The sequence below is a fragment of the Hippopotamus amphibius genome, chromosome 8, assembly GCF_030028045.1.
Source record: "Hippopotamus amphibius kiboko isolate mHipAmp2 chromosome 8, mHipAmp2.hap2, whole genome shotgun sequence".
In the NCBI taxonomy this organism is placed as follows: Eukaryota; Metazoa; Chordata; class Mammalia; order Artiodactyla; family Hippopotamidae; genus Hippopotamus; species Hippopotamus amphibius.
The window spans coordinates 144,054,727-144,110,555 of record NC_080193.1 but is presented as its reverse complement, the minus strand read 5'-3'; the positions used below and the strand labels follow the sequence as shown (position 1 = coordinate 144,110,555).

Here is a 55,829-nt window from a genome sequence, read left to right as displayed (position 1 = left end):
GGGCTCATTCCCGCCTCTCGGGGGTGTAGGGACCACAGGAGGCGCGTCCATCCCACGGCAGCTGCTCAGCTGACGTGCTTGTTAGAATCGCGGTCCCTACTGGGAGGGGTGGGGTGACACACCCACGGTGGCCCTGCCCTCACGAAGCCCCACACGGTCGACGGAAGCAAGAGATGAGGAGGCGCTTTGAAGGAACCAAAGGGAGGCAACGACTCTGGGCATGTTTAAGTCCCGTAACGGACACATGTTGGGGGTTTGTGGGAGGCCGTGGGAGAGCCCTGGGCCTCGGGCACGTCCCCGGGAAGACTGTTTACTGTTTACCACAGTTTTCAGGACATGGGAAACCCCAGCCTCCCTGGACGCCCGCCCGCTGGGCAGGGACTACGTGTCCCCCTGACTCATGCCTGTGTCAACCCAGGGTGGGGACTGCCCAGCGGTCACCAGGCCTCTGCCTGCCAGTGCCCCCCTCCGGCCCTCCGCTCAGGGGCTGAGGGACAGCTGCTCCCAGGCTCAGCTCCTGACGTCAGCCCCCAAATCCCCTCTCATCAGCCCCTGACCTGGGCCGGCCGGCCTCGGACGTCCTGGAGCCTGCCAGCCGCTGACTCCACGGGGGTGCTGGCCCCCTGCCCTGCGGCCCCAGGACAGTGGCCAGCGCCTCAGTGCTTTCCGAAGGGCTTCCCAGGGCCGGCGTGGCCCCTCCGCAGCCCTGCTGCCCTCTCACCCCCTCCTCTCCTGGGGGGGATGGGATGGGACCCCCAGGCAGGCGGGGCCCCGTCCAGGCAGCAGGCCTGGCCCCCGTTCCCGTTGGCTCCTTATGACAAAGGCCATCTCACAGATGAGGAAACCTAGGCTCCAGGAGGCGAGGTGACCTGCTCAAAGGCTGGAGTCAGAACCCCACCGGGCCGACCCAGACCCTGAGCTCTCACGCCCCCAGCTGCCTGCACCCCTCAGCTCTCTGTCCTGCCCTGGGGTCGTGGGTCCATCGGGCGCACAGGGCAGGGGCGCCAAGGGGAAGCAGCCGGCCAGGCCACCTCCCCACGCGGGCCAGCGGCCACCTTCCCACCCAGTGCAGTCTGGGCCGTGGGACCCTCTACCCGGGGCCCCAGGGTGTAAAACACCGAAGCCAGGGCTGCGGCTGGAGGGAGAGGAGGCCACGGTGCCCCCCCAGTCAGCCCCCCTCCCCTGCTCCTCTGTAGCCCTGCCCCCCGCGTGAGGACGGTGGATGCCCTGCTCCCTGTGCAGCGCGTGTCGTGTCGGGATGGGGGCACAGCAGGCCCCAGGCTCTGGGCGCCGGGAAGGGGATGTACTCACTGGCCTTGGTGTTGTAGAAGGCGAAGTTCCCGGGCTGGGCGGCCAGCTCCTCGGCGCCCTCCTCCTCCTCCAGCGCCCGCCCGCCCACCACCACCAGGACCTCCTCCAGCTTCTGCGGGAGTTCCAGCAGCGCCTGTGGGGCCAGGAGGGCTGGGGTCAGAGGGGCCCGGGCACTGGCAGGCCCCGTGGTGTTTGCTGAGGCAGGTGGTGGCCCTGTGTCAGTGCGCACGCGTGGGGCGGGACACACGTCCCCCACCCGCCGTGGCTGCCGTGGGCCGGTGACGGCAGGAAGTGCTCAGAACTGGGAGAGGTGGGGGCCGCAGGGCCTTGAGTGCCTGAGCGTGAGAGCGGCTTGCTCCCCGCAGCCCCCACACGCCTTGCAGAGGTGGTCCTGCACTGCCTTCAGAACCAGCCCCCAGACGCTTCCCCGGCTCCTGCCTAAGCGCCCCTCCCCCAGGAGGAGCTCCCCTGGGCCAGCAGGCGGTGCTGGAATGTCTCTACCTGGGGGGGTAAGTAGCCACTGTCTAGAGCTCCCAGGATCCCGGGGTCCCGCCTCTCTGACCTGCCCTCGAATGTCCAGACCTCCCACCACCGGCAATTACACGGTGACCACCTAGCGGGCAGGGCCCCAGCTGGCTCCGGCACGAGGCCGTGCTTTGTGCCCGGTGGTGCCCGGCGGTGCCTGGTGGTACAGAGGCTAGGACTCGCCACCACACACCTCGCTGCTGGCCTGAGCCACATCTTTGTCCCCAGACTTGGCTCCTAAGAGGTCCTTTCGAGCAGCCTGGCAGCGGACAGCCTTCGGCTCCTTGTCTCAGCCACACCCTGCCTGTCACTTCCCTGGGACCTGTCCTCCCACCGGGCCCACGGCCAGCACACGTAGGAAATTGCACCGCATGCCTGCTGGAGCAGCTTCCTAAGGGGTGGTGGTGGCCGGCTGCCAGGCCTGTCTGTGCTCCTTGCCTGTGCACAAGCTGTGCCGTCTTCCTGGACTATTTTCCCTCTGCCAAGCTCCTATCCTTCCTCTCAAGCTCAGCTCAGATGCTGTCTCCTCCGGACAGCTCTCCCTGACTGCCCACCCCTCAGAGGATGCCCGCCGTCTGGCGCTGGCCTTTCTCATGCTGCCTTACGTGTATTTCCAGGTTTGTGCCCACCAAGCTGTGGGCTCTTTCAAGACAGGGGCTGGGAATGATCACTTCTGGGGTCTCCCTCCCCTCACATCCAGGGTGTGGCACACAGGGGCACAGTCTGTCCTTGGGGGGTGAACTGAGACCCCCTCCTAGGAAACGGGCCCAAGGGAGGCAGAGTTGCAAGGTTGGGGGCACCTTGGGGATGCCCAGTTCATAGTGTCTGTCCCCACGCAGGTGGGGTCTCCGGAGCTCCTCTCCCTGCTCCCCGCCTGTCACTCACCGCCTCGTGGCCCCGGGACAGGGCCTCCCGACAGGCCTCCGACTCGTGGATCAGCGGCTCTGTAGCCAGCAGCTGCTGCACGCGGGGCCTGGGCACGGCGTCCAGGTGCACCAGGCCGAGCAGCGCGGGCAGGTGGGCGGCCCGGGCCTGGGGGTCGTGGCGCACCCAGCGCAGCAGGGCCTCCAGCCGGCCCTGCTCCGGCTGCACCTGCAGCAGGTCGCCGGCCAGACAAGCGGCCAGCCGCTCTCGGGACAGCTGCAGGAACTCGTCCTCCCGGGCCACGGCCTCGAAGTTCTCCCGCAGGAAGGCCCAGGCCTTGGCAGCCACGCCTAGCAGCCCCTGCTGCTCCCCAAACTCGCAGATGCCCAGGCAGTTGGTGGCGTCGAGCTGCTGCTGCAGGTAGCGGCCGCAGACCTTCTGCACAGCGGGGAAGTGGAGGCGCGCGGCCGTGCGGGTCAGCGCCTCCACGTTGCCCTGGGTGACGGTCAGCCGGCCCGTGTACACGAAATCCACCAGCTGCGCCACCACGCCGGGCTCCACGTCCCTCAGCTCCACGCGCGCCGAGAAGCTCTCGGCGAAGTCGCCCGCGAACATGGCGTGGAAGTAGGGGCTGCTCAGCGCCAGGAGCCCCCGGTGGCAGGGCAGCTCCTGGCCACCCACCAGCAGTGTGATGTCCGCCAGCTTGGGCTGGGAGCGCAGCCGCTGCAGGCCGTCCAGCATGTCCTGGGCGTGCGAGGGCAGGTGGAAGTCCAGGTCGTCCACGTTCCGCACCATGACTGCACGTGGCCACCTACACACGGGCGTCCCCACGGGCTCCTAGGGGGAGACGCGAGCAGGGTCAGCCCCCCGGGGACGGTCCCGTCATCCCGAGTCACCCATCCGTCCGACCGTCCGTCTGAGCATCAACTGTGCGTGAAGTGCTTCCCCCAGCATCCCACCTAAGCCGGCCCCGCAGCCCTGGGAGGCAGGCAGTGTCCTTCCCAGGTTACAGTGAGGGGGTTGAGGCTCAGAGAGGGCAGGAGACCTACCTGTGGCCAGGCAATCAGGGCAGGACCGGCCAGCAAGAGAACCACGCCTCAGCCCCCTCCACACCTCTGCACTCTGCAGAACAGACCCCCTGGAGCACAGGGATCCCTGCGGCCCCCAAACCCCCAAGTGGCCTCCTCTGCTCCCAGAATCCCCCCCCCCCGCCCCCAGCTGGGGAGGGCATCGGTGTTTGAATTGTTTCTGCCCCACGGATCCTCATTGGCTATGACCTTGCTGGGTGACCTTGGGTGAGCCACGCCCCTCTCTGGTCCCAGCTTCCTCATCTGCAGACTGAGAGGCTGGTGGAGAAAGGGCAGGGGGATCACACCCCCGCAGCAGCTGGTGCTGGCACGGTGCCCGCCACGTGCCAGGCCCATCCTGAGCTTTGCATAAACACCCATCACTCAGACCCCGTGGCAACCCTGAGAGCTGAGTGCTGTTCAGGTGCCTTTTACAGGTGGGGAAACAGAGGCAAAAGAGGCTCATGTCACTTGTCCAAGACCACACAGCTCGGACGTAGGGGAGCCAGGCCGGGAGCCCAGGCCCTGAACCCCCAGGTTACACATCGCTGGGTGCAGGTTGGTAAAGACAGGCAGGCAGAGGAAACTTTCCGGAGGGCGATCACCTTTCACATTGGCTGATTCAGCAAACCTGCTTCTGGGCTTATTTAATTACGTGCACATTTCTTTATGATCTTCTGATATTTTTGCCCTAAGAAAACCGCCCCAGAGAAAGAAAAGTTCTGCACAAATGATCTCGCCCCACGTTACCATGTGAGACGCTGTCTGTCCACCAGGGGGTGCCTTCGGCGCCACGGACGCGAAGCCCAGTGCAAAATGCTGGGTCAACCAAGGGCCACCCGTGACGGACGAAGCCCCATAAGGAGAACCGGGCACTACGGACGCCGCGCGGGGTGTGGGGGGGGGCGGTCCCGGTGCCGGGAGCTTGAGCGGGAAGCACCCCAGGAACCCCCCAGGGGCCCAAGGACCTGCCTGGGCTCTGCCCACACGGGACCGGTCAGGGGGCTCTGGCCAGCGTCCATCCTGCCCGACCCCTCCCAGTGGGATGAAGGCAGCCCTTCCCTCCCCGGGGAGCCCGGGAGACGAGCCGGGCGGCCACCACCCCAGGCCTCGCATTCCCATCATGGCTGTGTTCCCGTCGGCCGGCCGCTGCAGCCCCGGGCGCCGGCGGGCGGGGGTGCCCAGCACCTTCCCGCGGGGCCTCAGGTTGTTTGCCGACACCGGCCACCCTGCAGTTCCAGCCGCGGGCGGGGGCTTCCAGAGGGTCTCAGAGCCTCCACACAGTGCCTGCCAGGCCAGGAGAGAGGAGGCCAGAGCGGGCAGGACCGCAGAGGGCCTTAACCCCGCTCTGCTTAGGGGCTGCCCGCCGTGGCCCCGGCTGCAGGCAGCGGTGCGGTCCAGCCTCCCCGCCCCCACCCCCGCCTTCTTCCCCCGCCGGGACCTGGAAGGAAGCAGGCCGGCTGGGCCCCGTCCCACCCCGAGGGGCCTGGCCTGGCCGGTGTGGGGGGTCTCTCTCTCCAAAGCACCCAGCCCTGCGAGCTCCACGCCCAGCGGGCTGTCCCACTGGAACCCACCCTCCCCTGCTGGTCCGAGCCCTGCTCCTCCCCTCCCCCTCCCGTCTGTCTCCCAGACCCTACCTCTCGGCCGGCACCTGGGCCTTGTCTCAGAGCTCGGGCTGGAGAGCAGGACTGCCCGGCCGGCCAAGGGGTGTGGAGGGCCTGCTGGGATATGACCGGGCTGGGCTGGGCGGCCACGTGGGGACTGAAGGGTATTTTTAGCCTCTGTCGGCATGGTGGGGGGTGGGGGGAGGTGGCCGGTGGGTAAGGAGAGAAGCAGCAGCTCCTCCCTGGCTGTCCTCTCTGAGAGCCCGCGCTGGCCTGGAGCCTCCTGTGACCCCTGGGCCAGGCCAGATGGCAGGAAGCGTCCCAGGGCCGGGGCGAGGCTGGGCTCACCCCCTCCCCGTGGCACTGGGCCGACAGGGTGGGGCGGTGACTCCCCCACTTCTGTTTCTTCCTCTGCAAGAGGGGGACGGTGAAGCCTGAGCTGGGGACTCAGGGGGCGACACGGAGCCCCCAGTTCAGGGCCTGGGCGTCGTGAGGACGCCACAGGTACCAGCTTCCCTGTGGTTACTGACAGGTGTCCACATGGCCTCTTATTCTCCGCCAAGTGGGAAAACGTGATCACCACGGAGAAATACGGGTTGCTCAGCAAAGACGTTCAAAACCTGGGGGCCCCTGGTGGCGAGGAGTCTCAGTGGTAAAGGAGGGGCCCAGAGAGGTGCCCGCCAGGCTGGTGAGAGGGTCATGGGATCCCACGGCTCTGTCCCCTCGTATCGTGGCCTTGGCCTCCCTGCCCTGGAGACTTCGTTAGCCGTGAGAGCCAAAGACGGCTGAGAAACGGGACCGTCTGAAAATACAGCAGAAGCAACTCGCAGCCTCCCGGGGGGCTGGGTTCACGGCCGTCACAGGGGAGTCCCTGACGTCTGGGTCTCCGCTGGGCTCTGGAGCCACAGGCCCTGACTGAGTCTGGAGTTGAGCCCGAGGGGCTGCGAGGGCGTCTCTCATGCCAGCGGTCAGAGGAAAGCTCCCCAGCCCAGGGCCTGCAGGTGCTCAGGAGAGCCCGCAGCTTGGTGAGGCCAGGTGGGGCTCTGCCTGTCACCCCTCCTTCCTGTAACCACGCAGGTCTTACCAATACAACCATTTTCTAGGTGTGCTGGGATGTGGAAGAGTCAGGGAGAGCCAAGGTTGACAGAGGCCTCCCGGCACCCACTGGGGACTGGCTTGATGTTCTTATGGTGCAGAGAGGCCCAGGGGCTCCCGGGTGACAGTCCTCACTCTTGGCAAGGCTAGGTAATTTCCCAAGGGTACCTGGGTGTCGTGACAGCTCAGGTCCGAGACAGGTGGCTCCTGCCCTGCCGGCACAGCTGCTGGCCCTGCTTCCTGCTGGGATGCTGGTTGTGAGCTGGGCACCACTGTCTCTTCCACAATATCTTATGGAAACACCTGTCCACCCTTTTTGGCCAGGGCAGACCCTGGTGATGTGGAGCAGCTCTTCCTGTCCCTTAGTGGTGAGCCCAGCCTACCTCTTAAAAGTCGGTTCCTGCAATTCTGCCTTGGTTTTGAGTGCCGGTCGATGACTTACCCCGAGGGCGGGTGTCATTTCCAACCCCGCAGGCCTTGGGACGTGCCCTGCCCCGAGCCCCAGTTTTCAACTTGCTGTTTCGGGAAGCAGCCACCAGGCGGCAGCATCACCTCGAGCCCCACTCTGGTTACTGGGGCCACCTGAGCCTTCGGGTAAGTTCTCTGCATGTTGGGGAAGAAGGGTGGCCTCTGCCTGTCCCAACACACCAGGACTTTTGTGTCTTTCCTTTTCCCGCTTCCTGTTCATCCCCCGGCAAAACTGAAAGCCATGCAAAGCGGCAGAGGAAAGAGCCTGGAGGGGCGAGATGTGATGAGGTGACCTTTCCAAGCTCTTCCTCTTCCAGAGGTCTCGCATTTTTGGGGTGTCGCAGGCATGTTTGAGCTGTAGGTGGGCTCTTCTGTCCCTGTAGATTTGGAACCTGGGTAGCGGGGATGAGGAAGTCCAAGTCTAGGGCCGTCCCCGTTGCCGCACGTGGCCTGATTTCGTTCATTGCAGCCTGAGTGCGAATGCATTGTCCATGTGCCACACACCTTTCGGATCCATTTTGTCCTTCCCAGGCATTTAGGTCGCTTCCAGATCTCGGCTCTTGCAAACACAGCTGCCCCAAATGTGGGGGTGCCTTTGTCTCATCGACACAGCGCTCTCCCCAGATCTCCACCCAGGAGTGGACGTGCCGTGTCCTCTGTAGCTCTGTCCTTGAGTCTTTTTTACAAAGTCCCTGCTGTTTTCCAGAGTGGCCGTGAGCAATGTCCACTCTGCCCATCAGAGCAGCAGGGCTCCCTGTTCCCCTAGCCCTCTGCAGCATTTTTGGTTTTCAACTCTGTGCCAGTGGCCGTTCGGGTTGGGGATGAGGTGATGCCCCTTTGTCATGTTGATTTGCGTCTCAGGCATGTTTGGCTGGCCAAAAAGGGCATACAGGTTTTTCTATAATATCTTATGGAAAAACACGTAGGCCTTTTTGGCCAGACCCGTCGCTGGTGATGTCCAGCATCTCTTCCTGTACTCTAGCGGCCAGTCCAGTCTACCTTTTGAAATCCAGATCCTGCAATTCTGCCCTGTTTTCGAGTGACTTTCTATGTCATACCCCAAGACATTTCTGCAGGGCGGGTGTCATTTCCAACCCTGCAGGCCTTGGGAAGTGCCCTGCCCTTGAGCACAGGTTTTCAACTTGCTGTTTCTCAAAATGGCCACCAGGTGACAGCATTGCCTCGAGCCCCACTCTCGTTACTGGGGCCACCTGAGCCTTCAGTTAAAGCCTACTGCTTTTTTTTAAATTAATTAATTTATTGGCTGTGTTGGGTCTTCGTTGCTGCACACAGACTTTCTCTAGTTGCGGCGAGCGGGGGCTACTCTTCGTTGTGGTGCGTGGGCTTCTCATTGTGTGGCTTCTCGTTGCGGAGCATGGGCTCTAGACACAGGGGCTTCAGTAGTTGCGGCACATGGGCTCAGTAGTTGGAGCTCACGGGCTCAGTTGCTCCACAGCATGTGGGATCTTCCTGGAGCAGGAACTGAACCCGTGGCCCCCGCATTGGCCGGCGGATTCTTACCCACTGCACCACCTAGGAAGCCCTAAGTCGTACTGCTTTTTGGAAGCAGGGTGGCCTCTTCCTGTGCACACACACCACGGCTTGTGTCTCTTTCCTTCCCCCGCTCCCCGATCACCCCTCAGGGAAATTCCAAGCCCTCCAAATTCTGCTTCCACAGGTGCTCTATTCCCCCTGTGGGGGGACTCTGAAAAAGAACCTGGAGGGTGGAGTTGTGGAGACGTGGTGACATTTCCATCCTCTTCCTGCGCAGAAGCTCCCCCATGTTTTGGTCCTCCCAGGCAGGTTTGCACTGTAGGATGGCTCCGCTGCGCCCAGAGATTTGGGAGCTGGGCCTAGGGGATGAGGAAGTCCAGCACGAGGGCGTCCCTGTTGCTGCAACCGGCCTGATTTCATTCACCGCGTGGCGAGTAGGATGCCATTGTCCATATGGGAAACTTCTTTTTGATCCGTTTTTTCCTTCCCAGAGCACATAGGCTGCTTCTTGGTCTAGACTCTTGTACACACAGAGGCCCTAAGTGTGGGGGTGCCTGTGTCTCCTCGACATATGGTTCTCCCGACATCTCTGCGCAGGAGTGGACGTGCCGTGTCCTCTGTAGCTCTATCCTTGAGGGTTTTCCAGTAAATCCCTACTGTTCTGCAGAGTGGCCGTGGACAACGTCCATTTCCACCACCAGAGTCGCAGGGCTGGCCTTTCTCCTAGCCGTCCTGCATTTCTTGTTTTTCAAATTTGTGCCCATGGCCATTCAGGTTGGGGCGAATGATGCCTCTTTGTCGTGCTGATTTGCATTTCAAGTATGTTTGGCTGGTGGAAAAGGTCCGTCCTTTTGGCCAGACCAGTCATCGGTGATGTGGAGCAGCTCTTCCTGTACTTTAGTGGCGCGGCCCGTCTAGCTCTTTAAATCCGGTTCCTGCAATTTTTGCCTTGTTTTCGAGAGCCCGTCCATGACTTACCCACAAGAACTTTTTCGAGGGCAGGTGTCATTTCCAACCCTGCAGGCCTTGGGACGTGCCCTGCCCCTGAGCACAGGTTTTCAACTCTCTGCGTCGGGAAGCGGCCACCAGGCGGCAGCCTCGCCTCGAGCCCCACTCTGCTTCCCGGGGCCACCTGAGCCTTCGGGTAAGTCCTCCTCCTTTTTTGGGAAAGAGAGTGGCCTCTTCCAGTCCAAAGCCACCAGGGCTTGTGTCTCTTTCCTTCCCCACTTCCCCCTCATCCCCTGGAGAAATTCCAAGCCGTGCACAACCGGTCCCGAGGGTGCTGTCTTCCCTCCGTGGGGAGACTCTGAGCCTGGAGGGGGGAGATGTGGAGATGAGGTGGCCTTTCCAAGCTCTTCTGGCCCAGAGGTCCTCCATTTGTGGGGTGTCCCAGGCACGTTTGAGCCGTAGGCTGCCTCCCTTGCGGCCTCAGGTTTGGGAGCGAGGTCTAGGAGATGAGGAAGTCCAGCTCTAGGGCCGTCCCCGTTGCAGCCCCTGGCCTGGTTCCGTTCACTGCGTGGCTGAGGAGGATGCCCTTGTCCACGTGCAGCTCAGCTCTGGGATCCGTCTCTTTCTTCCAAGGTCGCGTAGGTTGCTTCCCGGCCTAGGCACCTGTGAACGCGGCTGCCCTGCATGTGGGATGCCTGTGTCTCGTCGATGCATGGTTCTCCGCCCAGCAGTGGAGGTACGTGCTGTATCCTCTGTAGCTCTGTCCTCGAGTCTTGGTGAGGAAACCCCTGCTGCTCTCCAGAGTGGCCGTGGGCAATCTGCTTCCCGACCGTCGGAGCAGCGCGCTTCCCTGTCGGCCCAGCCCTCTTCAGCACGTCCTGTCTTTAGACGTTGCGCCGATGGCCGTTCAGGTTGGGGGAACGCGATGCCTCTTGGTCGTGTTGGTTTGTGTGTCGGACATGCTTGGTGGGCCATAAAGGGCGCATGGGTTTCTCCATAAGCAGCTCTTCCTGTCCCTTCGTGGCGTGTTCCTGCAGTGCTTCCGAGTGCCTGTCGAGGACGTACCCCAAGACATTTTCTGAGAGTGGGTGGGGAGCTGAGGAGCTGAGGTGACGTTTCCAAGCTCGTCCCAGGGGCTCCACCATTGCTTGGGTGTCCCGGGCACGTTTGCGCAGCAGGTTGGCTCCGCTTCGCCCAGAGATTTTGGACCTTTTCAGCGGGGACCGGGCATTCCAGCTCTGGGCCTGGTTTTGTTCACTGCATGGCTGAGAGTCCATTGTCCACGGGCAGCACGTTTTTGGATGCATTTGTTCCTTGCAAGGGCATTTGGGCTGCTTCCAGATCTCGGCTCTCATCAGCGCAGCTGCCCTGAATGCTGGGCACCTGTGTCCCGGCGACGTCGCTTCTCCCGAGATCGCTGCCCAGGAGTGGACGTGCCGTGGCCTCTGAAACGCTGTTCTTGAGACATTTTAGGAACTGTCTGCTGTTCTCCAGAGTGGCTGTGAGAAACGGACACTCCCACCACTGGAGTCGCGGGGTTCCCTTTTCTCCCAGCCCTCCGCACCATTTCTTGTTTTTCGACTTTGTACCTCATGTTGTCAAGAGACTTATTTTTATGTGAAAATATGTATAAATTATTAAAAATACGATTTAATTGGTAATATTTGTGTACAAGGATATGGTATAATTAAGACAATACAACAGGATGATTAAGAACCAAGGATTGGAAGAAAACACTCACTTATATGATACATAATACATGCTCAGAGAACTAGAAAGGACAGATAACAAAAAAAGGAAAATGACCCACGATACCACCACTGTTCACTTATGGTGTCTGTTTTTCTCTCTGAATTTTTTAAAATAACATCCATTGTTTTCTTTCTAATTTTACAAGCAATACATGTTCATGTGTACAAGCAATACGTATTTTAAAAAGTTCTGACTTTTTAAAAATCAAAATGGCTTATTTTATGGTGTTTGTAACTTTATATATTGTGACTATTTTTCTGTGCCAACAAATATAAGTATACAACATTATTTTCAGTGACTGCGTACTATTTCATTGAATGAGTGTGCTATGATTTGTTAAGGTTTTTTGCCAGTATGTGCATCTTTCAAACAGTGCTGTGATTTCACATAACAACAACAATAGTAACTGTTATACTTACATATTGTTATGTTACATATTATCATGTGTTAGATACTACTGTAAGTGTTTTATATATAATAAACTTATTATGTCCCTGCAAGCTTTGCAAGTTATCCTATTTTACAGATAAGGAAACTGAGGCCCAGAGACATTGTTGTTTGCCTAAGGTTATATAGCTGGCAGATGGCAAAGCCACGATGACCTAGGCATTCTAGCTCCAGAATTCATTCTCTTTATGAGAAAAGTACATTTCACGTTTGATAATTAACTTGAAGATGCTTCAGTGCCCCAGTTTCCCTTATATGTGAAGATAGGTAATTAAACCTACACTTTCTTCCTTTTCATTCATTTTCTTTCTTCATTTTTCTTGGTTTAAATGCTTTTATGATTGTTTTTACTATGTAAAAATTTCATACCTATACAAAAATAAAATAGTATAATGCACCCTCATTCAGCATTAAAAATTATTAGTACTCACTAACCAGCGTCCTACCTGATCCTTTTCAAGCAAATCACAGATAATATATCATTTCAGAATGTGTATCTAAAAGGATGTATAACCACAGTGCCATCATCTTCAGCTCTACAACTATGCATAATAATTTCTTAACATTATATAGCTTGTCAACGTTCAAGTGTCTGTTATCTTTTATATGTTTTATTTTACTGTTTGTTGGACTTTTCTAGTTGCAACCCTGTGGTGTCATTCAACATGCTCCTGCATCCCCTATTTTTCCTGTAAACCAGTAGTTAGATCTAGAGGCTTGTTTAGATGAAGGTTAGTTTTGGGGTGGCGGTGGTGGGTTTTTTTGGCCAGGTGTTTCTTAGGTGGTATGTGCTTCTTATTGCATCTTCTCAGAAGACATACAATTCTGGCTGTCTTCTTTTCATTATATGAAGATTCACCAGTGTGTTTGTATGCTGTCAGCTCACCCATTAGGAAGTTCTCCCATCAGTTTTTCACCTATTGATTTTAGCAGCCATTAAAATTATTGTCTAAATGCATTATTCATCAGCTGTGGCAAAGTAGTGATATTCTACATCTATCGTCTTTCTGCATTTATTAGCCGGAATCTGTCTAAAAAGAACCTTCTTATGTCAGTGTTTAGTTACCCTATGTAAAGTCCATACAGGAAAGACAGGATACATGTTTGAAGCAGTGTCTTTACTAATCTTCAAATGAGTTGGTTTAGCTTCCTCGCAGTGTGACCAAGAGATTTAAGGGGGTTAAAATAAAACTCTTTAATGTGATTTGGCTTAATGCAGCGCTAAATACAGCTGCCATGCTAAATAATAGTTTAGTAATACTTGCTGGTTGATTTTTACTGACTGATTTTCAAAGAGAGGTGCTCTTGGACTAGATCATACATATAGAATAAGTTGGATAGGACCTCCCTGGCCAGGGTGCCCTGGTTAAGACTCTGAGCTTCCACTGTAGGGGGCGCGGGTTCAATCCCTGGTCAGGGAACTAAGATCCCACATGCCACGTGGTATGGCCAAAATAAATAAATAAATGGATGAAATAAGTCGGATAATTAGGGAGGTATCTCATTCTTCACGTTTGTGTGTGTGTATCTTTATACACATGTATATATTTAAATACATTAATTAATTTTAAATAAATATTTTAAAATATCTTAAAATTTTACCCGTAAGAATTTACCTAATTCATATTGTTGGTTCCTGTACTTCCTTACAGATTTTGAGTGTATCTTGGATAAAAGGAATAAACCTTTTCCATATGGAAGCCATGATACAACTTTGGGAAAACTGCCAAAAAAACACTCAGAATCGAACACTCAAATAGCTGGATCAAGACTGCCACCAGGAGCTGAAAATTACCTTTCTTTCTTTTTTTTAAAATAAATTTATTTATTTATTTATTTATTTATTGGCTGCGTTGGGTCTTTGTTGCTGCACACGGGCTTTCTCTAGTTGCTGAGAGCCAGCGCGGGGTGGGGGGGGGGGCTACTCTTCATTGTGGTGCGCGGGCTCCTCACTGTGGTGGCTTCTCTTGTTGCAGAGCACGGGCTCTAGGCACATGGGCTTCAGTCATTGTGGCACATGGGCTCAATAGTTGTGGCTCGTGGGCTCTAGAGTGCAGGCTCAGTAGTTGTGTTTCACGGGCTTAATTGCTTCGTGGCATGTGGGATCTTCCTGGATCAGGGATCGAACCCGTGTCCCCTGCATTGGCAGGCAGATTCTTAACCACTGCACCATCAGGGAAGTCCAAAAAGTACCTTTCTTAGTTTCAGATTTTGTTGTCTAAATGTTAAATTTGGCACAGTTTAATGAACTTAGCTATCAAGGATTCTTTATAGTAAAACCTGCTCCTCATATATCTCACACATGCTACCCACATACCTTTGCTTTTCTTGCACTTTCTGCCTTAATCTCCATCCTCCCATGTCCAAAGCCTAGCAATCTCTAAAGCACTGACCTTCAAGTTGGTCCTCAGTGGAAAACAGTATTTTCTTCTTCGGACCTTGCATGCCGCTACTTTTCTGATAGCACAGAGCTGCTTCCTCCACTGCATCACAGTTACTTACCGTGTATCATATGTTCCCTGTTAGACTCTACAGTGTCTTTTTATTTCTGTATCCCTCACAGTGCCTTACATATGGTAGGTGCATGATAAATATATATTGGACAAAGAAATAAATAGACGGAAGCATGCAGATACTTACTATAATTTGGTTTAGTTCTGATGAATAGGATTACTTGTCATTAACTACTAATTTAAGTAGAAAAGTAACTTAGTATACTCATTTATTCATTTGGCATTTTTTTAGTTTATAAAGATGCACCCTGTTCCTGAAAGGCTTATAATTATTTAGTTTCTCACTTTAATTTCAGAAGTAGATATTTATTTTTATCTTATGTAGGATTGCTTTGGAACTTTTGGATTGGAGAGCATTTTGTAGAAACATCCCTCATTTAAAAGGAAAATCTGCTATGAAGAAACGACATTTGGAACTTTTGGGCTATCGTGTAATTCAGGTATGAAATACTTAGGTAATTCAGCCTCTTAAAAATCCAGAGACATTGGCTTTACATGAGTCCCCTTTTAAGGTGAAAGTTATAGAATTACTTTTTAAAAAAATAAAAAAAACTATATTAAAATATCTCTGAAATAGAACACCCTCCATTTTTTTGAAGAATAGTAAATAAAAATCATTTTTAAAATTGTCTCTAGAAGATCTCTTGATTTTAATATTCATCTTACAATAAAGAGAGGCACTATGGAAATGGATGGAGTTATAAGAGAAAAAGGCTCGTGTATAAACATAAGAAAGGCACATGGGAAAAAATGTCCATTGTTGGTATTGTAGGAACAGGAGGAGAAAAGGAGATGTGAGGCAGAAAAGAGTCTTCCAGGTGTTGTCATGAAGAAGGACAACCTTCCAAAAAGTGTTCAAAGGCTATGCTTATGTAAACTAATGTTCTAGGGTTCTTACAGCGCTTCTCAGTATTCTTCGAAGTCTTCCCTGATGTTATCTGTTGCTGCTTTCAATCTTTCATTCAGACTACATTCCTTACTTTACAGATCCCTCATTTTGAGTGGAACTCTACGGCATTGTCAACAAAGGATGCTCGAACAGGCCATCTGAGAGACCGGATATTTGGAGAAGGTAAATCGATCGTAGCTTTTATTGAAAATTAGTTATCATGGTGTGTCATATTTGGACTTAAGTGGCTTGACTCAGTTAAAAAATAATAATGTAGAGCTGACTGATTTCTAGGGCATTTAATACCTATTGAAATAGACATTTTACAATGGAATACTTTCTCTACTATCTTGTTGGGAAATTGTTTAAAATTCTTAATATAAAAGACATGTAGCTTTCAGGACACTTGGAGAGCTTACAGTTCATTCTTTGAGTGTATACTCTGTGCCAGGAACTATTTTAGATGCTGGGAATACTGCAGTGAATACAGTGTATCTTTCATTGCTTGAGTCAAACACAATAAATGAATACAATTCATTATACCTTAGGTATAAATTAAATGCTATGGAGAAAAATTTGGACCCAGGTTGGGGGAGGCGATAGGAGTATTGTGGGTGGGTGTAATTTTACTTAGGGCAATCTGGGAAAGGCTCACTGAGGTGATACTTGCGTAAAAACTTAAGGAGCTATCTGCGAGAAGAGTACTTTAGGCAGAAGGACCAGTAGGTGCAAATATTCCTGGCGTGTTTGAAAATAACAATAAATCTACTGTGGCTGGAGGAGAACAAGTGGGAGGTGGGAGGTAGAAGTATATTAAAAGGTAAGATTGATAACAGTGTCATATGTGTGCTACCTCATGGCTACCCTGAGGTAGTAAGGTTTCTAGTAAAGAAATACAAACATATTTTAACTGGCTCACTTTTGCTACCCTGTTCAGCTGATGAGAAAAGACCCTGGGCAAGTGTATAAGCAGGGAAACCCACTAAAAGGTCATTGAGATAATTCAGACAAGAAGTGGATGGTGGCTTGGAGAGAGTAGTAGCAGTGGAGGTCATAAGTGGTCAGTCTTTTTCATGTATTTTGAAGGCAGAGGCAACAACATTTGCTCACTGATTGGATGAGGTGTGAGAGAAAGGAGCCAAGGACAGATAATTCTAAGTTTTTGTCCTGAGCAAGTAAAAGGATGTCATTGGCATTGACTGAGATGGGAAAGTCCAGGGCAAGAGGAAGATGCGGGTCAGGAGCAGATCACGGGTGTGGTGTCAGGCATGTTGAGTTTGGGATGCCTTTCGAACATGTACGAGGAGCTACCACATGGGCTATTCCATAAATGGCTGCAGGTCATGGGCGTGGTCTAGGCCTCAGGTATACATTTGTGATGAGAGTCGAAGACATCACCCAAGTGTGATTATGAGAGAGCGTGAATGGAGGCGAGTTCTGAAGATTGAGGTACTGGGCGCCCCAACACGAGGTCACGGAGAAGAGGAGGAGCCAGTTGCAGCTGATGGTTTAGGTGAGATGCAGACTGGGAAGTGTCCATTAAACTTAGTAACATGTGGGTCACTGGTAACCTTGACAAGAGTAGTTTTGGTGAAGTGCTGGTTGTGAAAGCCTGACTGGTTCAAGAGGAAGTGGGAGGAGATGGGAGTTTTCTTACAAATGGAAGCAAAGAAATGGGGTGGTAGCTAAGGGGGAAGTAGACCAACCTTGACCTGGTCTGATCCTACACATGCTGAGGGAATAATGATTTTCTGTCTTACATGTATTTCATGACACAATTACTGAGGGCCTCCTGTGTGATAAACTCCCTAGCCAAGAGTGATGTGTGTGTGCTTAGCAGAGAGCCGTGCTGCAGTTGCCCACAGGCACCTGGTGGGGGTACAGGGAATCGGCCATCTGGAACTTACCTTCTGACTCTATGACCCTCTAAATTCATTCTGTCCCTAAATGAGTGGGTAGCCCGAGAGCCTAGCATCTTAAGCATAGCTTTAGAATGTGTGTCCTGCATGTCTTTTGGTCCATTGATATCTGATTTGGGCTTAGTTGAAGTACGTGTTTAATATCCAATTCCTCTGCATGGCTTGAGCTGCAGTACTTACTGAATTTGCAAACTGTGAACTTCACAGAACCTTCTGTGAAAAACAGAATCAGAATTGGAAGCAAATGAAAGATAGCTCCTTGTCATTGTGAATTTCCTCGTGGTATTCCTTTGTGTTTGCTGAAATGCTAAATTCTGTCTATTACCCACTTTCACGAGTGTTTTATATCTTAGGCAAATGATTACAAGAACTAAACCCCCAAGAAGGTTAAAATATTTTACTATCCAACTTTTAGAATTAAATGATTAGGCTGATGAGAGTTATAAGTGGTTTCCTTTGGCTATAAATGAAAACCCAGTTTTTGTACAATTAATACACATGGAAATCTTGATTAAATGACCCTGGTGTACCTTTCACTTACTGGCACACATAATCTGACTTCTCATGTAGCACGTCTCTCACTTTCCTTTCTCTAGGCTGCCTGATTCAAATGGTTTTATTTATGTATATATCCTTATAATTTTGTTTGATGGGTTTTCTATCTTAATAACTGTGGTTGTTATAAACAAAAGTGTCCTTTTTTTCCCACTGAGATATAGTTCACGTACCATAAAATCCACCCTTTTAACATGTCAGTGGTTTTTAGTGTGCTCACAAGGTTGTGCAGCCATCACCACTATCTAATTCTAGGATATTTTCATCATCCCAAAGCATTATTCTTACTTGATCTCATGTCTACATAGATCAGCACTCTCTCCCCCGAAGTAACACTGTCATGCTTTTATAGTAAAGACGTGCCTGTAATAATTCTATCACCCAGGTTTGCATCTCTAGACACCGTAATGTCCCACCCCATTCCTGCTTTTAAGTCTGTCTTAATCTATTAGCATCTCCCCTCCATCCATTTCTCTTCCTAACAATTTATCTGCTAAACAACCTGTAGTTTCCCACCTTTGGGATGTGCTGATTGTATACTCAGGGTACAGTTCAGTATTTCTCAATATAGAAAAGTACACAAGAGTCTACTTCAGAGACCCATAGTATGACTGAATTTTGTTGAATGTTTCCATATTTATGGTAGAGAAAATAAAGCTGTGTGAACATTCATATTTTTATGCAATTGCTTGACAAGTAATAATGGGATACTCCAAGTTAGTTCCAAGTCAGGTCTCAGAAAATAACACATGTAAGGCTAGAAATCAAACATGTCTAGGAAAGCACATGAGACCCATAGCAATGGTTAGTTGATGACTTGCAGAGAGTCGAATGTGATGGTTTTAGAGAGACTGAGGTGTCACCTTATTGTATATGCTAAGAACAAACAGCTAGAATGCAGTGTTTTACATCCCAGAAAATAGAATAATTCAGTCACCCTTCTTTCTATCAGAAATTTGCAAATAGGTTGCTCTTTCATTGAAAGTACAGATAAAGCTTAAACCGATGGATACACACCCTCCTCCATACAACCCACTGGCCCCAAATTCTGCCCCAGCAGTTAAGGAATCAATCCATTTCCTAAGAATGCCTCTCAGCCCTGCTAGCACAGATGCTGTAGTTAAGGACTTGAGGACCGTGATTTACTGCTTTTAATTAAAAAAAACTTTAAATCTGATTTAAATCACAAAAAATATACCAGTGTTGCAAAAAGAATGGAGAAAAAAGAAAGGCAACTTGGATTTGACTATTTTTACTTAGAGATTTTTTCCCTTTCAAATGAGACCCATTTATTTTACTCCTTAAATAGCATTTCCAAAGTTTTTTCACAGCATATAATCTTTAATATAATGCACAGGATTCTTGTTATATCTTGAAGCATGAAAGGTTTTTTGCTATTTTAAGCACTTATAAAAAATGCATTTGTACATAGTTCATTCTCCAATTTCATTTGTAATAGAAAATGAGTGTAAAGGTAACAGTGCAAGTGAAAGGATTAGTAAACTCAAATTTAGGAAGCTTCTTTACAACTGATTGAGACATTAACAAAAGAAGTAATATGTTCAATTTAATATGTCATTTCTTATTAGAAAATGGTTTTAAGCTCTGATCATTACACTGAAGATTCAATGACTTTGAGGTTTTGAGGCCCACTGCTAATCTCTTGGACAATAACATAGTCAATAATTTCTACATGAATCTCTGTATAGGCTTTTTTTTTTTTTGTATAGGCTTTTTAAAAACAAGAAATTAAAGCCCTGTTATCCAAACAGACAACCTCCCTGTTATGTTTTTTCACCTTCTTGTTTATAGCTTAGACAGTTTGAAGAGATTTAACCGTGTTGCCAGGCAACTAGCTCCTGAAGCATAGCGTATTTCCTTCAACATCCCAGCCCATTCTTTTTTATCATCTTCATACCTGATGGAGAAAAAGAAAGTAATAAGTTGTTTTCAAGTAGCTAGTTCTATAGATGTCCCTGTGTTAAATACACAAATGTTGTTCTCTGAGAAAACCCTACTGGCTCTTACCCAGAGGAGGATGTGTCTGACTCGTAGACTAATAACACTTGAATTCCTCCAAAAATATGCATTCCCTGAGCATATGCCCAAATGACTGCCACAGCATTCAACATGGATGCGCAGGCAGTTAAGCCTTCTCTGGGAATTGGAGACTGTCCAGACAGGCAGTTAATCCTTCACCTCTGGACTGCTAAAGATGGCTGGTCCCCGTAAGTCAAGGTCAGCAGAGAGTAAGAGCTGGAAAGAGCAGGGACTGTTAGTCCCTTTGATTCTGATTTCCGCTGATCCCGTAACACTAGTGCCCCGCGTGGCACCAAACACTCGTGGTCACTGTGAGAAGCCGTTCTCCTCCCCTTTAGTGTCCTGTGTGAGTACTACTCTTAGACTTTGCACTTGACATTAGGGAAGAACTGGCTGTCCTCTCTGAATATTCAGGGTTATAAAGATACAGACAACTTGAGTTCCTTTGAGACCTGTGTGCTTTTCTTCTGCCTAATGCTGGGAATACCATCTCTGCATGAGAAACTCCTCAATGCTGCCTTCTCTCTGAAGCCTTTCTCGCCTTCCTCAAGCAGAGTTTGTTGTTTTCTCTTCATTTCTCACAGTGTTCTTTGTATGGTATCCATTAGAAAAATTATCATTCTGTTTTAATTTTTTCCCCTATATTTATGTCCTCAACAAGCTCAAAGGTACACGTGTCTCATTCACGTTAGTATCTGCCCTCCTCCAGAAACGAGCAATACTTACTTGGCACATAGGAAATATGATCCACATTTAACTTTAATAGCTGTACTGTGCATGGAATGATTTTTATGTAGAGAAAAGTAGACAAAAAATATTTTACCACAAACAAGGAAAAGAACCTTGATTATCTATATAAAATTTGGAGCAACAAATTAAAAGATAAGGAACAGTTTTAAATGGCCTAATGAAAAAGTGACCACATTTACGCAATAGGGGGTTGAGGTTAAATGAGGCCTAAAAGCATCTGCTGCCTGGCAGTTATATTTTTTACTTTCCGATTGGTCAGTCCCACGTGATGGAATGATTTCAAGAAAAAATATGAGAATGGAAATTTTTTTTTACATATCACAGTCAGAGGGTCTATAGGTTTAGAATGTAGTACACTGTTATTTTCATCTCCGGACGTGTGAATAGAGATTCACTAGGTCGTTGAGGGCAAGGGGGCAGCCGCTTCTCTGTAGGTCAGTGGCTTTCAACTTATGGCACATCCAAGTCACTTGGAGGGCCTGTCACGATTCAGATTGCTGGCTCCCATCCCTCGGGGTTCGGTAGGTCTGAGGGGTGAGGCCTAAAGATGTGCACGTGTGACAAGTACTCAGGTGGTGCTGCCGCTGCCTCGGGAGCCACTGCAGATCACTGGTTCTCAGACTTGACTCGCACATTGGGGAACTACCTGGAGACGTTAAAAACACTGATGCCCGGGTCCCACCCCTAGAGACTGACTTAACTGGTGCGGAGTGTGGCCTGGGTGTGAGGATTTCTTAGCGTCCTGAAGTGATTCTAATGTGCAGCAAGGTTTGAGAATTACTGCCCCAGACTCGATTACCCAAATGGAAGACACCAGTACCTGCATTTAAGCTTTTATAGCCGTGCAGATGGGGATGGACGCCCCTCCTCTCGCCTTTCCCAAACCCAGCGGTTCCCAAATTTGTCTGCACATTAGAATCATCTGGAGATCTTGGGACAGTTCCAACGCCCAGACCAACCCCCAGGTCAGTTAAATCACAAGCAATAGCGGGGAACAGAGGCAGCACCAGGACGTTCTGACGTTCCCCTGGTGATTCCAATGAGCAAGCAGTTCTGAGAACCACGGCTCTAATCGCAAAAATAAACCGTGATCAGAGAGACGCCCTCATTCAGGTTCCTCTCAGCAGGAGACGCTGAACTTTCCTTCACTGCCTGCAGGTTCCTCCTGCTGAAGCACCTTGGCTTTTGACCCCCACTAGGATCCAGGGTGGCTGGTGCGGGCTCAGCTGGTAGCACCACTCCGTAACAGCAGCGCTTCTCCAGCCTTGCTGCATGTTAGAATCACTGGGAGGTTTTAGGAACGAGTGATGCCCAGGCTTTACCTGCAGAAGTTCTGATTTAATTGGTCTGCGTGAAGGCCCAGGCACTGGTATATTTCAAAAGCAGCCAGGGGACTTCCCTGGTGGTGCAGTGGTTAGAACTCCATGCTCCCAATGCAGGGGGCATGGGTTTGATCTCTGGTCGGGGAACTAAGATCCCACATGCTGCGCAGTGTGGCCAGAAAAAAAAAAAAGAAAAAAAAAAGCAGCCAGGGTTAAGAATCACTGCCTATTCACTCTTGGTATCTATCCCTGTCTTCCAAAAACCGTAACTTTCCTAGCCCTCTATTATTTCATCCTTTTTTTCTGCTGCTTCCAGTCTTTCCCCATCTCACCACCCTCCTGCTAAGTCTAACCTCTTTCCTTGCTGGAAATGTCCAGTTTCTTTATCGTCTTCTCTCTTTTTTGGAGGGAGAAAGGGAATAGCGGGCTACACAGCTAGTTACTGTTACAACATAAGGAAATGAGGTCTGATGCACAAAGTAATTGTTTCGTTAAGCTGCCAGCCTTTCAGCCTTCCAGTTTACCAGCTGGGAATAAGGCATGTGCTGGTTCAGGCATAGAACAAATGTCACCCACTTTTCACTCTCAGGCTCAGTAGTATGCCTTCACTGATCACTCTTCCAGCGCTGTACTTATAAACTTAAATGTGCAAGCAGATCACCTGGGAATCTTGTTAAAATTAAGATTCTGATTAAGTCTGGGTTGGGGCTTGGGATTCTGCATTTCTAAGAAGCTCTCAGGAGATGCCAACACAGCAGGTCTGCAGACCATACTCTGAGTACCGAGGTTCTGGGCAATCTGGTGACAGGCCAGGTAGGGGCACCCAGACTTGAGAGTGGGGCTGGCCTTTAAGCTGAGCGGTAACGCACAAGCCTGGCAGTTTCTGGGTGAGTAGACAGCACGAACACGTGCTCACCTCAGGCAACTGAGATCTACCTCCTGTAAACTCAGATCCGCAAGCACAGTGCCGGGGCTGAAGACAGCACATGTGGTGACCTGATAGTGACCGGACATCTACACACTGTATGCCCTGCCCCAACTATGCTACTGTGTGACTCTCTTCCACGACACAAGTTACACTTCCACTCCCAAGGCTTCTGGGTACACTGGTCTCTATATGACATTCACTGCATCAGAAGCGATGGTAAAACACACATACACACACACACACACACACACACACACCCCTTCTTCTTAAATACGTTCATCTTAAGCTGAACTGTAAAATAGTTCAACTGAGTAACCACTGCAAGTGTCGCACCTGGGAGACCTGCCCAGCACCTATCTTGGAAGTCGAGTGGATTGCTACTTTTCACTTTTTTCTTTTTTAAAAAGCTTTTATAACTGGATCCTCAGAAAATTGGAAAAGTATTTAAATTAGATGCAAAATAGAATTAATGTATCATGGAAAACTCAGTTCAGCACTGTTTTCTTAGGAGATGGAGTACTCTCTGGGAGAAAGGTAAGTGGTAGGGAAGGCTTTGCTCTCCTGGATGCCCAGGGCATTCATTATACTTTTAAAGCTGGAAGGGAGCTGAAAGGATCAGTCATCCAACTCTCAATTACTGATTAAGAAATAGGCCCTGATAAATCCTTTCCCAAGCTCACAGCCATGAGAAGCAGTACCTGATTGAGTAAGTGGCAATGTGAAAAAGTTCAACAGGTTCGAAGAGTGTTTAGTGCTTAGTCTACCACCAAGAAGTAGCATACATTTTGGGAACGTCTGGCTTCCTATTTACTTCAAAATTGTTTTATCTTATTTGATTTAATATCTGGTTCAGAAAATTGAGGTGAAGGAAACTTACTTCCATATGTCATTGACTTCAGTGGGTGCAAATTCTTTAGACTCCAGCTGAATCATGGCAAAACCCCCAACGGCATACAAGGACCCAGCCAGGCTGACCAAACTGATGGAACTTCTTTCTTGGGGAAATTCAGTCATGACTTCCCACCTAGGAATTATTGAAGATATAGTTACTGTAAAACTTTAAAAAATGCCAAATGTATTTACTGACCAATTATAGGAAATTATAATTAAAAAACTCAAGTAGCATAGGCATCCAAAATGAGATTAAATTTGCTACTGGAAAAATAGCTAAATAGTTCTTTATTTGAAAGATGTAACCAGATTAGATTTTAAAGCCCTCAATATGTCAATCTGAGAATACTTCACTTTTATCAGTTAGCACCTTCAAGCAGAGGTTATCAAACTGTGTGCCATAAACAGTGGAGTTTTGAGGGACTTCCCTGGTGGTCCAGGGGTTAAGACTCCGTGCTTCCCCTGCAGGGGCACAGGTTCGATCCCAGGTTGGGGAACTAAGATCCCACACGCTGCACAGCGTGGCAAAAAAAAAAAGGAAAAAAAATAGTGGAGTTTTGGGGGGAGGTTCTAGGGCTCCTAGGCCCTACTGTGTTGGATTTTGTTTGACTGCTAATACAAATTTTTAAAAACTCTGATCTCCATAGTGTCTCAAGAAATCTCCAAACCCTTTTTCATAAAGCATGTGATAAGAATAGTTTACAAACTAGGATTGGAGATTTTCTTTTGCATAATTTATCCTTCATCCTTTTAAAGAAGGACCGAAGGGAACTCTGTGATGTCAACAGCTACATGAAATAGGACCACGAAGGTCAGTCAAATTAACTGGAAGTATCAAGTCTAGAATGAATTAGTCACTTTGGTTGCTCTCTTTCATTACTCTAGCATTAAAGATGGATCTCACAGATTTTCTCTAAACATATTATCTGTTTCTCTAAGTATAAAAATAATATATGTACATTGTAGAAAATCTGCAGAAACAAAGTTATAGACGAAAACAAATATCACCCATGATCATATCCGTCAGACATAATCATAAGCAATATTTTGCTATGACTTTATCATTAAAAATGCATGTAAATTTAAACATCCATGTATACATATGAATAAAACTAAGAGCACAGAGTATTTACAGTTTTGTGTGCTGCTTCTTTAACTTCTTATAACATGAGTGTTTACCCATATTATATCGTCTTAAAGAACATGATCTTTAATGATCATAAAAATCCAATCCATAAAACTTCCTTGTAATTTTCAGATGAACTAAAGTCTATTTTGTAATCAGGCATACATGGTTCCTTAAGAAAGTAATAATAGTGCTCTAATTTCTTTCTTCACTGCTAAACTAAGGAGCATAAAAACTATATACTCATCTAGATGTGTGAGCTCAAAAACTTGAAAAAGACGAATTCTATATAAAGAATATCTTTTCACATTAACTTTAAGCCCATACAAGCTTAAAAGGGAAAAAAAAAAAGAAAATTATAAAGAACACAAAAGAATCAAACATCTGAATCATTCATGTTTTACAAATATCACAAACTAAGTGCAGGTCTTTTCATCCTTAAGAAACTACATATTTCAAATCAAATAACCTTATAGAGAGACGTATGTCCATGTATGTGTATATAATTATTCAGAAGTATTACCTTTGCATGACTAAATGCGCAAAGTTAATAACAAGTAAGGATAAATTGATCACTCCAACATTAACCTGAGGGTCCTGTGTTCCAAATGACAAACACACACATCAAAATATTCGGTGTTTCACACTCACAACACCAAAAGAAACAAAGATACTCTCTCTCCAATCCTTGCCTTCCTGCCCTCCTCTCCCCATGTCCTAATTAGAAAGCTTAATTTTTATCCAAAGTTAGAAATTAAAGTGGAGAGTAATTCATCTTCTGTAGTAAGAGGGAGCAGCTTACTTATTGGTGATGAGGTCAAAAGCTTCAACTGAAGCTGAAAGACCATCTTCAGTGACGCCTCCAGCAATCACAATTCTGCCTTTATGAACTGCCACTCCAAACATGGAACGAGGGGTTTTCATTGGAGCCAGATCTTTCCAATCTCCTTTTTTAGGGTTGTAGATAAACACTCTGTTTGTACACTTTCTGTCAACACAAAACACAACAAAATGGTCCTTTCAGAAGCTTCCTCTTTTGAAAAAAGCAACTTCACTCCTCATTTACCTTTGCTTCTTGTTTGAAATATGTAGTATAGCGAGGGTCAGAAAAATTCTCAATCTAAACATGCCACCAAGCAAAGGACAATTCCAAATATGAGGACTGAAACTATTTTATGTCTTAATTATACTACTGGAAGGTAGGGGCCTTTACTTTTGGCAACTGCCTAGAAGCCCAGGCAGAGTAGCTTTTAATCGTATCTGCTACCAAATTCAATGGAAAACACAGAGTTAACAACATTCATAAACCCTTTATTGTGCCTCAGTAACAGAAATGTTTATTCATTTCATTCTCTGAACATCCTGAGAATGAATCAGTTAAGAAATAATTAGGTGTGAATGTACCTATTTTAAGTGTAGCTGTAATACGGTGGCTTATTTTATTTTAGTCTACCACTAACGCACCAACGCAGTTTAAGAGATCTGGGACTAAAGAGTCAACAACTAGTCATCTCAGCTGATGAGTAACGAGAGTAATTTTATATGCTAAATGCTACCAGAAAAACCTGGGCTGATCTGAGGTATCCTTCTCAGTATGCTCTTAAGATCCCATAACTTACTGATGGGAGTTCGAATTCCAAATAATAATTGATTAGCTGGATATATTTGGTAAAGCCAAACAGCAACCAAACAAAACCTCAACTTTTTGTGAGGACAATTGTTTTTCCTTAGTCTTATGAAAGACCAGATATCTGAAGTAGAAGCCTTTCTCTAATACATGACTATGAGTGTTACCTTAAAACGTCTCCACAAGAACACGATCCAAAATCACGTTCCTCAAATTCAGTGGCGATAACTCGTATAATTCAGTGCTTACTGTAGGTAATGACACATTTCAAAGTTCTTGACTTTGGCATTCGTCAAGCAATGTTGTCTTGGTTAATCATCCTCTCAAGATTAACGTATTCTCACTGCCAAGACCTGTGTGCTTCCTACTGACACATCAACTTCCTAGTTACTGACACTGCTTGAAGGGAACAACTTAAATCATTCGGCAGGGTCACGATGTTTCCAAAGTCATAAAACTGCTTCATACAGATTTTCCCTGCTATTTACTCAGGAAAAATGCCCCCAATAAGATTCTGCACAGAGTGTGTTTATAATATGGCCTTCCTTTAAATGTTTATTTGATGGGAATATAAAATTTCAGAATATATTATCTTTGAATATGAATAGATTGTATAAAAACCTATTGCTTTTTAAAATCATATTTTCTGTATGTCATTTTAATTGAATGATAACCATTAACTATTAACTCCAGAATATACAGTTCTTTAATTCTAGCACATTCCACATTTTCCTCTCCTTTCTTGCTTTGCCCTTAAATTCTTAATTCTGATTCCCTTTCCAGGACTGGGCTTCTCTTAAACAAACTGGGCAAATGACACAAGCCAAATTAGGCAGAGTTTTCAGGGGCAGGAAGCTTATTCTCACTACTGAAACTAAAAATCTTCATTCTACCAGACAGGCTACTGGCTTACCTGACTTCTGGAGTGCTCTGAACTCACTTCTCCCTTGGGGGTATAAGATCTCTTTCCTAATTACCTATCCCTTGGGAAGTACCTAGAAATCAAGTTATATGAAACTTCATCCTCTTTTTCTCATAAGAGACTGGGCGCTACTGGGTATATCAGGTATATCTATTCTGTTTGATCAGTGCCTGTTTGTGAGCAGTTGTTAAATATTTTAAATATCACTTGTCCAGGAGTGAATAAGTGAAACACTGCTGAGGAAAGAACTGTCCCCTTTTCAGTCACCAGTCACTAGTTTCACACTCAACTATCTAAATCCTCTCTGATGAATAAAAAGTACAAATCCATGATTTTTTTAGGCACTATTGCTTTAAGTTATATTTAAAATATTACATTAAAGAGATATACTTAATTTTTATCTACTTATGGCTAAGTGACTAAAAACCCACTGGTTTTAATGTAGTAAAATATAATTATAAATCAGGCCAAATAAAAGGCTTGGTTGTGTTCCTAAACGCTGCTTTTCCATTGTAAGAGTGCTTATGATGGAGATATTATCTTCATTGCTAGCAAAATGCTAGGCATATACAAATTGACTTTAGCAACTTCAAAACTGTATAGTTTCCCTTCATCAATCATTTTTAATATCCTCCAATAACTTTTCAAAACTTTATGTTGAAATTTTACTTCCAAAATGTGATGGGTGAGAACCAAGTCCCAGTATGTAGATTCAAATGAAAACAGGAAGGAACCCTTGTAAGAAAAAAGTCAATTGGGGGACTTCCCTGGTGGTGCAAGTGCTGAAGAATCTGCCGTCAATGCAGGGGACATGGGTTCGATCCCTGGTCTGGGAAGATCCCACATGCCGCGGAGCAACTAAGCCCGTGCGCCACAACTACTGAAGCCTGTGCACCTAGAGCCCGTGCTCCGCAGCAAGAGAAGTCACCACACTGAGAAGCTGGCGCACTGCAAGGAAGAGTAGCCCTGCTAGTCACAACTAGAGAAAGCCCATGTGCAGCAGCAAAGACCCAGAGCAACCAAAAATAAATAAATAAATAAATAAATAAATAAATAAATAAAGTTAAAAAAGATCACTTGGACATAAACCATAAGGAGATTTCAGGGTACTTACTTGTCATCTGTCTTTCCTCCAAGACAATATATCATCCCTTTATGTGAAATCACACTATGGCCATAGACTTTGATGGGAAGTTTTTTAACTTCATTCCATTTTGCCGCCCTAAAATCAGAAGATGATAGAATGTATATGCTTTCAGTGAGTTCTAAAATTATGACTTTGCTATAGGCACTCATATACCTGAATGCTTAGGAAACGGGAATGTCATGACAACTTACACAGGATCATAGCATAAGACAGAATCCAGCGAAGCCTCTGTTTGCAGGTCTTTGCCTGCAACTACATAGATTTTGTCATCTACCTCTCCCAGACCGAAGAGACACCTGGCTGAGGGCAGAGGTGGAAGTCCGACCCACTCAGATGCTACGTTATCAAGCTGAAAGGAAAAAAATATATGAGGAATTGTGGCGCTTGTTACAGCTGTGCCAAAAAATATGCTCTACGTTGCTGTTTAGAATTCACTGAGGTAGTCAAAGATCTCACAAGTAACACTACAACCCCAAAAGCATTACATTTTACCTTTGAATTATCAAGAAAAATGAGAAAATCTACTTGGCCCACCAAAACAGCTAAAAGTACTCAAATCTGCAGAGCTTGAAGAGAGGAAAGAGAAAAAAAAATAGTCACCAGAGATTAGTTAAGAACTGTGAGATTTCTTGTCAAATTTTCTTCCCACATTGCCTTGTTCAGGTATGACCAAGGACTCATAATGCTTTCAGAACACTGGGGAGAAAGAGGCAGGGAGGGTCACAGGATGTGAGTGACCCCTGCATGCTATATTTATCATGCTCCCAAGCTGGCGCCCGGGACAGCTGGACCTGTCGCTCAGCTCACAGACAACGGGGGCCCTAGGCAACATCCTTTCTCTTCTCTTCAGCATTTTTAGGTTTCCATGCTTCACTTTATTACTTCAGATATAGGCAGGTGTGATAGCCTGTAACCTCCTAGCCTTTTGCTGGGAGCCATTGAAAATACACACACACACTCTCTCTCTCATTTATATTAAGAAGTATCTCTGCTTGTTTTTGCTCCTGCGAATTCTACAAACCTAAGACAGCCCTCTAAGAGCCCATGCTCTGCGAGAGGTGATTCTGATATGGCCAGCATCAGCTTTAGCACCTACTATTGGTAATTGTAAGATTTTCCTCTTTGCATGTTAGGACACCAATGAGCAAGAAAACTGCTTTCTGAGGCGTGCACAGATCTGTTCTCTCTAGTGCTACCTCCATGCAGCGGAAGAAAAAGGAATAAAACCCAGAATAATTGGATACCAAGAATAGATGCAGATATTAAAGTCTGTGGTATAGGGAGGGGTCCCTAGGGAAGTCTATCTCTATCTGGTCTAGTAACCTTGGTTACAGCAAAGCACTAATTCAAGCAAGCCCAGATAAGCAGTTTAATCACCACACATGCATAATTTGTAGCCACAAATTTCAACATTCAGATTGTGATCGCTAATGTTTCCATTTTTGAAAAAAAACCTCTATCAAGACAGGGTACCTAACATAGTAGCAATAATAATGAACATTTATGGAGTTTTTACTCTGTGATAGGCTTCATCCTAAGTGCTTTTACCCAGGTAATCTCATCTAGTCCTCCAGGATGGGGACCTGTATTATCTCCATTTTACAGATGAGGAAACTGAGGCACAGAAAGGTTAAATACTTTGCCCAAGCTCACAGAGCTTTTAAGTGATACTCGATGCAAGCTACACAAATGCATAGTTTTTTTAAATGGGAACAGCAGCCATCAAAATCCCAAACCAGAGGGTTTACTGCCCACACGACACAGTACTGTCTCCATCCCCGTACCTCCCCCTAGAGGGCACTTCCTACAGCAGATGAGACAGTGGACAGTCTGCCAGGCTTTTTTACAGATGAGCTGTCAAGCTATTTAACCTCTCTGGCTTCAGTTTTCTCACCCTTAAAATTAGAATTTGGACCTAGATTACTTGAAGATGTGGTGCTGTTCAAAGATTTGATGAAACTATTAATTCTATGGAAAAAAACCCTCTCTTACCTAAGTAGAAAATTCTAGTATACAATCAAAGGTCAAATGAATCCTAACGTAATACATTTTAAATAGAGGTGACCAAGCAGAAAATACAAAACCTGAAATGCTCTCACATATATTTTTTCGCGAGTCATAACCCTCTTTTACAGTCAGGTTTTTTTTATCCTGGCCTCTCGTCCCACTGCTTGTGCCTTTTAAAAGGAGCAACACGTGGCAAAGGACAGGGAGTTGACCCCTTCAGCTTTGTATAACCGTTTTTGTAGCTAAAAGGAACATCACGCAGGTTTCTTGGACCAGAAATGAGAGGCTGTGCCGATAAAAGTAAGGGTAGTAACCGGATGGAAGAGGATAAAGATAAGGCTATAAGTATTCTTTGGATCTACGACTTCCAGGTATCTATCTGTCTGTCTGTCTGTATTTTGATGTCATTCTTACTTCCTTGACATAATTATTGCCTTTAGATTGAATTTACCCTTTCTGAAATTTATCTGAATTTAAAATTAGGGCTTGGGAAATTTTCTGGCCCACATTCAAATACTTACGATTACAGCTTCTATTTTATTTTTATATTTCATAGTTAACATTCTTTAATGGAACTTGGAAAATTAAGAAGCATGATTAACATGTATTATTACATTTTTCAAGATTAGAAAAAGCTGGCTAAAGAGTGTGCTTTATAAATGCACAGTATGTTGCTCACTTGGAAAGCAATCAGTGACTGTGGTATGACATTCTACACTCACTTATCTTTGGCCTTTGCAGCTCAAGTTCCTATAAACCCCAAGCTATGAGTAACCATGACCTAAACAAACTCTTCTGAACTCTGTAAGCTACAAAGTACTGGTATTGACATTGTTAAAGATAAAGGTTAAGCCACTGATTCTTTCATAAACTGGTAAAGTATAGTGCGTTGATAATATGAAACGAACTCCTTTCAAACAAACTACAAAGAGTTTGTTAGTTTAGGAGGATTTGTTTTCTTGGAAACTTCTATGGTTTCATAAAACAGATTAAGTTGCCAGTATGTCTAAGTACAACTCTGATCCAAATAAATTTGATCATTCATTATAAGTAAAAATTATCATAAATAAAAATTTCTAAATACAATTAATCCAAATTAGTGACTCTTGTGTAGACAGTATTTCCTAGACGGTAATCCAAAATGTGTAAAATACACATACAAGTTCTTTTCATTTTCAACAAAATTATATTTTAGGCAGTAACCATAAGTAAGAGATGAAATGCTACCTCGAGGAGCTTTAAATCAGTTCAAGGAAACTTGGAAAAAGGCAGAAATTCTGATCAATTATGACTTTTTGTAACGTGTAAAGTACTCTGATTTTGGGAAATACAGTAACTTATTTTTCAGAAAGAGGATACAAGATTAAATTTCATTTTTACTAAAATACTGGACTTTAAAGGATTACAGTCACAATCAACTATAAACACGACATTTTGGGTAAAAGTGCATAAAGAAAATTGTGAGCTATCACTTATACATTAATTAGAACCTTATCCTTTATCAAAATGTTTATTAAATATTAACAAGCAGTTAACTAATCTAAATATCTGTCAGCCCTGTAAGTAATGAAAATTCAAGGGACTGGAACAGCACATCAAGCAGAATAAAATACAAGCAGCCTGTGTGATTCACAAGTCAGCTAAGCAGATGGCGACTAACAGCCTTTCCTCAATGTGTCTACATCTATGAAAACAGCCTTTCTTACCTGGAAGAAGTATGACTGTAGAGGCTGGTCTTTATTTTCCTCGTCCACATACAGGCCTCCTACCACGTACACCTGATTCTGCTGGGTAACAATGCTGGAATGATTTCTGGGGATCTGCTCAGCCAGGGCAGTAAGGTAGCACTCATTTTCCGTGGGATCGTAAGCCACTGCAGCTGTGTCATTCACCAAGAGGATGAGGTCTTTGACAAACATCCCGTGCCTGGGAATATCGTTCAGGTAACCGGGGAGTAAATCTTCATCCCCAACATCACCGTTCACCTCACCAGCCGCAGCCTTCTCTGTGCTTTTGCTAGGTTCTGGGAGTTTGCCTGCAAAGGCATCTTTGAGAACTTTGATTTTTTTCTGGAGTTCTGGGTTGCTTTTAATTATATCATCTTTCTCAACATGATCTTTAAAATATTTTTCTGTCATCAGGCGAAAACGGATACAATCAAACACTTCACTAAGGTTTTTAACCCTGTTTTCTTTGTCTGTTCGCACCCATTTCATCACTGCTTCAAACACTGCTTCTTCCTTTTCTACGTTTAGGCTGTCATTGGAAATGACTGAGATCAGCTCCTGTGGAGACAGCTGCATGAAGTCCTCTTCCTTACAGATCTGTACAAAGCGGTCAGACACAAATTCACGGGCAGAGATGGCGAGTCTCGGGCAGTCAAGGAGAAGTCCTAATCTCAGGATAGCTAGACAGTTACCAGGAGCAAGTCTTTTCTGAAGATAAGAAACGCAGACAGTGAACACGGAGGGGATCTGAAAGCGGCTGGCCAATGCAAAAATATCTTGCACATTTCCATCGTTGAGATCAATACTGGCAGAGTATAGGTACCTAATGATTAAATCCAGGACAGCAGGATCCACATTATCTAGTACTATCTCCTTTTTTTTCGCCTCATCAATTTCAGATAAAAAATACTCACGGAAGTAAGGACTACAAGCTGACAAAATCAATCTGTGGCAAGGAAGACTTTTGTCACCTGCTTTCAGGGTGCAATCGATGAATTTTTTCTCATCCAGGAGATCTTTTAGACCATCCTGAAGAAGGGTGGATTGGTAAAGCCGCAGTTCCTCTGCGAGTTCCCGCTGGGAATCCATTTTGTGAGTAACCTGGGTAAGGAAGGGGACACTAGGCCTTAGCTCCTCACAGCACACAGGTCTAGCGGTAAAAAGGCAGATCAGTGTGCTTCGCCCAGCTTGAAGCCTCTGCAATTTAATCCCACCAGCTAAATATAGATACCAACTCTAACAACGGGAATTTAGGAGAGCTAGTTTGGAAAGAAGAGTTGTTCTTGCAGCTGTTAGAGACTGAAAGGAACAACTGGAACTTTTAATCACTAAGGAAACAGCTAAGGAACAAGAATTTTAAATGAAGTGGAAAGCTTTAAAATATATAAAGCATTAGAAGATAGCCTAATAAAGGCTACCACCAGAAAATGTTTATTGAACTAACAGCAAACTGAATCATAAAAATGAGTCAGTCCGCTAAAAATGGTCTAGCGGCAAGCTACTTGGCTGTCTGAATTAATGATGCAAAGGTCAAGAATATGAGGTGAGTTCATTTGGATACTCATAAGCAAGACCCCCTTTCCAACAACTGTTATAAATTTTTATTTTCTACTTAAAACAGTGGGATATAGAATTTTCTTTTAGAAGTAGGAAACATAAAGACTTCTACTTAGGTACTATAATTATAGATTTTTCTGGGAAAAAACCTTTAAGATAATAATTACACCCCCCACCCCCATCATGATTGAAATAAATGAAGAAAAACTGCTGATTTTCTAAGACATCCTAAATTATATTATTCTTAAGTGGAAAAACTATAATTAGTATTGAATTAAATTATGAAATTATTTAATTTGTTCACACCCTGCCTTGCTCTACAAAGGATTTGATGTGGCAAACAATAACAGTAAGACCAGAAAAAAAAGTTCAAAGTCGACACTAGGGAAAGAAAAAAACCCACACACATACACTTAAAAATATTTTAAGTGTTGATCTTTCACTAAATAAAAATTTAAAAAATAGAACAGATGTATTGTAAACCCATGAGAACAATGTAATCAGTAGAACAGCAAAATGAGGACGGAGTACTACATCCCTGGTATAATTTGAAAAATAAGCCTTATACACCGAAAACAACAACAACAAAACGTAACTAGAATCATAATTTAAGTTGTTCATTATAATAGAACACACCATATTAATTACTGGATGCAGAAGGAATGACTTGAAAAAAATTGATCCTTTGTTTATACACAAATAGCATCATATACTTCTTCATGAAATATTTTATTACAAAATTATGTTCTCACATTTTTTAAAACTCAGTGGGGCTGTAAAAATACTGTGATTTCAAAGGTTGGTATTCTTAAACACGCTGAAAAGAACATAAGCTCCATAAAGTCAGGGATTTGGGAGAGGTTTGCTTTGTTCGCTGCTATAGCCACAGCCGCACGGGTGCTCCGTGAATATTTGTTGAATGAATGAATGAATGCCTCCACATCAGGGAATTATGTATTTTTAAACTTCAAGGTCTCCATCCATGAGTAAAGGTTTTTCCCCTTATTTTACATCACGGTGAAGTCAATGGTACTGTCAGCTGCTAAAACAACAGCTGAGAGTAGAGCTCATTGACTCTCTTTCCATTTATAGATGCCACTAAAGGTTTTAACAGACTAGAAAAAACTAACAGCTGCTCCCTTGTTTAAACAATAAATGACTCATTTCTCTTTACACGTAACAACTAACATTTGAAAAGATTAATGAGTCAGGTGCAAACACCGCGATAGGACGTTTGAGATTATTCCTTACTAATCGGCAATTTTACAGTCTGTTTTGCTTGAAAAACTATTGAAACAATATTCCGAGCTGCATTTTGTGACCTGTATACATTTTTCAAGCAACATTTCCCCCCTAATACAGGTTATTATAACCCCATCCCTTAAAAATGTATAAATCCTTTCCTACTTAAATGAAGAAACCAATTTATAGCTTTTGTTCATTGATTTTTATTAAACTCAGGTTAGCACTTGATTGTAATGTGTGTCTATGGTTGTACATACAGCTGCAACGTATTTTAAATGATTTTACACACCCACTTTTTTCACTCTGGAAAAAGAGGGCTCCTTTGGCTAATTTTCATGTTTTGACAAAAGTTTCTTATAATGTTTCTTCATACTGAAGCAGTGGCAAAAAACACTGATGCCAGAGAGGTCACCAAGAAATCAGAAAATAATATCATATTTTTGAAAACTTCAAAGAAGTTTCAATGAATACAAACAAGCGGAACGTCAATAAATGAACTATTTATTTACAAACTAATTAAAACTATTTCCTTACAAAATAAATGTATTCTTGTCAAAACGATATTGAAATTATTTACAAAATAGTGCCCCAAACTTTACATAGGGGTTGATATCCTCCAAAGTTAGCTATAATTTTTAGTTTTTACATAAATGATTACCTAAAAATGACAAATTTGTTTGTAATTTATATTCGAGTTGGCTTACGTTTCGAGCTATGTGATAAATATATTTAAACCAGATTTTTAATAATTTATAATTAAAAAAGCAGTATTTTGATTACTCCATAAGAATAGTCTTATGCTTTTAAATAACTTTCAAAACATTTAATGGTACCGCATAAATTCTTTATTAAACTCAACATGATACAGTCTTTTAATATCCACAGACTAATAATTTATAAGTTTTAGGTACAAAATAAACATATTTACAACACACCAGATACATTTCGATTACAATTTCAAATATAATTTTTAGAAAACTGGCAGTAAAATCTTAGATAAATGAGTTTTCCCTTAATCATTAAAAAACTCTCTCAAAAGCTTTTTCTGAAAATGTAAAAACTATTCCATGCCTTATAGCAGGCGACTAGTATCTTTAATCTTGAAATATCTTTAAATAGAAATCCAGCTCAACTCAAGATCAACTCATTACTTCCCAAAGTCCCTGCAGGGTGAATCCATCCTTCAATTTCTCTATTGCAAGCCCCAGTTCTTCTGAAAACACAGGTTCACGATCTTGTTGCTTTTTGGGAGGTAAGAGGGTGAGATGGGAATAGAGAAGGTGGGCAAGGAAGAAGAAAAAACAAAACAGGTTTCACATAAGTTTATGAATACTAAATACTGGAACAGAGAAAGCTTTCTTCATATACTATAAGTAAAATATCCTTACCTTATTGCCATCCGCAAAGTAAGCCTATAAGACAAAGAAAATTATATTTCATGTACTTGACATATAATAGGTTAACAGGCTAAGGAACAGGTAATTAATTTACACAACAATTCTGTAACCAACTGTATTTTATATTCTGTTACTCTGTGCCTAATGGTTTTCTCACCTATCTTTACAATGCTGGTAGCAGAATTCACTTCTTCTGTCAATTATTATTAATGTCTTCAAGAGTTACGCTTTACACACTAAAAATGTTTTGTAATTAGTGTATAATTAGCATTGTTAACTTGAAAGGAGATAAAAAGAATGCCTTAGCAGCTATAAAATTTCACTCCTACTTTTGGTTTAGAAGACGCTGGCAAAACAAAACAAAGGAATCAGTGCTTCAATGTGTCAGCAAATGCCTATGCTGAGGTATACTTATTTCACACTTTGCTCAGAAACTTTCACGCCCAGAGAGGTATTCTATTCAGATTCACAGACCACAGTATATAGAAAGTATTATTATTATTTTGGCTATTAATTAAATAATACAAATTTGGAAACAAGAAAGTTTGCTGTTCAAATAGAAATCCATTTTAAGATAATATGCCTATAAATTGAAAGGGGGGAGGGAGGTCCATCTCATAAATATTACTTATGGAAAGTACAGATTTTAAATTAATTAACTATATTTAACATATTCCATTGTCTTAAAGTATGAAAAGACTTTTCACATATCTGAAATCCTCTGAATAAGTATGTTCTCAAACTATTTCCCAGTCTAGAAATTTAAAAGTATTTTCACACACACAAAAAATCCCTAACTTGAAAAAAAATTACTCTCCAACTCATGTTTAAGACACTCTAAAAAGGCTCAAGTTCTATGGCATTTTACACACTTAAACCATTATGTAATTAAACATGACTCAGATAAAGAAAAATCACAGGAAATTCGGTGGCTTTCTTTTGTGATGCTCACCACAAAAGCGTCTGCGTGATCGCCAGAGTCTATTTCTACATCATCTTGAATTTGTTCGACTGTCAGAGCTTCAAGGGGCTGTGGCTGAAAAATCAGTAGATGTTGAAAAAAAAAAAAAAAAAAAGAAAGGAAAATAAAATCAGTAGATGTTAAAATACATCAGAGACAATATTAATCAAATAATTTTAGTAACATGTGCTGTGAGAATTGTAAATACCTGTAAAAGGATACAATTACCTACTATGCAAGCCTTACAAAAATTACTGCATAATTTATACTCTATTACAACATGAATAATCAAATGAGTCAGTTAAACCTAAGCTTTTAAATCTGAAGTCAATATCATCAAAACATTTAAAATGATAAATTTACACAAATTTAATATGATACTTAGAAATATCCACAAAGAAAAAATTCTCATTGGACTTTATCTGATTTTCTGATAGTTAAAAACCTATCTGATAGTTTAAAAAAACCTAACTTTTGTATAATAGCAAATTTTAAATTTTCCTCAAAATAATCATTAAATAGAATTTGTGAAAAAGGAAATTTGTAAAAAAAAAGAACTCAGATTTGTACAGAATATTCTGAACGTAAAGCAGATTAAATATAGTGCTGATATCTATTAATTCATTTTTCAAATATCTGAATATCTTTAGTGTATGAGGTGCTATGCTGGTACCACCATACATATAAAGTCTGCCCTTACCACAAAGGGTGTGTAATCTAGTGCGGAGTGAAGGAAAGGACAAAACACAATTATAAGTAACTAAATATCAGGCTGAACTGTATGAAATTACCATTTTAGTCAAAAATGGTCAAATATTAATATCATACGGTTCAACCTACAAAAAATAGCTGTAACAAATGCAGTATCTATTATAATAGAAGAGTTTGGAGACAGCACAACTTCTTGCTTGTGCAAGCCAGAAACTTTCATGAAGAAAAGGCTGGCATGTGACCCAGAGCTTTTAGGATAAGGATGATTCTCACAGGCGGGATTACCGGAAAGGGTACTCCTGGCCGAGGGGATCAGTATCAGCAAAGGTGAGAAACCACAGGATATGGCCGAAGATCCAATACGGTCAAAACATGAGCGTCCCATGAGACAGAAGGAGAAAAGCAGGAATATTGTGCTGAACGAGGCCAGGGAGTATCACTCGCACTGAAGTCTGTGTGAACAATATTCTTTAGAGCTGGGCAGTGCACAGCCTATAGAGCCAGACACTGGCTGTGCAGATAAGGTGGGAAAGGTAGACTGAAGTCTACTGAAAGTTTTTAATACCAGCTCAGAGAATGGGGACTATTTATAGGTAGCTGGTGGGCCCGAGCTGATGGTGGAAGTGTACTGCCGACAAGAGAGTGATCTGATGGCGGAGTCCGAGGACAGCTGGCGTTTCAGCCACATTCAGAACAGTGTGACTGTGTACAAGTAAATCACCCTATCTGAGCCTGAGACCCCCTAACTGCGAGACAGGGATGACAGTGACGGTGACACTTCACAGCATTTCCTGCGAGGGTTGAACGAGATGAGGCATATAACCTTCTTAGAGCAAAGAGCAGGCATTCAACACAGTCATTTAACAGCCATGAATATTCACTAAGAGTCTGTTATATGCTGGTTTTGATTGCTGGAGACATAGCGATTAAAGAAAACAGACAAAACCCCTGACTTGATGTAGATTATTTATAGTGGAGGAGACTGATTAGTGTCACCAAAAATCAAGCAAGCAAATGAGCAAACAAGCAGAATAAGGGATAAAAAAGTGATGGGGGTTGTTGTTTTAGATGGAGAGTCAGGTGGCTTTGGAGTAAGGACTTCCATGTGGTGACTGAGTGAGCTACCATGCCTGGTTAGTATTATGTACTGAGGGCCAAAGAAGGGGAAAAGGGGAGAAATGAGGGGTAGAGAGAGAATGGGTAGGAGAACTGACACAGAGTGTCTCCCACATGCCAGCCACGTTATGGACATGAGCAATAACTTTGTGAGAGAGTATCTTCATTGTATAACGTAAAAACTGAAGCTCATATTTGCCTAGGATCACAAATAAATGGTGAAATTGGGACTGAAGTCAGGTTTGTCATATTCCAAGGACCATACTTGTTCTACCACATTATTCTACAAGCAAAAGTAGCAAAGGAAACTGCAGTTTGAATGGAAAGAATGGGATAGGAACAGGGGAGACACGTATAATTGACTGAATGTGTAAAACAAGATATGGGAAAAAATAAAAAAGGAAAACCCCAGGGTTTTGAGCACACCTGACTTTGACAATGTTAAAAATAAATAAGTAGTAAATAAATAAATAGATAAATCAGCAAGATACTGCTTTTTAGAAAAATAAGAGTATAGGTATGCCAAGTGTGAGATACTCAACCATGTCCTAGTGGTATCTTACTGACTTGCAAAATTATTAATTACACTACTAAGATAAACTTTTAAATGAGAAATTCAATTCATGTTATTTGGAATGCTCATCTATGTGAAAATATTCAAGAATATTTGGAACCATGATAAGCCAAGACAGTGTGCCAAGATCAGAAAGATTTGGGAGTCAGCTACAGAAGTACAAGTTGAAGAAACTGGAGGAGGGGGTGATATGACTGAGGAATACATAGAGAAAGGGAGAATGCTGAGTGCAGACTGTGAAGAAGCAGAAAATGATGGCTAAGGAGATGAAACTTAGACTGTATGTACAATACGGTGTCAACAAGCCAGACACAAGTTTCAGCTGGAAAGGGAGGGGATGTATATGGAATCTGACAGGGAGAGAAGCAAATTACGTACAAGGAGCAGAACGAGGCTGAAGTCAGAGAGTTTGAGTTTGTGCTTAGCTGCCCAGTCCTGCTTTTCTGCAGAAACCAGCACTCGTGAGGAAGGCAAAGAGCAGACAGGCAGGCATGACATTCAACATATTTCACAACTGCCACGGAAGAGGCTCTGATGAACAGGAACAGACTCAGGCCATGCTGATGCAGCAGCCTCCTGGAGCTGCTATACTGTGGGTCTCGGGGGGGAAGCGAATGGCGCCTGTGAGGCCTGTAAGGTTTAACCAAACGCTAATGGGTGGCTGACGTCGAATAAAAATAAAGCTGTCAGAGTGAGAAATTCAAGTCTGTCTATATCAGAATAGCCTTGCATACAGGGACATCTTTGGATAGGCTACTACCTAGCTGGGCAGGAATGAATGGAGAAGCACCAGGGAGAAAGCAGGTGGCAGACAAATTAGTGTTGGCCATACTCAGTAAGCACACTCTGTATATTCATCATTTTAAATATAGTTTAAAATTAAATTGTACACAGTGTGTTTATATCTGAATTTTATAGATAGTATAAAGGCAATTTAGCAAACTCTGTATATCATACACTGAACAAATTACCTTTTCTTCCATCTCATAATCCACTCCAAATATAGGACTGGCAGAATAGACTTTGTGAAGTGAATTGATTTCCTTAACTGACTCTTGTAGTTTTTCCACAGGATCTATTTTAAAGCCAAGAACATATCCTCCACTCTACAAGAAAAAATAATGAAAAAACAAAAAACAAGGCTGAAGAATAGTATTTACAGTATAAGATAAACTACAGCTCTGATTGTCCTTATTTCAGAGCACAATATGTAAGCTATTTTTTTTAAATTAAATTTCTCATTATGAAAACTTCCAGCATATACAAAAACAGAAAAGTACAATAAACATCCAGGTAGCCATCGCCCCGCTTCAACAAGCAACAACGCATGGCCAACGCTGTTCCATCTGCAACCTCCGCACCCCCTAAACCTCCTCTCCTCACCCACTCACGATCATTGTGAAGTATATCCAGGTATCACATAACTTCATCTGTAAGTATCAAAGCTAATATTTCAAGATTAAAAAAATACACTATAGAGTGTGAAGGCCAAGGGAACTAAGTTCTTCCTGAGCTAGATCCTGAAAAGGAACAGACTATATATTAAAATATAAAAGGGAATGGCATACCTGAGGCTAGCTCCTTGAAGAATCAGCAAAGAAACCTGACTATGACAGTTTGTTGGAGAAGTATTAAAAAATTAAGTACCCATATGGTGATGGTTGAGAGCATATGCTTGTGTTCAAATCCTGGTTTTACAACAAATTTACTAGCTGTTTAATGCTGGGAAACTTACTTTCCTTATCTTTCTAAGCTTTATTTTTTTTGGCTACCCTGCACAGCATGCAGGATCTTAGTTTCCAGACCAGGGATTGGACCCGGGCCAAGGCAGTGAAAACACCGGGTCCTAACCACTAGACTTCCCATCTAAGCTTTACTTTTCTAACCATACAATGGTTATCAAGTTGTTTTACTAAGTAAACTAATGTATGTATGCCGTTTGGTACAGTTCTTGGAACGTGGTAAGCACTCAGTAAATAGCAGCTAATCTACAGGCCAGTGGAAAGGAGTGAGTAGACATTCATGTTTAAATTTAGAAGAGAAAAATCTTTTTAAAAAATTTATAAAAAATAAGTGCAAAAACCAGGCATAATGGGGCATAGCAGTTTATAAATTAAATACAGCATAATCTGTGTTTGATGGTATAAAATCTCAAATAGGGTATGTGTATCTGTTGCTCAAAGACAGTCTTGTCAATCATTCAGACCTGGAATCAAAACCTAGCCCCACCACTTACTATTATTTGACCATGGGAAGGTTTCTAACTTCTGCAAGCCTCAGTTTCCTCAACTATAAAATGGGGAAAAAATAGTAACTGTATTATAGGGTTATATAAAGAGTGAGATAATATATAAAGAGTCACAACAGTAAGCATCATTAATACGTCTGCCCAGAAGAGAAACATAAGCAGGATTCTTCCCATGGGGACGGTTACTATATGACTTCACACTCTTCATATCTCATGTTATAGCTAATATTCTTTCTCTTAAAAAGAAATTTACTTATTTATTTGATTGACTGATTGACTGGGTTGGGTCTTCGTTGCTGCACACGGGCTTTCTCTAGTTGCGGCGAGTGAGGGCTACTCTTCATTGTGGTGCACAGGTTCCTCACTGCTGTGGCTTCTCTTGTTGCAGAGCATGGGCTCTAGATGCGTGGGCTTCAGTAGTTGCAGCATGTGAGCTCAATAGTTGTGGCTCACGGGCTTTGCGGCTCTGCAGCATGGGGGATCTTCCTGGAGCAGGGAGTGAACCCGTGTCCCCCGCATTGGCAGGTGGATTCTTAACCACTGCGCCACCTAGGAAGACCCTACAGCTAATGTTCTTCTTGGATATAAACTGCTTACTATATAAATAAAACTGAAAATATAGACTACATAGTTTTTAAATCTATTAAAGATTAATAAAAATATAAAGTATCTTACCTGCTGAGAGCTTTCTATGACAAGAGCTAAACCAAATTTTGAATCTCTAATCTTTATTGACCGCTAGATGTAAAATGAAAAAGAAAAAAAAAAAGCTTGTTTTTATTATCTGATAGTGACACTTTAACACAAGTTTTTTCAACTTTTATACAGTAACTACTTCTCATAGTCTAAACAACAGAACTCTTCCTCTTCCCTTTTTCCTTACACTCCTATAGGGATCAAGTAAATGAAAAATTTCATACTGCAAATAGGCGGCACACTTGTAAGGCAATATGTACAAAATTCTGACTTAAATGTACCCTGCTTCAGGAAGTCCACAGCTTTTCTGAATATTTTAAACCAAAGGCCAGCAATCTTTTTAGTTATGCAGAGCCAGTGTCTTCTGTGGCTCCTAAGGCTGGGTTAGTTTTTAAAAGGCACATGTGCCTTCTGTTTCTTACATCACAGATGGCTAAATTCTGAAAGAACCTCCATTCCATTTATTGAAGAAAAGAAAAACAAAGGATGGACACTCATCACTGGACATCAAGGAAGGCTGGGATAGTCAAATGTAATTAACTCAACTGGCCAGTGTGACATAAGCACGAAGCTTGGCCAGCAGATGTGCAATGACACCAGTGGCCTGGGAGAAGGGTAGAGGGGTAGAAGCATCACAACATGCAGGACCTGTAGAAAGTGACACAAAATGCACTTGCTGGCAGGGTTAGCGAGAACCATGGAGGGTCTACCATTATGACCAGCAGACCAAAAAGTCCAAGAAAGATGATAATCTGGGGTAGGTGATGGCATATCACACTTCCAGACAGATGGGCATTGGAAGTTGAGCAAAAGAGAGAGCGAAAGAGAGAGAGAGAGAGAGAGAGAGAGAGAGAGAGAGAGAGACAGACAGACAGACAGACAGACAGACAGACAGCCTGAATGGTAATTGTTATGAAAACCTGGCCTTCCATCTAGACTACTTCACACCCTGCCAGGAGTACACACAGTCCTGGTTAAGTACCACAGAATACTGGAATCCTGGTTGTGAATAAGTCATCTAACCAGGTAACTGGGGCTGACACAGGCTGGTAAGATAGAAACTGGCAAGAAAATACATGTATAAATATACATCTATAGGAGTGGAGTCAGGGCAGTGGCTGAGGCCCAGAGCTGAAGTTAGAACATGACCTCCCCCAGTGACAGACTGTGATGATATCAGATTGCAAGTTGTTTGGGCCAGGCCAAACTCATTCCAGAATCTGTATTTGGCAACTGCATTCTTAAATAACAAAAGTATCCTACTTGAAGAACAGAAAGCACAAGGTTGTTTACTACTCAGTAATTATTCAGCATAAAAATGCAATATACAACAGCAATGAACAATACAAACATCAATTTATCAAACACCTATGTAGACAGTCACATATTCCCATCTTTAGATGGCCAGAAATAATTTTCTTCCTATCAGATCCTATGATTTTTTTGTTTAATGTGTTGCTTTTCTCCACCAGATTGAAAGCTCCTTAAAGACAGAAACTCATTCTGGTTCATGAGTTTCATCCCTGAGCATAGAGTAGGTGCTCAGTATTTGGCAAATCAATGATCAAATATTTTAAGGTAACTCAGAAATCAAACAATTTAGCAAAATACAGGCTTGGGAATATTTTGCAAAGAATTATCTTTCTCATAGGTCAAGAGGTCTCTTTAAAAAAAATGACATTTTCCAGATATCACATACATTGTATCTAATACTCAATTAACATTTATTAATGAAAGTATTTGGTCTTAAGACTACTTATATTCTATAATAAGAGTGATTATCATAGGATAACCTTACAGGATTTTCATTAACTATTTTTATGTTCCATCTAATTTGCACGCAGGTCCGATAAGCAGGTTCTTTTTTAATATATAAAATGAAATTCTTCAGTTTATTGGAGTTTACTGTTTGTTTCACTGAATCACATACATACCATGAAAGCAGCAGCAGAGCAAAAAGAAACACCTTTATCTACTCCCAAAACAAACTGGTCTCAGGGAAATTAGTTATTCTGAATTTTAACAGCTTTAATATAAGCTAAAACCATTATCACTAAAAACCATCTTGATTGCTTTCACCGAAACTGTAGTATGAAACAGGCTTATAATACATGCTGTATCTAAATACAATAAAAACAGCTCACTCACAGAATTAATGAATTCACTCTGGCTTTAAAAGGTCTGAGCAGAAGAGAGCCATGAAGTGCGTGGGTCAGTGAGCTGAAGCCATGCCAGAGAACCACTACATACGTGCTTCCTGGAAAGGCCATGGAAAACTTCAGGAGCTAAAGTCCCTTAAATAAAATCTAAGAAAAACCACCTTAACCTGTATGATAACTATTTAAATTTTTAGAATCCAGTATATTTCTCTCTTAATAGCAAGTTGACAATGGTGCCGTTTCCCTTGCATGTAAGTACCACTGGGTCTTTTCTGATGACCAACATTTAAAAGTATGCTCTCAGCTAAACTGTTGCCACCAGGGAGAGAGCTCATCTAATCCCAAAAGTCCTATTAACTGTTGAACAGAAATTATTTATGCTACATTAAAATAAGGTCATCAAAATGCATGCACTCACAATTTGCAGGTATGGTATACTGACGTTGAAGCTGTCATTCATATTTGCATGCCACACAATTCTCACATTGGTAATAAAAAAGGTTCCTAAATTTCCCTGTGAAAGAGAGTGATGAGAGAGACATCAATGATCATCTCTGAATACTTACTCTTTATTTCCTAAACATGAGAAAAATTCTGATTATTACAGCAGCATAAAATACCAGAATGGAATATTATGAGGAGTATTCAGATGGGGAGCTGTCTATATCCTAGAGAATAGTTATCATAGTTTAAAACTAGGACTTTTTAAGTGAGCGAAGTTTATTTACAATTTAAGCTTATGATTCCATGTTTAGCAAGAGCTCTTCAATCAAATGCTACAGCTTCACCAGAGTGGTTATCAGTCGAATCTAGGCTGTAACACCCACAAAGGTTGCAAACTGTTCTTAGTAAGAGACAAATTTTTCTCTAGAAATTGATTTGTTTCTTATTCCAACTATTAGTTGCTTATATGTTTCATCTGGTCATAATTTCAAGAGGAAATGAAAAGTTACAATCATGGATATAGGAGTCACCAAATGAGTTTTATGTTTAATACCATAAAGACTGGATTAAAAGGCTTCTGTGACTGTCCGCCCTATGGCTCTCCTCAATTAGCCATATTATCACGGTGTGGAGGGTAGTGTGGAAGACAGGGAAGAGCGTGGCTGTGGGACAAACTAGATGTGGAGGTCACTTAATTCTTTAGGGCCTGAGTTTTTCATCTGTAAGTGAATAGGGACTGGACTAGATGATCTTCAAAGCCGATTTCAGCTCTAAAGTCTGCACAGAACAAATGTTGCTAAAAAGAACATAAAACCATACAAATATGAAAATCAGAACATTGTTTATATCAAGAGCTATAATGTTAATTTATTAAAAGCTATAATGCTAATTTTAACAGTTAAATATACAAACCCAATCATAAACGGAAAAATGATTACCAAAAAAAAGCACCAAAAGGTTCATTAGTTCTTTGCATGGTACCTGATCACTGGATAAATTCCATACTCCATTGATTTTATCATATACATGTTCTCGTGGTAATAATCTTAGTTGCTTATTTTGAATTAGTGCACTTCTCAATTTAAAATCACGATACATTTTAGAAGTTTCATATGCTCTATAAAAAAAGAACAAGAGACTAATCCAAACTGAAAATGTGATTTTCTTAGATTATGTTTACTTATTTACAAAAATACACAGCTGTACACTCAGTTATTCAGGTAAATTAAAAATTTTCTCCTTGTCAATAAGTTTCAGTGATTATAGTCTTCTGTACACATTTGTCATTTCAGTGTAGTATTTACACATTTTATCTCAGTAACCTATATCTTAGATGCCTAATTTTTAAGACAATATATGTAGTATAGCACAAATTAGAGGAAAACAATGCTTGCAAAAATAGACATGGAAATTCATTTTTCTATCAAAAAGCTTCCCTTCCTTTCTCTGTTTTTGTTAAAGGCACCATTATTCTTTTGACATAAGTATGAGTGCAATTACTTTTCTCACTGAAACCTGAAAACATGCTCTCATCTACCTTTATATAGAAAATCAGAATGAAACTGTACCAACTCCAAAAGAGACCCTAGAACTCTGTGTGTGTGTGTGTGTGTGTGTGTGTGTGTGTGTGTGTGTGTGTGTGATAAAAACCCCATAACTTTGTTTTCTTTCCATGTCTCTGTATTGATAAATAATAAAAACAGCAGAAAAATCTTATTAACTTTTGGTTAATTCTAATTTTAACTCCTCAAAAATACAGGCTAATTTACCCTTTCAATAAAACTAAAGGGTTTTCTTACCCTGAATAACTTTAGATGTCATTTACATAAATTATAATATGTATTGTTAAACTCCTGATTTTTACGTTAATTAATCTTCTGATATATAAATTATGAAAGAGCAGGATTCGAGTATTTGACTACAAATCTTAATTTCCTTTGCGGCTGTAATCATCAGTATTTAACCAGTGGAAAAAATGGAAACTATGCTATAAATTGTTTTGGGGAACATAATATTTTTATACTATTAAAGAAAAGCAGCTTTCCTGCTCCCTTCATACTCCATTTTGTATTACTTCTCTAAGTAAAGTGAAATAAAGAGATAAGAATTAGGTATATGCCTAACAGAACTTAAAAAATATGTTTTCACACAAAAACTTGTACATGAATGCTCACAGCAGTATTAATTATTCCTAATAGCAAGAAGTGGAAACAACCCAAATGTCTATCAACTGGTGAGTGGATAAACAAAATGTGTCCATACAATGAGATCTTCTTCAGCTATAAAAAGGGATGACATACTAATATAAGCTACAACAAGCAGCATGCTTAAAAAAAATTACATAAGTGAAAGGAGACAGTTATAAAATGCCATTATATTGTATGATCCCATTTATATGAAATGCTCAGAATAGGCAAATCCATAGAGACAGAAAGTAAATCTGTGGTTGCCAGGGGCCATGGGGATGAGGGAATGGGGAGTGATTACTGTGGGGTTTCTTTTTGGGGTGATGGAAATATTCTGGGATTGAGTAGCGGTGAATATACCAACACTACCAAACTGTAAACTTTAAAATGGTAAATTTTATGTTATGTGAATTATATCTCCAAGAAAATCAAACAATTATATAGATTAAAAAATCATCAACAGGATTTAAAAATAACAACTAGGAAACTAAGAAATAAATTTGCAATGTACATGACAGATAGAAGTAAAATTAAGAAGTTTACAAGAGAAAACTATATAGCCAAAATATATGAAAAATTTCAACAGCACTGGTAATAAAAGCAATTCAAATTAAAACAATGCTATATATACATACCATATATATCTATATGTATAAATTTTTGTCTGTCTGTATTTTTTTTTTTAGCCTGTCATCTTAGCCAAGCTTTTAAAAATAAATCATGGTACTTGGGGCTGGTTAAAAAAAAAAAGAACTGAGGTAGTAAAAAGAATAATTAAGAAAACAAAAGACCAAAACAACCACAAAACAAAACTCTTTAGAGAAATCACCCACTCATGTCTTCTATTGTTAAAAAAAAAAATCTTAATTTCTTAATTGCATGATTCAACTTGGTTATCTACATTGAATGAATCCTCTATTTCATTTCTAACTACCTTGGTAACTAATTTAATAGAATTTTTGGCAGTTTTATGTGTTTTATAAACACCTTCAAAGTGTTTATTAACTGGTAATGCTACATGTCCTACCTATCTTCAGGATGTTTGCAACAGAGCTTGGAGGAAGACAGCACCACAGGTTAAAATTTTATCCTCTAAACCTTTATATCACAGAATTACCTTAAAAATATTCAATAATCTATAAAGTATTACCATACCTGTGTACTGCAATCACAGAAGTAAAAAGTCTAGGACTTCCAGGAACCAAATTGGTAAATATAAACTCAAAACGAGTACTGTTACATTTTGTTAGTATATAAAGAGCTTCGGTTTGGCCTCGTAATTTCTGTAAAAACAAATTTATTTAAAACTTCAGATTTTAAGAGCAATTTCTCATTTACAGTGAGAACAAACATCAACCTCGAATATCTACTGTTTCTTCACTATATATATTTCAATAAGATTTTTCAGACTTACAGAATTAGCAGTCCTTGTTGTAATATTCAATATGCAGTTGTAACCGATAGCTAAAATTTAAAAGTAAAGAATTTAAAGAACATGATACAAACTGAGGAAAAAAACTATATATACAGAACTTTTCAGTTTAAAAAATTAAATATATATAAAAATACAATTAATTTTTTTAATGAAATATACACAAATTTAAGTTAAATAATTAAAAGGACTAGAAAATTCTGCCTCTTCTGAACAAATAAAAACATTCACAACATGGGGAAAAAGGTTTGCTTCTCTAAAACCTATACAGTATTATTTCATAAAAATCTTAGCACCACAACATCAACAGAAAAAGTCTAGCTGGATAATCTACAACAGCTTTAAAAACAAGTGAAACAAAATCAAACACAATGAAAGGTTGTACTTTTATTAGAATTTAGATCTCCCTTCTTTGGTATTACTTGAAACAGGTTATAGCAACTTTCAAAGTAAAGTAAAAAACAAAACCAAGAATCATTCAATGTAAAAGCACTAATCTTGTATATGTCCAAGAGACAAAATGGACAGACTGAAAAAACATTCCTTCTGCATTATGAAGCAGTCTGTGGTTAGTCTAGGACTTCTGAAGTTTTTGTGAATTAAAGTTTTACACATATTTCATGGTATAGCTTTCTTTGTATCAAGAGCCACTGTGCAAGTTTACTTGACAATTTTTTTTTTCTTCTGTGCTTTCTAACAAAGATACTTACAAAGATTGACTCTGGGTAATGCCAAAGAGTGCCAGATAATTCTTAAATTTGTTACTAAGAGTCTACCTAAAAGCAAACAAACAGAAAAATCAATTACCTTAAATAAGGACCTTAAATAATTTTTGCAGGATTGAATGAGGTGGACATGAAACTTCTAGTCCAGTACCAACAGCCACACCCACAGATGTTTTCCACACATTTACTAACTGAAATACTTACTATGTATATCCATCCTAGGTAAGGTATATAATGTGTGACTCAGAATCCAGGAGAAACAAAATCTGACAGTTACAAAAAAATACAGGTATTCACTGCCAACAGCCTGATTTGACTCAACTGATAGAGGAGAAAACTCTGTACTGTTTCTTTTATTTCCTCAATAGAAGCTGTTCCAGGGGCCCCAGCAGGTCATATGTGTCCAGCTGAATATGAGTACAGGACAGTATAATTACGAAGCCATTCAGTGAGATCACACTTCTCAAAACACTCACATATATATATGAATCCCTGCCACACGAGCACTCTCTCAGCAGTTCTCATCTAAATGCGCCATAGACTCATACACCGTTTTTTGCTGTGAGCACACTTTTTCCTCACGTGAAGCTATGGCTGGGCTGAAGTCTGTTTGAGGCTTATGCTTTTCATTCTTAGCCTCAGACTGATGTTCTTACACTGAAATATGTACAAAGTTAGATAAACTTCACATCTCAAAGTATGTCCTATGGAATAGTAGTCCCGATAGATGCTCCAAGAGAAAAAAAAAGTCAGGTAAATCTGTGTGTGGTAAACTGTGTGTCTTAGAAATCTGTAACACAATGAGCACATTAGGGTAGATCTGAAATATTCGGAACTAATAAAACTCTCTTAACTTTATGTAACACAACATTTCTTGGGCAAGTTATAACCATGGAATTCTTTTGATGAGTAATCTATAGCCATTTCATACTTCTTTCTCCCTGAAAAAACCCCTAGAATATCTAAAATCAGAGAAACTAAGCCTGTGTGAGTGCTGGAGTGAGATGGGATAGGGGGTTCTAAAAACAAAGGGAGGTGTTCTCAAGAGAAATTGTGGAATATCACAATACATGTTTGACAAATAAGTCACCCAGCATGGCTAGAGTGTAAAGTTCCTACAAGATAACAGAAGACTAGACCTGTGTCTATCAGTTGGGGTCAAGCAGAAAAGAGATGGCTCACTTAAATTAGGATAACAGGTTTATTTACAGAAGGACTTATTACAATGGTACAGGGTGGGGCATCAGGAACCATAAGTGACATATAATGCTGCTTCATATCTTATTTTCCAGCTAATATAATTTAATATTTGTAATTTAAATCAGAAATGTAAAATACACTGGAAATATACTCACCTCTATCCCCATTATTTCCTTTGGTGTCTTCAATTGAATCTAAACAATCAATAAGGATTTCTCCAGGTCTTGTTTTCATTTGTCTAAAATAAATATAAAGGCTTTAACTTTTTAGCTACAGCTACACCTGCTTACAATCTAGTGAGGGAGAGAAAAAGACATATGCATATAAAACAGACAAAAGTATAAACAAAACAATACCTAATGCTCAGGAATTTAAAAATAAGGTTTTCAAGAACTTAAAGAACCCGGAAATCAAGTGAGGCGTGGCGTGACCAGTGACATGCAGAAAAGCCAGAACTAAAAGAGAGGAAGGATTTGGAAAGATAAAAGAGAGAGAGGAGAATCTATGATTAAAGACCAGAAATAAAAAATGGTAAGAGAATGTGGGAAGACTGGTCTGGCTGGGGAAGAAGGTACACGTTGAGAGGCAGTGAAAAATACAGTAGGATAAGTAAGAAGGAACCAGATCATGGAGAACCTAGAATGCCAGTCTGATAGATATGGGCTTTTATCCTGTGGACAGTGGAGAAGCCCTGGAGGTTTCTCAGTAGAGCAAAAGAGTTATGCAGCTATGGAAGGAACAGATTAAAGCAAAGCAACATTAGGACTTGGTAAACAATCAGATAAAGGAGACAAAAGGAAGTAAAGAATGAAGAATAAATTGCTGACAGACAGAATGCAATCTAGAGAAGAAAGAAAGGAAGGAAGGAAGGAAGACCTAGTAGAGTATGTGGGAGAGCCTTCTAACATTCTCAATAAAGCCAACTCAATCATCTACTGGAAGTATAGACACGATCATATTACTCCCCTGCTTAAAAGCCATCTTATCCCACCGCCTAGAAGATGACGTCCAAAATCCTCAACTAAATATTTCACTTTCTGGCTAATCTACCTTTGTATTTACACCTCCTTTCTCTACCTGCCAGACCTACCTTCTAGCCAAGGAGATTTATACCTCTAAGACTGCATCTAATTTTTTTTTCTTTTCTTCCTTTCCTTTTTTCTGGAATACTCTCCTCCTGTCTCCCTAGCAAGGTCCCGACCATTCATCAGGGCTCAACTGAAATATTATTTTTCCTTTGAGGCCTTCCCTAGGAAGAAGAAACTCTTCTGTTTCTATGGCCCCCCCAGCTTTTTGTTCATGTTCTCCATGATGCTCCTTACCACATGTTTTTATAGTCAGTTGTCTACATGCATCTCCTGCACTAGAACGGCGGGACGAGTGTCATCTCCTATTATCTTCAGCTATCAGCAGAATAACCAGTACACAGTAGGTGAGCATCTGCTAAATGCTCAATACACTGAAAATGTCCATGAAATGGACATGTGCTTAAGAACCCTCCAGGAATAACAGAAAAACTCAAAGGACGTGCGCCGTATGTAACTGCTGCTTATAACGTTATGAATTCCCTTCCCTCACAACCGCTTCAAGGATCCAAGACCACGTTAGTATTGGGTATCTAGCCACACCTAAGCCTGGGAGGTGAACATTTCGTTTTTCTTTCCGCCTAAGAAAGTTCCGTTCGTCATCAGAGATCCTGAGAAGGGGCCAAGAAGCTCCCAAGCATCAACGCAAGGACCCCGGCCTTCCCGCTTCCCGACACCTCACATCCCACTGGCCCCTCTCCCCCCAGAGCGCCGGCAGGAGGTTTCTAACGCTCCTCCTCAACACGTGACCATTTCCACAGACGGGGCTGCTGAGGCAGAGGCCCCCTTCTTCCGGCGGGCGGCGTCGGCGAAGAGCCGGAAACGGAGCCCGCCCGAGGAGGGGTCTGGGAGGCTGCCGCCGCCGCCGCCGCCCCCGGAGGCCCGGGCTCGGCCCCCGGGAGGGCGCCCTCCCAGGGGCGCGCCCCGGGCGTCGCTGTCCGAGCCCCGCCTCCGGGGCCCCCGGGGCCGACGCCGCGCGCCAGTCACCCGGGAGGGCCGCGGGGCCCCGCCGGCCCGGGGGCTCCCGGCGGCAGGGCGGCCGGCGCAGGCCCCTCCCGCCCTCGCGAGGCCCGGCCGCCGCGGGTCGGGGGGCCGCCTGGCGACTCACTGCGAGGACACGTCGAAGCGGACGTCCCGGTCCTCCCACAGCGCGTCCAGCGCCGACATGGCGAGCGCAGGGCGCGGGCCGAGCGGCGCGTCGCCGGCTGCCGGGCGACGCCTGTCACGAGGTCTACGGCGGGCGCCGGGGCCCAACAGTCCTGGAGGCCGGGCGCGCGCCTTCCCCGCCGGGCCGGGGTCGGGGCCGCGGCCGAGGAGCGGCTGCTCGGCGTCGGAGCGGCCTGCCGCGCTTGCAGGCCCGCCTCCTTCAGCCGTGCCGCCCAGCCCTGCCGTTTCTCCGCACCGGCAAGAAGTTCAGGCCGAGGGGCTCCGCGGCCGTCCGCTGGCGAGGCGTCGGCGCGGCCCCCGGGGGCCCCCGACGGCGGAGCTGAGGGCTCGCGCGCCGCGTGCTGCGGCCTGAGGCGAGAAGACAGGAAAACCACCCCGCCCGCCCCACACCCGAGGGAGACAGAGCGCGGGACCCCCCACCCGGCCCCGGCGCCTAGGGCTCGCCCTCCGAGGCGCGCGTCTCCGGCCGCGGATCCCCTGCCTGGCCCGCCCTTGCCGCCTCAGCCTCAGCTCAGAGGCGCGCCGGCGCAGGCCTCGCGCTCTCCTCTCGCCGCGCCCTGGGAGCCCGGGGCGCGGAGCAGGCGCGTCCCTCGGCTGCGGACAGTTCTCTAAATCAGCGGTCCCACGTGTGCTGCGGGGACTCCAGGAGGGCCTCGGGATGCTTGCGGGGCACACGCGAGGTCCGGGTGTGTTCCTAGTAAAATCCTTTGCCTTTCTGATTCTCCGTCACCTCTTGAGTGTGCAGAGGAGTTTTTTTTTAGAAGCCACATGATGTGAAGTTGAACGTGGAAGAGATTCGGGAAAACAGCTGTCTTAATATCAAGCTGGCTGTTGAAAAGATTTGCAGACATGTAGAACAGTGTTCCTCTGCTCACAATTGTTTGAAAATATAATTTTAAAAAATGTAATATGTGTTAATATATAATGAGGTTGTTTTTACTTTCTAATGATTTAAGTGAATTTTAAAATCTATCTCAATAAATATCAATGGATATAATCCATATACACGAAAGCTCTTTCAGATCCTCAGTGATACTTTTAAGGGTATAAAGGAGTCCTGGGATCAAAAGTTGGATTTGTAAATTATCTGGTACTCCTGTGTGGCAGGCTTGGTGCCAAATACTGGGGATGCTCATATGAAAGGGATGAGGAGTTTTGCTCAGGTTGAAGAAGGTGATGGAGACAAAGGAACATGTGGTGGACAGAGACAAAAGTGGCCCCCAGTGAGTCATGCCCTTGTATGTTCCTCTCCCCTTGGATGTGAGCAGAACCTGTGACTTGCATCCAGCCAATAAAGTATAGCAAAGATGATGGGATGTAAAAGTGATGGAATATCATTCCCATGTTTATACTATGTTATAAAAGACTGGATCTCAGCTGACTGGAGCCAGAGAGACTCTCCTGCTTGCCTTAAAGAAGCCAACTGCTATGATACTGTCTTTAGTGCCAGTGGCCTCACATTGTATAGGTGCAAGGACATGAAATCTGCCAGCAACTTGAATGAGGCTGGAAGCAGATCTTTCCCCTGTAAAACTTCTGATGAGGCCTTAGCCCCAGGAAATATCTGCATTGCAGCCTGCTTGTGACCCTAAGCAGAAAACCCATGTAAGTCATGTTTGGATTTCTGAGCTACAGAAACAGGGAGATAATAAATGTCTGTTGTTTTGAGCTGCGGTCATTTGCTACATGCTGCAATAGAAAATTAAGAGATTAATATCAGAAGTGGTGTGCGACTCTAAGAAACAGCAGAGGCTATTAGAGCCAGCAAAATTCTACTGGTGGAAAGCAGGCTGATAAAATTACTCACCTGTTGGGAATTCCCTGGTGGTCCAGTGCTTAGGACTTGATGCCTTCACTGCCGGGGCCCGAGTTTGATCCCTGGTCAGGGAACTAAAGATCCTGCATGTTGGGCAGTGTGGCAAACAAACAAACAAATTACCCACCTGTAAACATGCGCTACATTTCCTGAAAAAGCAAGGATGACTCAGAGGATCTGAGAGCCATGGAAGATTATTCCCAGATCTTAAAACTTAAGCAATAAAAATCCAACATTTGCACAGATGGATGTCAGGACAGTTATATGCCAGTGGCTCATTTGTACCTTCCCACCTGTTGGAGTGGAAAGTCTCTAACTGTTCTCCTGTGCGTGTCCCACCATTGCATGATGAGAGTGTTGGGAGCACTGGTCTCTCTAGTTTCACGGGTCACCAAGGGGAATTGTGCTTCGAGGAACTGTACTTGCTGGCTTATAGCCAGGAGCCTGATGTGCTCAGATGTAAATGACTTAGATGATGAGATCTTGTATTTTGAGCCAAAGCTGTCATGTGATGAGAGGGGAACCTTGGGCGGGAGTGAACAGTTTTGTTTTTTTCCTTTAGAAGAGACATGAATTGGTGTGGGCCATAGGCAGAATTCCAGGTGGCTTCTAAGATTCCCACCCATGGTGTACATACCTTGCATAATCCCCTCCCCTGGACTGTGGAAGAATCTATGAATAGGATATCACTCCTGTGGTTAGATTATGTTGTATGGCAAGGAGGAAAGAGTTTTGCAGATGCAATTAATGCCCTTTGAATTAGTCCAAAGGGAGACTATCCTTGGTGGGCCTGAACTTACCAGGTGAGCCTTTTAAAAAAATAATTAATTAATTTATTTATTGGCTGCATTGGGTCTTTGTTGCTGCACATGGGCTTTCTCTAGCTGTGGTGAGCGGGGGCTACTCTTCATTGAGGTTCACGGGCTCCTCATTGCGGTGGCTTCTCTTCTTGCAGAGCACGAGCTCTAGGTGTGCGGACTTCAGTAGTTGTGGCACGTAGGCTCAATAGTTGTGGCTTGCGGGCTCTAGAGTGCAGGCTCAGTAGTTGTGGCGCACAGGCTTAGTTGTCCCGAGGTATGTGGGATCCTCCTGGAGCAGGGCTAGACCCATGTCCCCTGCAATGGCAGGCGAATTCTTAACCATCGCGCCACCTGGGAAGTCCCAGGTGAGCT

General features: G+C 43.6%; 3 protein-coding genes across 7 annotated transcripts in view; all 3 read right to left on the bottom strand.

Annotated features, from left to right (window-relative positions):
• KLHL30 (kelch like family member 30) overlaps positions 1-5,428 on the bottom strand; it is a 10,795-nt gene extending 5,367 nt beyond the window's left edge. The window contains exons 1-3 of the mRNA XM_057746976.1: positions 5,405-5,428; positions 2,722-3,537; positions 1,312-1,444 (exon numbers count right to left, since the gene is read on the bottom strand). Of these exons, the coding sequence (XP_057602959.1) occupies positions 1,312-1,444; positions 2,722-3,495 (907 nt within the window). The 5' untranslated portion in view covers positions 3,496-3,537; positions 5,405-5,428. The remainder of the gene's footprint in view (positions 1-1,311; positions 1,445-2,721; positions 3,538-5,404) is intronic.
• Positions 5,429-18,978: 13,550 nt separating this feature from the next.
• KLHL41 (kelch like family member 41) lies at positions 18,979-33,113 on the bottom strand. The gene is made up of 6 exons (XM_057745003.1): positions 31,918-33,113; positions 28,396-28,553; positions 28,172-28,279; positions 25,311-25,496; positions 23,369-23,515; positions 18,979-19,369 (listed from the first exon to the last, which is right to left on the bottom strand). The coding sequence occupies exons 1-6, from the start codon at positions 33,025-33,027 to the stop codon at positions 19,258-19,260; spliced, it is 1,821 nt and encodes a 606-aa protein (XP_057600986.1). The 5' UTR covers positions 33,028-33,113; the 3' UTR covers positions 18,979-19,257.
• Positions 33,114-35,220: 2,107 nt separating this feature from the next.
• Positions 35,221-53,522, bottom strand: BBS5 (Bardet-Biedl syndrome 5). 5 transcript variants are annotated; one of them, XM_057745004.1, is made up of 12 exons: positions 52,783-53,521; positions 50,745-50,827; positions 49,375-49,440; positions 48,647-48,696; positions 48,388-48,515; positions 46,028-46,163; positions 45,021-45,116; positions 42,423-42,485; positions 40,471-40,605; positions 37,090-37,173; positions 36,129-36,152; positions 35,221-35,981 (listed from the first exon to the last, which is right to left on the bottom strand). In XM_057745004.1, the coding sequence occupies exons 1-12, from the start codon at positions 52,839-52,841 to the stop codon at positions 35,880-35,882; spliced, it is 1,026 nt and encodes a 341-aa protein (XP_057600987.1). In that variant the 5' UTR covers positions 52,842-53,521; the 3' UTR covers positions 35,221-35,879. The 5 variants fall into 5 exon arrangements, with proteins under 5 accessions (XP_057600987.1, XP_057600990.1, XP_057600991.1 ...); XM_057745007.1 differs by lacking the exon at positions 52,783-53,521 and adding an exon at positions 51,912-52,462; XM_057745008.1 differs by lacking the exon at positions 52,783-53,521 and adding an exon at positions 52,218-52,462.
• Positions 53,523-55,829: the final 2,307 nt, after the last annotated feature.

Coding starts and splice junctions, on each gene's coding strand:
- KLHL41 (XM_057745003.1), bottom strand. CDS start 33,027: ATGGATTCCCAGCGGGAACTCGCAGAGGAACTGCGGCTTTACCAATCC. Junction 28,280..28,395: donor GTCTTATGCTATGATCCTGT/GTAAGTTGTCAT, acceptor TTCTGATTTTAG/GGCGGCAAAATGGAATGAAG. Junction 19,370..23,368: donor GAAGTCAATGACATATGGAA/GTAAGTTTCCTT, acceptor TTTCTCCATCAG/GTATGAAGATGATAAAAAAG.
- BBS5 (XM_057745004.1), bottom strand. CDS start 52,841: ATGTCGGCGCTGGACGCGCTGTGGGAGGACCGGGACGTCCGCTTCGAC. Junction 50,828..52,782: donor CGCTTCGACGTGTCCTCGCA/GTGAGTCGCCAG, acceptor TATTTATTTTAG/ACAAATGAAAACAAGACCTG. Junction 40,606..42,422: donor TCATAGAAAGCTCTCAGCAG/GTAAGATACTTT, acceptor TTTTTCTTGTAG/AGTGGAGGATATGTTCTTGG.